Here is a 71,178-nt window from a genome sequence, read left to right as displayed (position 1 = left end):
CCTTTCTGACCTTAAAGTCTATGAATCTATGAGTAATAAACAAAAGTGATTTTATTAAGTATAAAAGTAGGATTTAAGAGGTTTCTAGTAATAACAGCCAGAACAAAGTAAGTCACAAAACAGAATAAAACAAAACATGCAAGTCTAAGCCTAATACATTAAGAAACTGATTACAGGTAAAAAGCAACAAAGAGTCCTGTGGCACCTTATAGACCAACAGAAGTATTGGAGCATAAGCTTTTGTGGGTGAATACCCACTTTGTCAGACACATGTAATGGAAATTTCCAGAGGCAGGTATAAATATGCTGGCAAGAATCAGTCTGGAGATAACGAGGTTAGTTCAATCAGAGAGGGAGAGGTCCTCTGCTAGCAGTTGAGGTGTGGACACCGAGGGAGGAGAAACTGCTTTTGTAGTTGGCCAGCCATTCACAGTCTTTGTTTAATCCTAATCTGATGGTGTCCAATTTGCAAATGAACTGAAGCTCAGCAGTTTCTCTTTGGAGTCTGGTCCTGAAGTTTTTTTGCTGTAAGATGACTACATTTACATCTGCTATTGTGTGTCCAGGGAGGTTGAAGTGTTCTCCTACAGGTTTTTGTATATTGCCATTCCTAATATCTGACTTGTGTCCATTTATCCTTTTACGTAGGGACTGTCCAGTTTGGCCGATGTACATTGCAGAGGGGCATTGCTGGCACATGGTGGCATATATAACTTTGGTGGACGTGCAGGTGAATGAACCGGTGATGTTGTAGCTGATGTGGTTAGGTCCTGTGATGGTGTTGCTGGTGTAGATATGTGGGCAGAGTTGGCATCGAGGTTTGTTGCATGGATTGGTTCCTGAGTTAGAGTTGTTATGGAGTTCTGTTGGTTTCTTTCTTGGGCTTGTCTTGCAGCAGGAGGCTTCTGGGTACACGTCTGGCTCTATTGATTTGTTTCCTTATTTCCTTGTGCAGGTATCGTAGTTTTGAGAATTCTTGGTGAAGATCTTGTAGGTGTTGGTCTCTGTCTGAGGGCTTGAAGCAAATGCGGTTGTACCTCAGCGCTTGGCTGTAGACGATGGATCGTGTGGTGTGTCCAGGGTGGAAGCTGGAGGCATGAAGGTAGGCATAGCGGTCGGTGGGTTTTCAGTATAGGGTGATGTTAACGTGACCGTCACTTATTTATACCGTGGTGTCTAGGAAGTGGACCTCCTGTGTAGATTGGTCCAGGCTGAGGTTGATGGTGGGGTGGAAGCTGTTGAAATTGTGGTGGAATTCTTCCAGAGTCTCCTTCCCATGGGTCCAGATGATGAAGATGTCATCAATGTAGCGTAGGTAGAGAAGGGGCGTAAGTGAACAAGAGCTGAGGAAGCGTTGTTCCAGGTCAGCCATAAAAATATTGGCATATTGTGGGGCCATGCGGGTGCCCATAGCGGTGCCACTGGTCTGGAGGTATATATTGTCACCAAATTTGAAATAATTGTGTGTGAGGATAAAGTCACAGAGCTCAGCAACCAGTTGTGCTGTGGCATCATCAGGGATACTGTTTCTGACAGCTTGTATTCCATCTGTGTGTGGGATGTTTGTGTAGAGAGCCTCCACATCCACGGTGGCTAGGATGGTGTTTTCTGGAAGATCACCAATGCATTGTAGTTTTTCTCAGGAAATCAGTGGTGTCACGGAGATAGCTGGGAGTGCTGGTGGCGTAAGGTCTGAGTAGAGAGTCCACATATCCGGACAGTCCTTCAGTGAGAGTGCCAATTCCAGAGATGATGGGGCGTCCAGGATTTCCAGGTTTGTGGATCTTGGGTAGTAGATAGAATAACCCCGGTCGGGGCTCTAAGGGTATGTTGATTTGTTCCTGTGTTAGTGTAGGGAGTGTCCTGAGTAGATGGTGCAGTTTCTTAGTGTATTCCTCAGTGGGATCTGAGGAGAGTGGCCTGTAGAATTTGGTATTGTAGAGTTGTTTGGCAGCCTCCTTTTCGTAGTCAGACCTGTTCATGATGACAACCGCACCTCCTTTATTAGCCTCTTTGATTATAATGTCAGGGTTGACATTATGACATGAGGACAACAGCACCTCCTTTTTCAGCCTCTTTGATTATGTGGTGGAAAATTAACCACGCGTTGTGTTTTGGATCAGAAGAAGCCGGAGGCCCACTTTATTACAAGCATGCAAGCATGCAGGGGGCAACAGCCAGCGCAGCTGTCGACATTTCTGAAAGAGAATACAGAAGCTTATATAGCACAAAACCACAATTAATTACACACACTTCCTTATTTAGCAATATATAGCCTTTTAGGATTACATTACAAAATAAATGCAGGCCAAAAGCAAAAACAAGCAACTCCCCCACTAGGCCTCTCCTGTTATTCAGTCGCCGAGGTACGGAAACACCTACACCCGACGCTTGCGTAGGAACACGGCCACGGCTACCATGCACTTAGTAAACATTTGAGGAGGCGCTGACAGGCTGAACGGAAGGACTTTGAACTGATAATGATTGTGGATCTCAGCCGGTGGGCCCAGGGCTGCCTGCCCCCTGCTCCCACTCAAAAGGGAACCATCACACTATCTCATCCTTCACATTTCTCATATGAACTACCAGGGCTTTAATTAAATTTTTGTGTGAAATTGAGGCAAATTTAAAAACATTTTAAAAATCAAAAATATGAAAAACTTTAATGCATTTTATTTACAGTGTCATTATTCATACTAGTCTGACTAGGATCAGGACCAGCTGTGCTGCCAAAAGACCGGACAAACCCTCAAAACTGAACCAGACCCACATCCCTCCCCAGTATGAACCCCCTGAACTGGACCAGACCCACAACCCTTCCCAGACCAAATTGAACCAGACCCACATCCCACTCCAGGGGCGGTGGTGGGGGGATGGGGCAGGGAACACTGAACCAGTCCAACATCCCTCCCCAGACCGAATCCCCTGAATTAGACCAGACCCGCATCCCGCCCCAGACCAAACTGAACCAGGACCACATCCCACCAAAGGGGCAATGGTGGGGGGTTGGGGCAGGGGACACTGGGTCTCCCCCAGAGGCCTTGATCCTATCTGCTGTGGCGATGAAGAGCTGAGTTGATTTATGGAAAGGCTTGGTATGCTCTAGATACAAAGCCAAGGCCCTTTGGACGTCCAGCGCGCGAAGACGCCTCTCTTCACTGGTCTTGTGCGGTTTGGGACAGAACACCGGGAGGAAGATGTCCTGGTTCATATGGAAGGTAGATACCACCTTCCGGATGGGGCCGCAGCTGAACCTTGTCCTTGAAGAAGACCGTGTATGGAAGTTCTAAGGTCAAGGCTTTAATCTCAGAGACTCGTTTCATCGATGTCACCGCCACCGGGAAAGTGACCTTCCATGACAGGTGGGAAAGGGAACTGGAGCCCAGGTGGGCCTGTGAGCATACAGAGTACCAAGTTAAGATCCCACTGTGGGACAGAGTCTCTCAAGGCCTCTCAAGAATCTGACCATCATATCATGAGAAAACACTGTCTGGCCCTGGATCGGTGGGTGAAAAGCAGAGATGGCTGCAAGATGTACTCTAATGAAAAAAAGTGTGCCAGGCCCGGTTCCTCAGATGAAGCAGGTAGTCTAAAATAGACTGTATGGAAGAAGGCAAGGGAGAGATGCCACGCTCAGATGCCCAACAACAAAACCTTGGCCACTTGGCAGGTAAGTCAATCTGGTTGAGGGCTTTCTACTCCCCAGGAGGACCTCTGGGTACAGCCACACAACATCCATGCCGAGAAGTGGAGGGACGCAAGGTTGGAGTGTAATAGCTGACCGTGGTCCTGTGACAGCAGGTCCTGTCGGTTGAGCAGGGGCCAGGAAGGGGCCGCTGCCAGGTTCATGAGCATACCTAACCAGTGCTGGCGAGGCCATGCCGGGGCAATCATGATAACCTGTGCATTGTCTTTCAGGATCTTTGCCAGGACCTTGCTGATGAGTGGAACAGAGGGAACGCGTACATCAGGGTCCCTGACCACAACAGGAGGAAGGCATCAGAGAGGGAGTCCTTGCCCAGACCTTGCTTAGAACAAAATCGATGACATTTCCTGTTTTGCCTGGTGGCAAACAGGTCCACTTGGGGAGTTCCCCACCTCTGGAAGATCATGCAGGCTACCTCTGAGTGGAGCGACCACTCTTGGTGAGAGGAGAAGTCCCTGATGAGGTGATCCACTAGCGCGTTCTTGACGCAAGGGAGGTGATAAACTTCCAGGTGGATTTCGTGGCTGATGCAGAAGTCCCAGAGACGGAGTGCCTCTTGGCAGAGAGCCGATGAGCACGCTCCCCCTTGCCTGTTGATGTAGAAAATCAAGGATGCGTTGTCCATCAGGACACTCACCAACTTGCCCGACAGGTGAGGTAGGAAGACTCTGCAAGCCAAGAGGACTGCTCTGAGTTCTTTGACGTTTATGTGTGTCTGGAGATCGCCGAGGTGTGCACCCCAGCCAATGTCCGAGGTGTCCAATACCAACTCAATGGAGTGAGGGGGGTGTGTCGAATGGAACTCTCTCTAGGACCGTCCTGCAATCGGTCCACCATTGCAGTGAAGTAAGCATCATCAGGGGGATGGTAACAATCTTTTCCAGGTGGTCCTTGGATTGAGAATAGACCGTCGCCATCCATTGCTCCAGGGGCCGTATCCGGAGCCTGGCATGGCAGACAACGTATGTGCACACTGCCATGTGGCCCAGCAGATGCAGAAAAACCTTGGCCATAGTTAGGTGGAACGTGGAGACTTCCGCAATGAGGCCCGCCAATGTCGGGAATCTTTCTAGCGGCAGGAACGCTCTGGCACAGGTCGAGTCGAGCACCGCTCCGATGAACTCAATCCTTGATTATATACAACTATATTACAGGTTTTGTAAAGTTCACAAGAACAGAGAACAAAACAATGCTAGCCAAAGCAGCAGACGTTCCAGCACCGTCATTGGCGGCAAGAAGGAACTGAGGGTGGGGGGAGCTGGCGGCGCCCCTTATACTGCGGCATGTGCTCGCCACTCCAGAGGGCACCAGAGCCGGTCCCCTATGGATACTGCTGAAGGAAAAACATCCGGCACTGGTGCATGTGGCGAGCACACACACTTAATATGGAATGGACATGAGCAAGCACTGGAAGAAGAAGCAAGAGATATGAGCGTTCTGGCTAACTGTCACAGGCAGTAAGAAGGAACCGCAGCACTGGCTGCCTGTCAAATGGCAGGTGATTACCACATCCAGGTCTTCACCTTTAAAGCTCTCTCTGGGCAGGGAACACCATCTCAGAAACTGCTCATCCCACCACAGTCACGACTTCCTGAGGGATGGTGAAACTCCCAGTGGGCAGGGTGAAACTAGTGTGGGTGGGACATGGAGCCTTTCCAGCAGCCATCCAGTGACTGGAGAACTCCCTGCCACAGAATCTAAGGATGGCTGCAATTCAGAGCACTTTCAGGACAAATTGCAAGCACCAGCTCTGATTCAGCCTCCGCACAGTATAAGAACACCCCAACAAAAATCCCTTCCTTCCCCCACTATTGGGATATAAAATAATAATATATGGAGATATACCTATCTCATAGAACTGGAAGGGACCCTGAAAGTTCATTGAGTCTAGCCCCCTACCTTCACTAGCAAGACCAAGTACTGATTTTTGCCCCAGATCCCTAAGTGGCCCCCCTCAAGGACTGAACTCACAACCCTAGATTTAGCAGGCCAATGCTATATCTCCCCCCGCTCAGGACAAAGTTCAAAAGGATAAGGAAGCCTGATATATGGATGGGAACAGTCATGTAGGGGACAACAAGTGATGAGCGCAAACAAGGAAGAACAAGCACAGAAAAGAGGAATGAAATGAATGATCTAACTACCCCGTACCAGCCTTGGCATAGCAGAGGGAAGCACATAATAAGGGGAGTGCTGACATTGATACTGTTCTCTTTCTTATGATCATGTGGTTTCTCAGTGCAAACATGGCTGGCCTGATTTTCCAAAGAAAGAAATCCACAGCTCCTGGACTCAATTGCATCATTATTTGTGCCTGCAATTACTGTGATTGCATGTGGGCTAAACTCCATTGCTGTTTCTGCCTGCAATTACCATGAGTCAGAGTGGAAATTGGTTAACTGGACAGTTAAGTATCTACCTGCCCATTTGCACACATAGCTAAATTATTCAAATACATAGTTGTTGTCAGTGCACACAAAGGTGCACATACAATCTGACATACAGCCATGGATTTCTGGAAATCAGACCACATGTGTCATTATCATGAACACTTTTCACAAAGTGATCACTCTATAGCTGACCTCTCAGTCCTCAAAACCAAAGGAAAGCTGCACAGCACCTTCAAAAGACAAGCCTGGGAGCTTAAATTCATAACTTTGCTAGACACTGAAAATCATGGACTGAATACAGACATAAGAACGTAAGAACGGCCAAACTGGGTCAGACCAAAGGTCCATCTAGCTCAGTATCCTGTCTTCCAACAGTGGCCAATGCCAGGTGCCCCAGAGGGAATGAATAGACAGGTAATCATCAAGTGATCCATCCCCTGTCGCCTATTCCCAGCTTCTGGTAAAACCAAGGCTAGGGACACCATCTCTGCCCATCCTGGCTAATCACCAGTGATGGAACTATCCTCCATTTACTTATCTAGTTCTTTTTTGAACCCTGTTAGTCTTGGCCTTCACAATATCCTCTGGTCCTTGTTGACTGTGCATTGTGTGAAAAAATACTTCCTTTTGTTTGTTTTAAACCTGCTGCCTATTAATTTCATTTGGTGACCCCTAGTTCATGTGTTATGAGAAGGAGTAAATAACATTTCCTTATTTACTTTCTCCACACCTGTCATGATTTTATAGACCTCTATCATATCCTCCCTTGGGGTATGTCTACACTTACTTCCTGGTTCGGCGGCAGGCAATCGATCTTCTGGGATTGATTTATCGCGTCTTGTCTAGACGCGATAAATCGATCCCGGATCGATCCCGGAAGTGCTCGCTGTCGACGCCGGTACTCCAGCTCGGCGAGAGGAGTACGCGGCATCGACGGGGGAGCCTGCCTGCCGCGTCTGGACCCGCGGTAAATTCGGACTAAGGTACTTCGAATTCAGCTACATTATTAATGTAGCTGAATTTGCGTACCTTAGTCCTGTGGGGAAATAGAGCAGGGTGGCCTTCTTTCTGATAACCAAGATCCTGGGCCTGAAGACCCTGAAACATCTCCCCTAGAAATCTGCCATACTGAGGACTTTCGTGGGTAATGGGGTAGGCCTAAAAGCCTGAACCAAAAATCAGTTTGTGAGGCTATGCCCAGTCAAAAGTAGCAACAGAGGAGGGAATGAAAGAATAACCCCCCCCCCCCAGCAGTACTGGTGAAATATGTTCATGGCTAATGAAATATAATAACCGCTTGTGTGAAGCAATAGGTAACTTTAGCTAAAGGCAAACTGACTCATGCAATTTCTCCTTTGCATGATCTGTGACCTACTCCGTGATTCCAGCTATCTGCAAACTAGCCCCCCCCTTAAGCCTCTGCTGAAATCCCCCGGAAAATGACATAGTCCAAGTCTTAAGAAATGTACCAAAGCTAGGGCTGAGCACCACCCCTGCGGAAACCACCAAGCGCCCTTCTACCCAAACAAACACCCACTCCTCGGAAATTAGGTCAGAGGGTAGGGAGGGGGGAGAGAGGACTGACCCCAACCCCAACACCCTAGCTCGTGATCACCCCAAACCCAGCCTGTGATTTGCCCCCGAGCTCGTGTTCACCCCATGCCCAGCTTATAATTGGTCCCCAATTTCTTAACTCATGACGTATTGTTTGTACCCTGCTTGTGGTTTAATGGAATAAAAGCAGCATGTGAGCTGTTGCTAGGGGTGTTGGTCTCCGGACCACACCCCAGTGCACTGGTTTGTATGTCAATAAAGGCCTCAGGCCATGAGTCTTTGAACTAAAATGTCTGCGTGGGGGTCTTTGACCACGACAATTTGGGGGCTCGTCCGGGATCACTCGACGTCCCACCGGACCGGAGGACCGTGGACCGCTCTCACACCGATCCCAGGCGCCAGGTAGGAGACCCTTGTCTCTATTTGGGCTTCGGTGGGGAGCTGCCCATAGGCTCTGGGTTCAGGTAAGGGCGCGCTGTGATCCGAACCTTTGGAGGTAAGACTCATTTGCCTGATGCCTGTTCGTTTTGTGTGTGTCTGTTCTGTAACTTGTCTGTTTAAATTCTTGCATCATGCTGCGCTCTCTTAAGCTATAAGCTAGGGGGGAGGGCGTAGGGGACTGTCTGTTTTGTGGTGTGTACACGAGGTCTTAGACCCAACGGTTTCTTTGGAACAGCCTCGGTGAAATTACTGGGACATCCGTCTGGCAGTTAAACACTTTTAGAGTGCCAGCCCAGAATAAAAACAAGTTTCGGATGACAGGAGATTATTCAGGCAGGAACAGAGGCTGAATAGGCTGGGTGATCTCTCTGGGACATAAAGGAAACCACCACTGACTCAAGAACTAAGTGGCCCGAGGACTAGAGGTAAACAACTGAAAGGGTTTCTAATCTTGATAAGAACAAGAAGTACGCCAGAACTCCTATTCTTTGCTTTTTTTTAAGCTTTCTATATTGTTGCTTGCTTAGCTTTGTGGCCATATCCCTCTGGGCAGTGGTGATCTCAGAGGGAGGTGAAAATCAGGCTGCAGGAGCACCCCGGGAAAGTGGACCCCATAGTGAGTAGGGGACAGAGCCACTCCCTGGAACCCACTGCAGGCGGGGTAAGGGACCGAGGATAGCGGAGACCCCCGCCTAGAGTGACAGCGGTGGGGCTAGGACAGGGCACCCTGGAACCTACTGTGGGTGGGGTAAGGGACCCTTAACTGTGGAGACCCCCATTGCGCATGTAGGGCTAGGTACAGGGAATCCCGGTGCAGCCGAAGGGGCAGGCAGGACTCCCACCAGCAATAGGCTGTGTGGACTAGTGAGACCTGCGGCCCGGGGATTGGCAGGACTCCCACTAGTATTAGGCTAGTGGCTGGGTAGGACTGTTATAGCAAAGATCCCAGTTTAGGTGTGGTGTGATTGTAGGTCGTTAGGTGGTTCCGGGACCGGCTACGGGCGGGGTAAGGGACCGTGAATCGGAGACCCCCGCTCTAGTAGGTCCCCACCCTTTTCTACCCATTTAAGTGACAATTGTGTCCCTTCTCGCTCGGAGAGCGGGAAGGCCCCGGGAAACCATCCAAGTACTCCTAGGCAGTGGTGCAACCCATCCCGTTCTCTTGAAGACGGGCCGGTGCTCCCTGCTGGGGGAGGAGTGTACGGAGACCACCTCCTTGCTCGGAGAGCGGGGGGGCCCCTAAGGAATCCGTCCGGGTACTCCTAGGTAGTAGAGTATCCCATCCCGTTCTCTTGAAGGCGGGCCGGTGCTCTCTACTGGGGGAGGAGAGTACGGTGACCAAAGCTTTCCTAAATCTTTCGTGTGATTGACCTACGACCAAAAACCCTTCCCCAAATCTTCCTCGGTAGCATGGACTCGCGTATGGAGTGAGCTCCCTCCCCTTGCTGTGTAGGAGAGGAGCCCCTGGAAATCGTTTGCTAAAATCTGGGGCAATCGGGCATCCTACCCCGTTCCTCTTAAAGGCGGATTGGTAACCCGTTGCCGGACAGGGTGCATGCGAGGACCTCCCTTATAAATCCTCCCCGTTGGTGTGTGAATGTTGGGGAAGACGGCCCCGCCCGATAATGTGGGGGCCTGGGAAGTCGGCCTCGCCTAAATGTGGAGGCCTGGGAAATTGTTCTCGCCAAAATGTGGAGAACTAAGCTTATTGCTGTGTTTTAGTGTTGTTTAACTATTCTTCAAGCATAATAGCAAGTGTTTTAGTGTTGTTGTGTTGTTTAACCACTCTTTAAGTATAATAGTAATTGCTTTGTTAAATAATTAATCCTCTTCTACAAGGAGAGTTGGTAAAAACAGCCCACCCTCCCTGCTGAATTGATAGTAAAACAATGCCTGTGCCCATTAGAAAAAAGGATTGGGCCCAAGCGGGCAGACAACCGCAGTTTAAGTCAGGAGAGGGGGGGTTGAGGGGTTAACTCTGTAGTTGCTGGTGGAAATTAAGTAATTGCAGAGTTGGCTTCTTGCTTTCTTCCTTTTATAATAGTAATTGTTTGAATAGTGGTGTAATGTGAAGTCTATATGATTTTATAGAAACTTAATAATAAGTCAATATAATGTAACTGGAATAGTTTTAGAAAAAATATGGTAATAAGTAAATATAACGTGACTGGGATATGCTTTATGCAAAAGGTCTCTTGTAAGGTATCATTACAGAGCTTATAATCTACTGAGTATAGTCATCTGATTTGTACCACTCTTGTATCTAAAACTGGAAATATAAAATGTATCTCTCTATCAGTGTTATAGAGGGCGAACAATTTATAAGTTTGCCCTGCATGGGCTTGTGCAGGGTAAAACGGATTTATTTGGGGTTAGACCCCATTGGGATTTGGGCATCTGAGTGCTAGAGACAAGCACACTACTGTGAGCTGTTTTCAGGTAAACTTGCAGCTTTGGGACAAGTGATTCAAACCCTGGGTCTGTGTTAGAGCAGACTGGAGTGTCTAGCTCAGTAAGACAGGGTGCTGAAGTCCTAGGCTGGCAGGGAAAGCAGGAGCAGAAGTAGTTTTGGTACATTGGGTGGCAGCTCCCAAGTGGGTTTCTGTGATCCAACCCGTCACAAATGGCATAAGCGGTAAAACTATGAATAAATGTTAAAAAGGAAATTCTTGGTTTCTTTGCAGCCATTCCTTTGGGAGTGTCTGTAAGTAATCCAGGCAAAAGGTTATTAAGGTAAAATCATTTGACTATAAGAAAAGGTTAGTTAAATTTGTTAAGAAACGCTCCTGGTGTGTATAATTTTTGTTTTATAAGTTTAAAATAAGTTAATGTTGTGTTGGGGTTATAGAACCAAGAAAAATACTTTTGCCAAACAAAATAAACTAGTGTTGTTTAGTTTTGGTATTTAGCATTTAATCCTTAAAGTAATTTAGTGCTTTGCAAAGTTTAAATTGTTTTAAAATGGAAAATTTTAAATCTGTTTTGGATATTTAAATTAATTTGTTCAAATGTTTAAAAGTTATAATTATAAGTGTGTGTTAGTTTTGGTGGTGTATTTTCTTGCAGAGAGGGCAAATGCAGGATCTTGGATGAAGGTTTTGCAACAGTTTTGTATTGGTAAAATATGTCATGCGGGAGCTGTTGTGGAGCTTTTGCTTAAGAATTTTGTATCACGGTCTGGCATATCTAAACTGATTATAAAAGAGCTATGTGCAGCTTCACAGATCCAGTATGTGTGCAGCTTCACAGATCCAGTATGTGTGCAGCTTCACAGATCCAGTATGGCCAAATGCCCTTTAAAGGCCACTCCCAATCAAGGGACCAAATTCAGCCCTCATAAAATTTTTACCAGAGCACCCAATGCAGCTACCAACAGTGCCCTGCTGGCCTAGCTCAAATGAACAGTCATTTAATGAATTACACAATAGTCAGGCACTAACGAAATGTGTTAGGTTTTTTTATATACAGCAGTCCTGCCACTCGCTGAAACCAGAGACTGGGTTTGCATAAGGGTCCATCAGCAAAGAACTGCCCTCGCCCCATGCTGAGGGACTCTTGTCCGCTGACAAATCCATTAAGCCTTCGGACCTTGCTAAGAAAACAACTTCTCCACCTGAGGCCATAATAAAGCCTCCAACCAAGCAAGGTGATTGTGCTGGTAACCCCTCCCTTGCAGCCTCATTGCCGGACAGCTAAGTGAACTGAGACTACGAAATCTCGAAGAATAGCTTGCGGAAGTTAGCCAAAACTACCTGAAGATGAAACTTTTAATATTTCTCAGCCTCTCCTCCTTAACGAACTTGGGGTGGGGAGGGAAAAAGTAATCTTGGCCAATCAGTAGCCTCCGGTTTGGCCTGTGTCGTATTGCAGTGTATTCCGGCTCTATATGGTTGCCCATTGTTGTAGTCCCCGCTCCCCAGCTACTCCCCCTTGTATCTTCTCCAATTCCCATACAAATCTGTCTGGCCATAGCCTCAGGGAAATTCAAGTCTCGGAACAACAAATGTGGTATAGCACATCCTACCGATGGAATTGTTGTTTACAGTGGTGAATTGTGCTAAATGCTACTATAAGAACCACCACTTTCTCATTTCCCTCTCTGCTTTCCAAATAACTACCCAGTACCCTGATTGTTCTCAGAGAGTGGCCATTCAACTGGCCCAGCTTGTGCAGTGGGAAAGTTTTTATTGGGGAAAGGGAGGCATAGTAAAAAAAAAAAAAAACTTACATAGCCTAACTAGAGTAGCCGCTACTTGAACAATAGACAAAGCCCAAAACCATAAAAAAAAACGCCTGAAAAATTTGGAAAAAGCATCAGGCCTCCTTACTGAGGCAGGGTTAACTAAACACCCTTGCCTTAGCAGGAAAGGACACTGTCTGGGATTCAGCTTGTAGTCAAATGCAGGATTTCTTTAACGGTCCCTTTAAATCAGCGGTGGCTTGAAACCCTTACCACTACTGTGGGAGTGCCACCCAAGCTGTGGAAGTGGAAAAATACGTGAACATTGTCAAAATAAAGCTGTGACTCTGTTGCATGTACCTTCCAAGCTTCGGAACCGGTAAATGGCACCTGGGCTCCAGTGCACTTACTTGTGCCAAAACCCTGGGCGAATTGTCTATGGGGCTGAGTTATCCACCGGCAGGTATGGGAAGTTAAACCACCCCATGAACCTAGCCATTTCATCACCACTCCCTCTGATTTCGCTGCTCAACATATCTGGGTGGGTATCGGAACCTTGTGGTCATTATGGCCCTTGGAACCCCCACAGCTATTTTGCCTCCGCAAATTGCATCCTGGGGAAATGATCAATGTATTGGACATGGCCTGTTGGGAAGAAAAAGCAATTGGAAAGGACCCAAAGGGAAAATTATTGTTTAGCAAAAAGGATGGGTGTGCCCTGCCATCTCAGCCCCAAATCCCCATTCCATACAATCTTAACTTAACCACTGCACAAGGCAGCCGCTTTATTACCTGGCCTGGTATGCCCCAAATCTATGTGTCTCTCAACACAGCCATCCCTCTTACTTTTAATTGGACTCCTCTCCTCTCTAACCGTTTCTTAAATTTAACCTCTCTATTTAACCTCCTCTCCAACCTATCTCGCTTTCAAGCCCAAATACATGTAATAGAAGTAAAATATAACAAAACAGTTAAAGCCTTTCAGGCCATTTATAGATTAGGTGCCTTATGTTCTTCTCATGATATTGCGTGTTTTGTCTCTAAAGAATTGGCTCAGCTTGCACCCAGCCTTTCCACTTCTATAGTTGTAAAGATTTTGCTTGGTATTATTTTAGCTGCTTGTTGTGGATTGTTAATTGCCTTTTTGTGCTGCTTATGTAGAGTTTGTCCTATATCCCAGCCTCAGCCACAACCACCCCTCAGGGCCCTGTTCTTTTCCACCGATGTTAATAATCTTTCAGACCCAACTGTTGACCACCTTAGTATAAACTCGGAGTCTGAGTATTGCCCAATGACCTCCATTCTAAATAAGGATAGTGATGCCTATATGGCATCAGAGGAGGGAGATTGTGGGGAAATAGAGCAGGGTGGCCTTCTTTCCAATAACCAAGATCCTGGGCCTGAAGACCCTGAAACATCTCCCCTAGAAATCTGCCATACTGAGGACTTTCGTGGGTAATGGGGTAGGCCTAAAAGCCTGAACCAAAAATCAGTTTGTGAGGCTATGCCCAGTCAAAAGTAACAACAGAGGAGGGAATGAAAGAATAAACCCCCTCCCCCCCAGCAGTACTGGTGAAATATGTTCATGGCTAATGAAATATAATAACCCCTTGTGTGAAGCAATAGGTAACTTTAGCTAAAGGCAAACTGACTCATGCAATTTCTCCTTTGCATGATCTGTGACCTACTCCGTGATTCCAGCTATCTGCAAACTAGCCCCCCCCTTAAGCCTCTGCTGAAATCCCCCGGAAAATGACATAGTCCAAGTCTTAAGAAATGTACCAAAGCTAGGGCCGAGCACCACCCCTGCGGAAACCACCAAGCGCCCTTCTACCCAAACAAACACCCACTCCTCGGAAATTAGGTCAGAGGGTAGGGAGGGGGGTGAGAGGACTGACCCCAACCCCAACACCCTAGCTCATGATCACCCCAAACCCAGCCTGTGATTTGCCCCCGAGCTCGTGTTCACCCCATGCCCAGCTTATAATTGGTCCCCAATTTCTTAACTCATGACGTATTGTTTGTACCCTGCTTGTGGTTTAATGGAATAAAAGCAGCATGTGAGCTGTTGCTAGGGGTGTTGGTCTCCGGACCACACCCCAGTGCACTGGTTTGTATGTCAATAAAGGCCTCAGGCCATGAGTCTTTGAACTAAAATGACTGTGTGGGGGTCTTTGACCACGACAGTCCGAAGTGGGGGGTTAATGTGGACCAGGCCTTAGTCTCTTTTCCTCCACAGTTCCAATCTTATTCATCTCTCCTCATATGGAAGCTGTTCCATACCCCTAATCATTTTGTTGCCCTTTTCTGAACCTTTTCCAATTCCAATATATCTATTTTAAGATGGGGCGACCACGTCTGCACGTAGTATTCAACATGTGGATTTATATAGAGGCAATATGATATTTTCTGTTTTATCATCTATCCCTTTCTTAATGATTCCCAACATTCTGTTTGCTTTTTTGACTGCCGCTGCACATTGAGTGGAGTCACTAGATTTATGGCTTATTACAACAATCTATAACCCATTAACCTACCCTCACCACCCATGACTGGCCAGGTGTTTATGGGCCCCTTCATCTTGAATGGTCCCTTGAAATCTGTGTTAACTACTTATGCTAAACAATCTGTTCCACCTTGTATTTAGCTGTGACACTCTGGGTATGTCTACACAGCAGCTAAAAACTCACGGCTGGCTCAGGTCAGCTCACTCGGGCTTGTGGGCCTCTGGCTGCAGGGCTGTAAAATTCCTATGTAGACATACAGGCTTGGGATGGAGCAGTGGTGGATTAGCCACTGGACTGACAGGACCCTTACCCCAGCCGATTGGAAGCTCCAGAAAAATGTGTGCCCCTGCTCCCGAACCCCGCTCCCCAGCAGGATCGCCAGGCGGGCAGGGTGGGGGAAGCCCCCGTGTCCCAACCCCATACCCCGGCAGGAGCACCGGGCGAGTGGGCAGGGCAAACCACTGTGCCCCAACCCCGCTCCCTAGCAAAAGTGTGGGGTGGCGGGGTAAAGCTTAGCACCCAGACTCCGGCTGCAGCCCTGGGACATGAGGAGCTCTAGCTTCCTGCCACGGCCTCTGGGCTGGGGGAGCTCTCACTCCCCGTTGTGGCCTTGGTGGAGGGGTAGGGGGAGCAAACAGAGCTTCTCCAGTCTTTGGGCCGCAGGGGGAGGTAGAAAGGGGCAAATGGGTTGCGGGGTCTCAGTCAGAGGGTCGAATGGGGTAGACGGTGGGTGGAACATGGTGGGGCGGTGGAGGGAAGGGGCAGAACAGGGTGGGGCCATGGGGGGGCCACAGGCAGAAGGGGCGGAAGGGGGATGAGACTGCAGGCGGAAGGACTAGGAAGGTTCCCCCAACTTTCTCTGACCCAAGGCCACACAAATCCTTAATCCGCCTCTGTGTCTGGAGCCCAAGCTCTGGGCCCCCACAAGGAAGGAGTGTTCCAGAGCCCAGGCTCCAGCCTGAGCCTGAACATCTACACAGAAATTCTTAGCCCCATAGCCTGAGCCCCAAAAGCCCAGGTCAGCTGACCCAGGCCAACCAGGGGCCTTTTATTCCAGTGTAAACATATCCTCTCAGTCCATTTCCCAGACTGGAAGAAGAGCTCTTGTGTAAGCTCAAAGCGTGTCTCTCTTACCAACATAAGTTTGTCCAATAAAAGTTATCACCTCACCCACCTTCCCTAATGTTGTAATCAAGGGGTCTGAGTAAGTGGGGTGTTATTCAGATCCCTGAACTGCCAACACTACATAACTTTTAATCAAGAGGTTTAACTCTAGATCCATCACTGGTGTTAGGAGGAGCCCAAGCATCATTATTTAAGCTGAGCTACAGGTGGGGAGCAAGTGGCTGGAAGCTGCAGCTCAGTGACGATGGCAGAGTTCAATGTCGGGAGCGTTCTGGTGACTGGATCCAATCGCGGAATCAGCCTGGGACTCGTGAAGCGATTTCTAGAGCTACCAAATCAACCAGAATGGATCTTTGCCACCACCAGGGAACCGGATGGATCCCAAAGCAAGTTGAGGATGAAATCTGGTCTTTACAGGAAGGTTTGGGCAACTGATGGCCCAGAAACAGCCTGAGAATTGGGTTTCCCTGCAGTACAGGCTGCTAAGATGGGATAAGATAAGGAGTGGGTTCCCTTTAAAAGCATTTGAGAGGCTCAAATGGGAAACCCAGAGCTCACACTGGTGTGTCTCAGCTCAGGAATAGAGAGGCAAGATGCTACCAATATTTTAACAAGGGGCTTGTTATAACATGTTCCACTGTGGCCTGTGATAAACCCCATGCCCTAAAGGTTAGAGAGGGCTGACTCCGTCAGAGACAGGACAGAGAAATCACCCAGGCCTCCTACATTTCTACATTTGTTTGCCAGAGGCTAGGAATGGGAGACAGGGGATGGATCACTTAATGATTACCTGTTCTGTTCATTCCCTCTGGAGCACCTGGCATTGGCCACTGTCGGAAGACAGGACACTGGGCTAGATGGACCTTTGGTTTGACCCAATATGGCCGTTCTTATGTTCTTATGTGGTGGAATTTTGTAACCGGGTCTCTTGTGACACCCCATCCCCACTGCACAAGGCTGCAGAGGAGCCTCTCTGAAGTATCTGGTTCACTCACCCACATGCCACTTGTTGTGGGACAGGGGAGTTCCGGGAATTGGCTGCTCCCCGCTCAGTCACCAGCACCTTCCTTGAGGGTTTCACCCAATTCCAGGTACTGCACAGCTGAGGTCAAAGCCATCCTACACACTGATCATCTTCCAGGATTTTTCTAACCAAGTGAAAATGTTTCTCTTTCCAGGAGGTAATGGAGCTGACATTGAAGCATCCAAACCTGGTGGTGCTGCAGCTGGGTATGTAGCCATCTCTGCATCTACTCATTCAGACAGGGGTGGGCTTGGGAGGAAGATGAGGGGCCCAATTCTCCATAGGTGGCACAATGTGGTGCCACACTTGTGCATGGTTGTGAAGCACTGACAGTTCAGAGTGGAGCATGTCACACCCACTCTGCCCTGCTGTAATGGCTGACCGCTAATAGAGTTACTCTTAACTCAAGTGGAAGAGACCCATGATTTTAGTGCTGAAGGTACAAACCCAGTGCGGGTTCTATGCCTTATCCACTAAGTCTCCATTAAGTGTGCCCAAGGGACTGATATTTCATCTCCTACCAAATCTTGCAATGCCCCCATGGCACCTGTGGCATGTGTCCCTGTGCAACTGCTGCACCTTGTTTGCAGTTTCCTAGCCCGCAAATTCCAATAACCTCTCCCTGCATGCAGAGCCAGCAGCCGTTTCGTTCTCAGAGGTTCAGCAGCTTGTGCTCTCTCATGGGAACTTTGATTCTTTCTTATGGGTTTCCAGGATCTAAAATAAAAGCCACATTAGATTGAAAGCTGTGGGTTTCTATTTGGATCCAGAAAAAACATGATGATGATGCTTTATAATTGTATAATGATAGCAGCTGGGACTCCCAATCCAGGATTGGAATCCCATTGTGTTAGGTGCTGCACAGACTAGTAATCAAGAAGACAGTCCCTACCCAAGACAGATCCCAGTGCCAGACACAGCAAAGCAGGCAAATGGGACACAGTTTGGTTAAGAAACAGAAATGAAATCTCAGCTCACCACTCACCTGCCTGGGTGTGATTTGCAGACACCACAGCACAGGTAGGTTCAGGAGCGCCGCCAGCTTTTCTGCCACCCTAGGCGGCGGAAGGTCCCGCCCCGAAATGCCGCCCCCCACAGAGGTGGCGGAAGGTCCCGCCGCCGAAATACCGCTGCGGTTGTGCCGGCCCTGGGTAGGTTTTAAGGAGGCAGTGCAAAGCGGATAAGCATAATTATTTTCAAATGTCAAGGGATTTCCCCCTGCTCCTGGAATCAGAGGCAGCGTGGGAGAGTTCCCAGAGGGGCTTGAGGGAGATGCAAGCGAGTTAGCGAGGCTGCTTTCATTGGCCAGCCGAAGACAGAGTCAACAGCTGAATGGGCTGGTAGAGCTGATAGACAGGGCAGAGCTGCTATAGGAAGGATGTTTCTGAATCCCCTGTGCTGTCTGTAGATGTCACAGATCCAAACAGCATAAAGGCAGCTGCACAGAGCGTGGAGGAGCATGTGCAAGGACATGGACTGAATCTCCTGATAAACAATGCTGGCATCACACGGATGACCACCATGGAGAATGAGAATGCTGAGACCATGGCAATTGTATACCTAACTAACACAGTTGGGCCCCTGCTGGTGAGCCAGGTAAGAACACACCTGACAGCCAGGAAACTCCTCTGACACTGAGCCAAGACTGCCCTGGAACGAGCTGAGACTCTTGGCTCAGACAAATTTTTGACTCACTTTTTAAAAACAAGGTGGTCTGCAGTTTCAGACTCAAGAGAGACTCTCTAACATCCCCTAACACTGGCCACCAGCAGGATTTGATCCTTGAGCACCAAAGTGCAGTCTTCTACCACTTGGGCTAATGAAATAACTCCACTAGCTGGTTGCAGTAGTATGTTGTTATACCCTAGTGCCTCAGTCAGTATATCACATGTTCTCTTCTGGTTCAAAGACTGTACCAGAGGGCCATGCAGCCATAAGGGTGAGGGCCAGATTGTGCCCTGCCAAGGAGCCCCTTCCCCATGATGCTCCTACCCGGAGGCTGGGCACAGGCCCAGACCATGTGTTCTAGGAGCACAAGGATTGTGCAGGGTTAATGCCTGCAGCAGGGCTCACCTCTCAGAAGGAGCAGAGCAGGCTCCAATGTGCCCCAACCCCGCTCATCATATTCCCAAGAACTATGGGATGCACTAATCTGCCTGAATCACAGACTCCATCTTCAGAGCCTCCCTCTCCCTCAGGAGTTCCTGCCGTTGCTGAAGAAGGCTGCCCAGCAGAGTACCCAGACAGGGCTGAGCTGCAGCAAGGCCGCCATTCTCAACATGTCCAGCACGGCTGGTTCCATAGCACTTGTTACATCATGGGAATTGCTGCAAGAACCCAGCTACCGCTGCAGCAAGGTACAATACGGGACCCCTCTCACTTCTTTCAAGTGTAATTGTCTCCCACCCTGTATCAGCACAGGCACCTCCTCTGTACACCTTCTGTACACCTCAGTCTCCCGCCCTGCTTCCCTGCAGAGCTCCTGCCCCAGAATCTCCCTACCCCCCTTCTACCTGGCTTCTTGCTACAGATTTAAAGATACAGTGCATGTGTCCCTGCATCTCCCCCTTTATAGTCAACCTTTAGCCAGAATTACTCTTTAACAACAAATCAGAGATCTGGACGTATTACCGGCTTCCAAGCTCATCCAGCTTTGGTCGCCATTGGGCAGTGAGGAGGGTTGTGTTCAGTGTGATCCTCTCCCCACTCTGAGACTGCCAGGAATGTTATTGCTACAAGGGTAACAGAAATTCAGCTGGGTTTGGAACCAACTGTGATGGGTTGGATCACAGAACCCCCCTTGGGAGCTGCTACCCCTGCTTTCCCTGCCAGCTCGGGACCCCAGCACCCTGTCTTGCTGAGCCAGACACTCCTGTCTGCTCCAACAAAGACCCAGGGTCTGAATTACTTGTCCCAAAGCTGCAGGTTTACCTGAAAGCAGCTAACAGATGTGTTCCTGCCTTTAACATTCAGATGCCCAACTCCCAATGGGGTCTAAACCCAAATAAATCCGTTTTACCCTGTATAAAGCTTATACAGGGTAAACTCATAAATTGTTCGCCCTCTATAACACTGATAGAGAGATATGCACAGCTGTTTGCCTCCCCAGGTATTAATACATACTCTGGGTTAATTAATAAGTAAAAAGTGATTTTATTAAATACAGAAAGTAGGATTTAAGTGGTTCCAAGTAGTAACAGACAGAACAAAGTAAGTCACCAAGCAAAATAAAATAAAACGGGCAAATCTATGTCTAATCAAACTGAATACAGATAATCTCATCCTCTGAGATGCTTCAGTAAGTTTTTTCCTCAGACTGGACACCTTCCCCTGGTACAGCTCTTGTACCAGCTCAGGTGGTAGCTCGGGGATTCTTCATGATGGCTCCTCCCCTTTTGTTCTGTTCCACCCCTTTATATATCTTTTGCATAAGGCGGGAATCCTTTGTCCCTCACTGGGTTCCCACCCCCTCCTTCTCACTGGAAAAGCACCAGGTTAAAGATGGATTCCAGTTCAGGTGACATGATCACATGTCACTGCAAGACTTCATTGCCCACTTGCCAGCACACACTTATACAGGAAGACTTACAGGTAAAACAGAGCCATCTACAGTCAATTGTCCTGGTTAATGGGAGCCATCAAGATTCCAAACCACCATTAATAGCCCACACTTTGCATAATTACAATAGGCCCTCAGAGTTTCAGATACAAGAGTGGTACATTTACACAAATAGGATGATCGCAGTCAGTAGATTATAAGCTTTGTAATGATACCTTACAAGAGACCTTTTGCATGAAGCATGTTCCAGTTACATTATATTAACTCATTAGCATATTTTTATAAATCCATATAGACTGCAACATCACACCAGCTGCTGGTGCCACCTGTTCCTTGTGTACTGAATCCCTTGATGAGTCTCAGCTGTGTAGAATCTCAAGGTGCAGCTACAGCCAATGCCAACAGCTGGGCTTTGCCAAGGATTTTCCTCCTTTCATTTTATCAGGATTGGGTCTCCTGGTTTCTGCTTGGCTCAGCATTCCAGCCTATAAAAGGATAAAACCAGAGATTTCTGGGATTTGGTATCTCACAGCCTTGTATCCTTTATGCAGGGGCAGCAAAGATTGAAGATTTATTGTGAGGTGGGCAGTTTTCTTTTGATCTGTTGTTAGAGTTGCCAACCCTCCAGGATGGGCCTGGAGTCTCCCAGAATCAGCATCGATCTTCCAGTGACTATTGAAAGCAATCCAGGAGATTTTAATGGGATATTTTAAGAAAATGACATCATGTTATGTTGGGGAAAAAAATCTCCCGGAATAGCTTCAATGAGAGTTGGCAACCTTATCTGTCACCCCGAGCAGCTGAGCTGGGTTTGTCCATTGAGTGAAGTGGGAGATGCCCTTTAGTTCAGCAGTACTGCTTATGTATGAAGCTCCTCACATTCCACCCAGTGCTATTTATCTCCTCCCCGTCAGCCCAGATGACTCCCCCTCCACCCTTGCATATCAGTACTGTGGGATCGGGGGTCATGTCCTGTAGGGAAGATGTCCCTCTGTCCTGTGCTCTTATCTCTGCTCACCGTGTGTCCCACCCACAGGCTGCTCTGAACATGCTCACCAAGTGCCAGTCCTTGGAGTACAAAGACTATGGGATTCTGTGCACTTCTATCCACCCTGGCTGGGTGAAAACCGGAATGGGAACAGAAAAGGTAGGGGTCATAACACATTTACAATCCCTTGGTTAGGGTGACTGGCCACTTCCATCCACAGCACATCAGGGAGGTTTACAGTCTTGGTTCTGCCACAGACTCATCTGTACACCCAGATCACAACTACGTTAAACTGGAGTGAAGACTGGAATACGTATCAATACTATACAGGTAAACCATTCCAGGGATGTTGTAATTATCCCCAAAACAAACATTACAAACCCAGGAAATCAGAGTTAAGCTTAGAGGAGGAATATCTCAGTGGTTTGAGCATTGGCCTGCTAAACCCAGGGTTGTGAGTTCAATCCTTGAGGGGGCCACTTAGGGATCTGGGGCAAAATCAGTACTTGGTCCTGCTAGTGAAGGCAGGGGGCTGGACTTGATGACCTTTCAAGGTCCCTTCCAGTTCTAGAAGATAGGATAGCTCCATTAATTAAAAAAGATTTAAAGTTACTATAACAGTATCTCCAGTTTAATGTGAATTTTGTTTGGTTTGTTAAATTACTAGTATTTTTCTATATAAACATAAACCCAGAGAAAATCACCCTGTGATGAGATTTCTATGATTTGAAGATATGTATCCACATGAAATCTCATCATTTTACCTCTGATGGCCAGATTCACCAGTACACTCTGCCTGCTTTACCCCACTTGGGAGCAGCACAAAGCAGACAAAGCATACTGGCCTGTTTCCCCCAGCTCCTGACCCCTCCATTCCCCTGCAAAGCCCAGTTTCCCCCTCTCTCCTCTAAACAACCCACAGCACATCATGCAAGAGCCAGGGGGTGGGCCACAACGGCCCAGATCCTCAGAGGTATTTGGGTACCTAACTCCCACTGATTTCTACAAATGCAATGTCCTGGCCAAAGCCCAATGTGGGGGGAAGTACATTCAGCTGAGCTAAACTCCCCCTGCAGTTTAATCTGGATAGAGTGGGCCTGATTTGCCACTGCCCTGCACCTTGCACATTTGTACCAGTGTAAAGTGGGCGTTAATAACTACCACATCAGAATGCTAACATTGTACCCCCTCTTTGCCCAGGTGTGACCAAGTATTCTTACTGTACGTAGTTAAGCATTGCCATGTTCCATGCCAGAAGTGATCCATAAATAGTGTATACAAAATTATTCATACTGCTTTCCTGCAAAGGCCTTTAATGCTTTGGGATGATTCTACGGGACTGATCCAAACCCCACTGAGGCCAATGGAAAGATTCCCATTGACAGCTATGGGGTTTTGATGAGACTATGGCCTGGTCTACACTAGGCGTTTATGTCGAATTTAGCGCCGTTACATCGAATTAACCCTGCACCCGTCCACACCACGAGGCTATTTAGTTCAACATAGAGGTCTCTTAAATTCGACTTCTGTACTCCTCCCCAACGAGGGGAGTAGCGCTAAATTCGACATGGCCATATCGAATTAGGCTTGGTGTGGATGGAAATCGACGCTAATAGCTCCGGGAGCTATCCCACAGTGCACCACTGTGTTGACGCTCTGGACAGCAGTCCGAGCTCGGATGCTCTGACCAGCCACACAGGAAAAGCCCCGGGAAAATTTGAATTCCTTTTCCTGTCTGGGCAGTTTGAATCTCATTTCCTGTTTGGACATCGTGGCGAGCTCAGCAGCACTGGCAACGATGCAGAGCTCTCCAGCAGAGATGGCCGTGCAACCCCAGAATAGAAAGAGGGCCCCAGCATGGACTGATCGGGAAGTGTTGGATCTGATCGCTGTGTGGGGCGATGAGTCCGTGCTTTCCGAGCTGCGCTCCAAAAGACGGAATGCAAAGATCTATGAGAAGATCTCTAAAGCCATGGCAGAGAGAGGATACAGCCGGGATGCAACGCAGTGCCGCGTGAAAATCAAGGAGCTGAGACAAGGCTACCAGAAGACCAAAGAGGCAAACGGACGATCCGGATCCCAGCCCCACACATCCCGTTTCTACGAGGCACTGCATTCCATCCTAGGTGCGGCCGCCACCACTACCCCACCACTGACCGTGGACTCTGAGGATGGGATATTGTCCACGGCCGGTTCCTCGGACATGTTACCGGACGGGGAAGATGAGGAAGGAGATGAGGAGGACGAGGCAGTCGACAGCACTTACCAAGCTGATTTCCCCGACAGCCAGGATCTCTTCATCACCCTTACAGAGATCCCCTACCAACCGTCCCCAGCATTTAACCCGGACACAGATTCAGGGGAAGGATCAAGCAGTAAGTGTTTTAAACATTTAAACATTTATTTTTAACAGAACTGGAATATTAACAATAAGAACAATGTGTTTTTCATGATTTGTTTGCTTAACTATTCAGTCCCAACTATTTAAAAAAAATCTAACAGTGTCCGGTTGTGCATGATTCTGCTGCCCAAGCCGCTCCACTCTTTAGTCCCTGCCAGTGCAGCTATATTAAAATGCGGTCTATATGTCCGGGGATAGAGCTGAAATCCTCCAGGGACATCTCGAGGAAGCTCTCCTGGAGGTAATTGGAAAGCCTGTTCATCAGGTTCCTGGGGAGAGCGGCCTTATTGGGTCCTCCGAAGTAGGAGACGTTTCCGCGCCAGGAGATCCTCAAGTACTCCGGGATCATAGCCTTGCACAGCATGGCGGCATATGGCCCTGGTCTTTGCAGGCTTTCCCGAAGCATCCTTTCTTTATCGCTGTCCGAGATCCTCATTATTGTGATGTCGCTCATGATGACCTGCTTTGAATTAGGTAGGGGACTGTTAGTATTGGGACTGCTTGCCCGTTCCTTTACAGAACTGTAACCGCCGGTTTACAGCCACGCGGTGGAGGCGTGAGAGGGGCAGCATACAGGGATCTTTCCCTGGGACAGCCACGAGGGGGTGGGACAGGGGCAGAGTTCATGCTTGCCGGATTGCTGGCAGCAGAGACTGGCATTGCTTTCAATGTGAAAGGAGGCCAGTGCTACTATTAAAGTTTTAAGCAGCCACAAGTCTACGGCTTACCATGTCTGCCTGCTACAGAAATTCCGGTGTCCTGCCCCGCTTCCCAGATCGGCAGTGCAAGACCCCAGGCACTGAAGGTGAGGTCCGAAAATTCGACCTTGTCCTGAGTGCGCATGTGATAGGTGCAGTGCATGGTCTTGTTCACAGAGAAAGACTAGTTCTTTGTTCACAACTACATTTATCTTTCGGAGGAATTCACTACCTTTTTCTCTTTCCCACAGCCACATCTGCGACTGTCTCCCAACCCAGCCTGGCATCACACTCCCAGAGGCTAGCACACATTAGGCGGAGGAAGAAGAAGACGCGAGAGGACATGTTCTCAGAACTAATGGGCTGCTCCCGAGCCCAGGCAGCACAGCAGAACCAGTGGAGGGAGAATTTGTCCCAAATGCACCGGACACACATGGAACGTGAGGAGAGGTGGCGGCAGGAAGACCAGCAGGCGACTCAAACGCTGCTTGGACTTATGAGGGAGCAAACGGACACGCTCCGGCGCCTTGTTGATGTTCTGCAGGAACGGAGGCAGGAGGACAGAGCCCCGCTCCAGTCTATCAGTAACCGCCCTCCCCCGCCACCAAGTCCCATACCCCCCTCGCCCAAAGTCCAAAGAAGGAGGGGCGGCAGAGTCCGTGAAAACTCTCACTCCACCCCTGCAGACTGCTCAAGCACCAGAAGGCTGTCATTCCCCAAAATTTGAAAAGTCCTTTCCTTCCCGCCTCACCCAAGCCCCCGTCCAAGTTTCACCCCCCAGTTTCATGTGTGGTTGTTAATAAAAAATACGTTTCTGTTCGTTACTGTTTCCATCATGTTGTTTTGGGGGAGAGTCTGTCTGAAGGGGGGGAATGGGCTTGGTAATTGGACAGGACCGTCACCTTTAGCAGGGTACAGAGGCGGGGGCAGGTCCAGCAGCAGGGCACATACACAGTGCAGTGACTAGTTACCCTGGTCAGTCTGGGATGTGGTTTTCATGTTCTGTGTGTGTGTGTGGGGTGCTCTGTGACTGTGTGGCAGGGGAGGGCTGATCTTATGCAGCGGTCCTTTTCCTGGATCACAGAGCCACACAGCAGGGGATCTGTAACCCTCCTCCCCCTGCCATACAGTCACATAGCCCCCACATAAACGCAGTCCCGCTCAGGAGGGCTGGCAGGCTCCGTTGAAACAACCAGTCCACCACTGCGAATCCTGTCATTCCTGGAGTTTAGAAGCATCATTTGCATCGGTACACTACACCCGCTCCCCACCACAGTCTGCGTCCCAGGTTTAAAACATTCCCGCGAAAACAGTAATAAAGACAACGGTGTTCATTAACAAAATAAAACTGATTTTATTTTTTTGGAAGGGGGTGAAGGGGGTATGTAGCTGGATAGGATAGACAACATTAACCGGGTAAAGAAATGGGGGCAGGTTCAGCTTCTCTTTAAACAAACTTAAAAGTCACTGGTTACCCTGCTCACTGAGGAACCTAGCTTTCAAAGCCTCCCGGATGCACAGCGCGTCCCGCTGGGATCTTCTAATCGCCCGGCTGTCTGGCTGGGCGTAATCAGAAGCCAGGCTATTTGCCTCAACTCCCACCCCGCCATAAAGGTCTCCCCCTTGCTCTCACAGAGATTGTGGAGCACACAGCAAGCTGCTATAACAATGGGGATATTGGTTTCGCTGAGATCACAGCGAGTCAGTAAGCTTCTCCATCTCCCCTTGAGACGGCCAAAAGCACACTCCACCACCATTCTGCACTTGCTCAGCCGGTAGTTGAACAGTTCTTTTTCAGTGTCCAGGGCGCCAGTATAGGGCTTCATGAGCCAGGGCATTAGCGGGTAGGCTGGGTCCCCGAGGATCACTGTAGGCATCTCCACATCCCCAAGAGTTATTTTGTGGTCCGGGAAGTAAATACCTTCCTGCAGCCGTCTAAACAGACCAGAGTTCCTGAAGACGCGAGCGTCATGAACCTTGCCCGGCCATCCGACGTTGATGTTGGTAAAACGTCCCCTGTGGTCCACCAGTGCTTGCAGCACCATTGAAAAGTAGCCCTTTCGGTTGATGTACTGGCTGGCCTGGTGGTCCGGTCCCAGGATAGGGATGTGAGTTCCATCTATAGCCCCACCGCAGTTTGGGAATCCCATCGCGGCGAAGCCATCTATGATGACCTCCACGTTTCCCAGGGTCACTACCTTTGAGAGCAGTACCTTAATGATTGCGTTGGCTACTTGCATCACAACAACCCCCACGGTAGATTTGCCCACGCCAAAGTGGTTCGCGACTGACCGGTAGCTGTCTGGCGTTGCAAGCTTCCAGAGGGCTATGGCCACTCGCTTCTGGACAGTCAGGGCTGCTCGCATCCGGGTGTCATTGCGCTTCAGGGCAGGGGACAGCAACTCACACAGTTCAAGGAAAGTCCCCTTCCGCATGCGAAAGTTTCGCAGCCACTGGGATTCATCCCAGACCTGCAGCACTATGCGGTCCCACCAGTCCATGCTTGTTTCCCGTGCCCAGAATCGCCGTTCCACAACATCCACATGACCCATTGTCACCGTGATGTCCTCGGCGCTGGGTCCCGTGCTTTCTGACAGGTCTGTGCTACTCTCAGACTTCAGGCCCTCACCGCGGTGCCGTAGCCTCCTCGCCTGGTTTATCTGCATCTGCCTCTGGGAAAGGTGGATGATAAGCTGCGAGGCGTTGACAACGGCCACAACTGCAGCGATGGTCGCAGCGGGATCGATGCTCGCAGTGCTGTGGCGTCCGCGCTGTCACTGACCAGAAAAGTGCGCGAACTGATTTCCCGCCGGCGCTTTCAGGGAGGGAGGGAGGGCGGTAGTGATGGACGGATGACGACAATTACCCAAAAGCACCCTAGACACATTTTTTTTACCCAGAAGGCATTGGCGGCTCGACCCAGAATTCCAATGGGCAGCGGGGACTGCGGGAACTGTGGGATAGCTGCCCACAGTGCACCGCTTCCAATGTCGACGCTTTCCCCGTTAGTGTGGACTCACAAAGTCGAATTACTGTCCTTAGTGTGGACACACACGTTCGACTTTGCAATATCGATTCCACATATTCGATTTAAGTGAAATCGAACTACCCTCGTAGTGTAGACATACCCTATAAATGCACAAGTGTGAGGAACATCAACTCTCATTTTAGTACATTATTATTTATTCATGTATTTTGTAGCACAGAGCCCACAGCTCCATTGTACTAGGCATTGTACAAATATCTGCAAAGACAACTTACCCTGAAGACCCTACTGAAGCTAATACGATAAGATGTTGAGGGAGGAGACTTGGTCCTGAATACACCCACTGCTAGGAACATAGTAACTGTAATGGGTTCCCCCCGGGGTGCCACCTGGAACTGGGGTACCACTGAGCCTCTGACCCACCAGCCTGGGCTCCCTTTCACACTGTGCTGCTGTGACAAGTTGCAAAGCCCTCCAGCCTGCACTTTCACCAGCATTCACACAGGTAGGGATACACCCAGTGGCAGTTTCATGCAGGGCTCTCTAACCAGCAGCCTCCCAGCCTCCCAGAGCAGCACTGTACTGCCCTGGTCAAATCTGGCCAGTATATGGGTTTAACACCCGGTCCGCCTCTCCCTCAATGTGAAGAGGACAATGCATACTTGTGGAAACCAAGCTGAGATTTTCCCCAGACACCTTAGTCAAATGCACACTGGTTTGGAGTACATATAAAATAAGTTTATTAACTATAAAAGGATAGATTTTAAGAGATTATAAGTGATAACAAACAGATCAAAACAGATTACCTAGTAAATAAACAAAATCGCAAACTGAGCTTAACATACTAGATAGGTAGGATATGAATTAGCAAATTCTCACCCTGAGTGATAAACAGGCTGGCAGATTCCTAAAGCACAAGCTGCCTTGGCTTTGCCGCTTGGGTTTCCCACGTTTTCATAACAGGCTAGAAATCCCTCTAGCCTGAGACCATCATTTCCTCCCTGTTCAGTCTTTGTTCCTCAGGTGTTTCCAGGTGTGTTGTTGTTGGGAGAATGAGGTCCCATCATGATCTCACTTTTCCCCTTTTATATCATCTTCCCACTTGCTGGAAAGCTCTTTTGCTGTGACCTGGGTCAAACAGTTCCCATTATGTAGTGCTGTCTATGACAGGTTTCTATTGTTCACAGTTCCTGGGGTAATCCTTGTGCTTGTGTGCATTTCCTCAGTAAGCCATTAACATTGTTGGATCTGGAAGAAAGTGAAGGAAAGTGTGGGCCCCTTACTGAATGAGGGAGGCAACCTAGTGACAGAGGATGTGGAAAAAGCTAATGTACTCAATGCTTTTTTTGCCTCTGTCTTCACAAACAAGGTCAGCTCCCAGACTGCTGCACTGGGCAGCACAGTATGGGGAGGAGGTGACCAGCCCTCTGTGGAGAAAGAAGTGGTTCAGGACTATCTAGAAAAACTGGACGAGCACAAGTCCATGGGGCCGGATGTGCTGCATCCGAGGGTGCTAAAGGAGTTGGTGGATGTGATTGCAAAGCCGTTGGCCATTATCTTTGAAAACTCATGGCAATTGGGGGAGGTTCCGGATGACTTTAAAAAGGCTAATGTAGTGCCCATCTTTAAAAAAGGGAAGGATGAGGATCCGGGGAACTACAGGCCAGTCAGCCTCACCTCAGTCCCTGGAAAAATCATGGAGCAGGTCCTCAAGGAATCAATTCTGAAGCACTTAGAAGAGAGGAAAGTGATCAGGAACAGTCAGCATGGATTCACCAAGGGCAAGTCATGCCTGACTAACCTAATTGCCTTCTATGAGGAGATAACTGGCTCTGTGGATGAGGGGAAAGCAGTGGACGTGTTATTCCTTGACTTTAGCAAAGCTTTTGATACGGTCTCCCACAGTATTCTTGCCACCAAGTTAAAGAAGTATGGGCTGGATGAATGGACTATAAGGTGGATAGAAAGCTGGCTAAATCATCGGGCTCAACGGGTAGTGATCAATGGCTCGATGTCTAGTTGGCAGCCGGTATCAAGCGGAGTGCCCCAAGGGTTGGTCCTGGGGCAGGTTTTGTTCAATATCTTCATTAATGATCTGGAGGATGGCGTGGATTACGACCACAGCAAGTTTGCAGATGACACTAAACTGGGAGGAGTGGTAGTTACGCTGGAAGGTAGGAATAGGATACAGAGGGACCTAGACAAATTAGAGGATTGGGCCAAAAGAAATCTGATGCGGTTCTTTCTTTTCCTGATCAGGGAACGGTTCAGCAGGCATGGAGGGGGGTCACCACATGAAAGGCTTCTGAGTAAAACAGATGGATACAGCATTTGCTTTAGAGTCACAGTTACATTATTCCCTTAAAGACCTTTGATAAGAAATGAAAATTGTCACATTAGCTTTGAAGTACCTTGTTTACAGCACCGCTCTGCACCTCAAGCCATAGTGAGTATGGACTAGTGGCAGGGGAACGGGGAACTGTTGCAGGTTTAGATACTGGGCACCTTGTCTCTGGATATAGGGAAAATCCAGTGAGTATTTCCAGTGAGTATTATCTCTGAGGGTGAGATTTTACCTGTAAACATTTCTTAATGTATTAGGCTTAGACTTGCGTGTTTTTGCTTTATATTGCTTGGTGACTTTGTTCTGTCTGTTTTTACTTGAAACTACTTAAATCCTATTTTTTGTACTTAATAAAATCACTTTTGTTTATTAATTAACCCAGAGTAAGTGATTAATACCTGGGGGGAGCAAACAGCTGTGCATATCTCTCTATCAGTGTTATAGAGGGCGAACAATTTATGAGTTTATCCTGTATAAGCTTTATACAGAGTTAAACGGATTTAATTGGGGTTTGGATCCCATTGGAAACTGGATGTCTGGGTGCTGGTGATAGGTGACCTGCTGAGCAGTTTTTGGTTAAAGTCTGCAGCTTTGGGGTTTGGGCCAGACCTGGCTCAACAAGGCAGGGTTCTGGGGTCCCAAGCTGGCAGGGAAAACGGGTTCAAATGTAATTCCAGCACATCAGGTGACAATCCCAAGGGGGTCTCTGTGACCGAACCCGTCACAGCAGTGTTATCCATCAAGACCTGCACCACTTTGCCTGAGAAGGAACACCAAGCCAAGTCTACTGCTCTTAGTTCCCCGACATTTATATGTACAGAGAGTTCTGCCTGGGACCAGAGGCCCTGAGTCCTGAGGCTGTCGAAGTGGGCTCCCCACCCCAGGTCTGACGCATCTGAGAATAAGGTTATCAACAGATGAGGCGTAGCTAAGGATACTCCTTTCATTAAGAATCCTCCACCAGGTCAGCAAAGCAAGGACAGAAGGTGGAATCATGAGTATTGTTAGAGGATTTATTCCTTCACCCGTTCACTTCCCCGGTCCTTCTCACATGAACAGAGAGCAACAATACCAGAAGTCCGAAGGTGCAAACAATTTGATGTTTATTGGGGTGAACTTCCAGCAAGCATGATTCCAGTTTCCTTCCTCAGTGTCCCTCTTCCCAGCTCTGACACCACAGAGCCTTGCCTGTGTCCCTGTTCCCATTCCCCCCCTTAGCAAAACATGCTTCCAATTCCCCCACCCCCATTCCCTGTTCCCATTCCCCCCCACTTTACTTCCTGATTGACTGCAGACTATATAGCAAAACTTGAGTTCTGCTTAGCTATACCTTAACCAAACATTTTACTGAAATTTAACTAACCAATCCTAACATATTGTAACATGATTATTTAACCAATTATATCCCACCACCTTAATTGGTTTACACCCAACAAAATTAATTATACAGCAGACAGAAATAATCACAGAACCAGACAGAGATTATACAGACAAACAATAGGGAAGTGGAGACTACAGTTATAGAACAATACAGAAATGAGGATTTTACATCCCAGCTATTGATAAGTGAGTTCTTGCCAGACAGGATGCTATGAAACCAAGTTTTCTTTAAATCTTTTAGGCTCTTCCCTTTCTCTGGAGGTGATAGATCGGATCACCTTTCTAACAGCCCCAGATTGCCTTATTTCAATGTGACTAGTTTGGAAAGTGAGGATGTGACCATTCGCTTCCCAGCTTATGGCTGCCTCTGCTGCTTAGCCAAAGGCCCTACTTAGGGTATGTCTACACTACAGGATTAATCCGAATTTATATAATTCGAATTTAGAAAACCGATTTTATAAATTCGAATGTATTCGGCCACACTAGGCACCATTAATTCGGTGGTGTGCGTCCAAGCTACCGTAGTTGCATCGATTTCCAGAGTGTTGCATTGTGGGTAGCTTTCCCATAGCTATCCCATAGTTCCCGCAGTCTCCACCCCCCTTGGAATTCTGGGTTGAGACCCCAGTGCATGATGGGGCAAAAAACATTGTCGCAGGTGGTTCTGGGTACAGCCTCCCCCTCCGTCCCTGAAAGCAACGGCAGACAACCATTTCGCGCCTTTTTTCCTGAGTGAACTCTGCAGACTCCATTCCGCAGCAAGCATGGATCCCGCTGTGCTCCAGAACGCAGTCATGAACATTGTAAACACCTCGCGCGTTCTCGTGGAGTTTATGCTTACCCAGGACCAGAAAAAAGAGGCGAGGAGGAGGAGGCGGCGACTGCAGCGCAGCGACAAGCGTGATGAGGACATGGACATGGACCGTGAATTCTCTCAGACCGCGGGCCCCGGTGCTTTGGAGATTATGATGTTAATGGGCCAGGTTATAGGCTTGGAACGCCGATTCTGGGCCCGGGAAACAAGCACAGACTGGTGGGACCGCATAGTGCTGCAGGTGTGGGACGATTCCCAGTGGCTGAGAAACTTTCGCATGCGTAAGGGCACTTTCATGGAACTTTGTGACTTGCTTTCCCCTGCCCTGAAGCGCCAGAATACCAAGATGAGAGCAGCCCTCACAGTTGAGAAGCGAGTGGCGATAGCCCTGTGGAAGCTTGCAACGCCAGACAGCTACCGGTCAGTTGGGAATCAATTTGGAGTGGGCAAATCTACTGTGGGGGCTGCTGTGATGCAAGTAGCCAGAGCAATCACGGAGGTGCTGCTACGAAAGGTAGTGACTCTGGGAAATGTGCAGGTCATAGTGGATGGCTTTGCTGCAATGGGATTCCCTAACTGTGGTGGGGCGATAGATGGAACCCATATTCCTATCTTGGCACCGGAGCACCAGGGTACCCAGTACATAAACCGCAAGGGGTACTTTTCAATGGTGCTGCAAGCACTTGTGGATCACAAGGGACGTTTCACCAACATCCATGTGGGCTGGCCGGGAAGGGTTCATGACGCTCGCGTCTTCAGGAACACCAATCTGTTTAAACGGCTGCAGCAAGGGACTTACTTTCCGGACCAGAAAATAACCGTTGGGGATGTTGAAATGCCAATTGTTATTCTTGGGGACCCAGCCTACCCCTTAATGCCATGGCTCATGAAGCCATACACAGGCAGCCTGGACAGGAGTCAGGAGTTGTTCAACTACAGGCTGAGCAAGTGCAGAATGGTGGTAGAATGTGCATTTGGCCGTTTAAAAGGTCGCTGGCGATCCTTACTGACTCGCTCAGACCTCAGCCAAACCAATATCCCCATTGTTATTACTGCTTGCTGTGTGCTTCACAATCTCTGTGAGAGCAAGGGGGAGACCTTTATGGCAGGGTGGGAGGCTGAGGCAAATCGCCTGGCTGCTGATTACTCGCAGCCAGACACCAGGGCGATTAGAAGAGCACACCAGGAAGCGCTGCGCATTAGGGAAGCTTTGAAAACCAGTTTCATGACTGGCCAGGCTACAGTGTGAAATTTCTGTTTGTTTATCCTTCCTGAAAACCCGCCCCCTTTATTGACTCATTCTCTGTAAGGAACCCACCCTCCCCCTTCCCCCAGCTTGCTTTCAAAGGAAATAAAGTCACCATTGTTTAAAAATCATTTATTCTTTATTAATTGATTATAAAAAGAGGGAGAGAACCTGAGTGGGGTTTGGGAGGAGGATCAGCGGGAAGGAAAAGCCCACTAAAAAAAGGTTAAAAAATTGGCAGCCTTTTGCTTGGGCTGTCCACTGGGGTGGAATGGGAGGGTGTACGGAGCCTCCCCCCCCCGTGTTCTTACACGTCTGGGTGAGGAGGCTATGGAACATGGTGAGGAGGTAGGGGGGTTATACAGGGGCTGTAGCGGCACTCTGTTCTCCAGCAGCCGTTCCTGAAGCTCCACCAGACGCCGGAGCATGTCTGTTTGCTCACGCAGCAGCCCCAGCATTGCATCCCGACTCCTCTGATCTTCCTGCCACCACCTCTCATCTCGAGCGTCTCTCCTCTCCTCACGTTGGTCCCTTCTGTCCTCACGTTGGTCCCTCATGTCCTCACGTTGGTCCCTCCTGTCCTCACGGTCACTGGCTTCTTTCCTATACTTGCAAACCGTCTCCTTCCACTCATTCAGATGAGCTCTTTCACTCCTGGTGGATTGCATGATTTCAGCAAACATCTCTTCTCTCGTCTTTTTTTTACGACGCCTTATCTGGGATAGCCTTCGGGAAGGAGGAGGGAGGCTTGAAACATTTGCAGCTGCTGGAGGGAGTGAAAAAAGGAGAGAATTTTTTTAAAAGATACATTTTTCAGAACAATGCTTATACTCTTTCACGGTGACAAATACTATTCACATTACATAGCACATGTGATTTCTGTGCAAGGTCGCATTTTGCCTCTTAATATTGAGTGCCTGTGGCTTTGCTGCTAGAGATCACAGACGCAGGTCCGGGCAACAGAATTCAGCTTGCATGCTGCCATGGTAAGCCACTGTCTTTAGGCTTCTGCGCACTGCTTTCCCACATACCAAGCAAAGCCCGTTGTGCTGCAGTTTTCCTGTTAGCTTGTTTTCTGCTGCTTAAGGTTAACACCCCCCCACCATTCAATTGTCTGGGATGAGTGCTTTCTCCCTCCCCCCACCGCGTGGCTGGTATCAGGGAAGATCCCTGCAGGAACCAAACTAACAACCCCCCCCCCGCCATGAATTCTCTGGGATGAGTGCTTTCTCCCTCCCCCCACCGCGTGGCTGGTATCAGGGAAGATCCCTGCAGGAACCAAACTAACAACCCCCCCCCCGCCATGAATTCTCTGGGATGAGTGCTTTCTCCCTCCCCCCACCGCGTGGCTGGTATCAGGGAAGATCCCTGCAGGAACCAAACTAACACCCCCCCACCCCAACCCGCCATGAATTCTCTGGGATGAGTGCTTTCTCCCTCTCCCCCCCCCAAGTGGCTGGTATCAGGGAAGATCCCTGCTAGCAAAACGCTAAAAGCTCTGGGCCAATCCTCCCCCCCCCTTTGCACTTGGCTAAATGCAGGGAAGGATTTCTTTTCAACCACAGGCAAACAGGCCAGTAGGAACGGCCACCTCTGTCCCCTTAATTAAATTCCCTTATTTCAACCAGGTTACCCTAAGCGATATCACTCTCCTGAGGATTACACAGCAAGATAAAGAACGGATGTTGCTTGAATGCCAGCAAACACCGGGACCATACGCTGCCAGGCTCTGTCAGGCAATGATACCAGATTACTTGCTACTAGCATGGCGTGGTCAAGTGTCCTACCATGGAGGACGGAATAAGGCTGCACTGCCCAGAAACCTTGTGGCAAGGCTTTTGGAGTACCTCCAGGAGAGCTTCATGGAGATGTCCCTGGAGGATTTCCGCTCCATCCCCAGACATGTTAACAGACTTTTCCAGTAGCTGTACTGGCTGCGAATGCATCCCAAGTGCTCAGGGCAAATTAATCATTAAAAATGCTTGCTTTTAAACCATGTTTTATATTTTAAAAGGTAAACTCACCTGAGGTCCCTTCCATGGGGTCATGGTCTAGGGTACTGGCTTCGGAGGCTTGGGAGGGTACTTCAGTCAGGGTGAGAAACAGATCCTGGCTGTTGGGGAGAACGGAGAGCTGGGTGCTCTCTGCCAGCTCGTCCTCCTCCTCCTCCTCTTCCCCTTCCACGGAATCATCAGGTGTACCTGATGAGATTATCCCCATCTCGGAATCCACAGTCAGAGGTGGGGTAGTGGTGGCGGCCCCCCCTAGAAATGCATTTAGCTCGGCGTAGAAGCGGCATGTCCGCGGCTCTGACCCGGAGCGACCGTTTGCCTCCTTTGCTTTTTGATAGGCTTGTCTGAGCTCCTTGACTTTCACACGGCACTGATCTGAGTCCCTATTGTGGCCTTTCTCCATCATGCCCTTGGAAATTTTTTCAAAAGTTTTGGCATTTCGTCTTTTCGAACGCAGTTCTGCTAGCACTGAATCCTCTCCCCATATAGAGATCAAATCCAGTACCTCCTGTACGGTCCATGCTGGTGCTCTTTTTCGATTATCAGCCTGCATGGTTACCTGTGCTGATGAGCTCTCTGTGGTCACCTGTGCTCTCCACGCTGTGCAAACAGGAAATGAAATTCAAATGTTCCCGGGGCTTTTCCTGTCCACCTGGCCAGTGCATGCGAGTTCAGATTGCTGTCCAGAGCGGTCACAATGGTGCACTGTGGGATAGCTCCTGGAGGCCAATAACATCGAATTGCGGCCACACTAACCTTAATTCGGATTAACTATACCGATTTTGACGCAACTCCTCTCGTCGAGGAGGAGTACAGAAATCGAATTAAAGGGCTCTTTAATTCGAATTAAATGGCTTCGTTGTGTGGACGGGTCAAGCGTTAATTCGAATTAAGGCAGCTAAATCCGAATTAAAGTCGTAGTGTACACCAGTCCTTAGCCTAAGAACAGGGCCTTAGACTATCACAGTGAGAAAAGGTCCTACACAGGCAGACAGTGATTTTGATTCTCTCTTTTATACCTCTATAACTAGCTAAGTGATAAGAATACACCTACATTCTTAAAGTATAGGCCTTTGCAGACAGGCCTGAATATCTATATCCTAACAAGTATTGAGTCCAAGTGGTGTCTGCTTGGGGAGTAGACTGACTCTGGAGGGTAGGGACAGGATACAGAGGGACCTAGACAAATTAGAGGATTGGGCCAAAAGAAACCTGATGAGGTTCAACAAGGACAAGTGCAGAGTCCTGCACTTAGGATGGAAGAATCCCATGCACTGTTACAGACTAGGGACTGAATGGCTAGCAAGCAGTTCTGCAGAAAAGGACCTAGGGGTTACAGTGGATGAGAAGCTGGATATGAATCAACAGTGTGCCCTTGTTGCCAAGAAGGCTAACGGCATTCTGGGCTGTATAAGTAGGGGCATTGCCAGCAGATCGAGGGACGTGATCGTTCCCCTCTATTCGACATTGGTGAGGCCTCATCTGGAGTAGTGTGTCCAGTTTTGGGCCCCACACTACCAGAAGGATGTGGAAAAATTGGAAAGCGTCCAGCGGAGGGCAACAAAAATGATTAGGGGGCTGGAGCACATGACTTAAGAGGAGAGGCTGAGGGAACTGGGATTGTTTAATCTGCAGAAGAGAAGAATGAGGGGGGATTTGATAGCTGCTTTCAACTACCTGAAAGGGGGTTCCAAAGAGGATTGATATAGACTGTTCTCAGTGGTACCTGATGACAGAACAAGGAGTAATGGTCTCAAGTTGCAGTGGGGGAGGTTTAGGTTGGATATTAGGAAAAACTTTTTCACTAGGAGGGTGGTGAAGCACTGGAATGGGTTACCTAGGGAGGTGGTGGAATCTCCATTCTTAGAGGTTTTTAAGGTCAGGCTTGACAAAGCCCTGGCTGGGATGATTTAGTTGGGGGTTGGACTAGATGACCTCCTGAGGTCCCTTCCAACCCTGATATTCTATGATTCTATTCTATGATTCTATGACACCATCACATCTCTAGGGGTCTGAGGCATAGCCTTGCGTACTGCATCATGTAGGTATATACCACCATGTGACCCAACAACTTGAGGCAGACCCAAGCGGTTGTCAGTGGATGGATTGTGACCTCGGAGATCAGGTCCCACATAACTCGGAATCTGGCCTTCAGTAGGGAGGCTTGGGCCTGGGTCGAGTTGAACACCGCCCCGATGAGCTCTATTCTCTGAACCAGGACCAGAGTTCACTTTTTATCATTTATCAATAGACCCAGCACCTGAAAGTTGGCCCATACTGTACAGATGCTTTGCTGGGCCTGAGCCTTCCAGCAACCTTTGATCAGTCAGTCATCAAAGTATGGGTAGACTTGCACTCCTCAACGCCTGAGGAAGGCGGCTACCATCGCCATACACTTCATGAAGATCCGTGGGGCTGCTGACAGCCTGAAGGGAAGGAATTGGTAGTCACATTGACTCACTGCAAACCTGAGAAAGCTCCTGTGATCAGGGAAGATGGAGATGTGGAAATAAGCGTCCTTTAAATCGAGGGTGGCATACAAGTCTCCCGGATCCAGGGAGGAAATGATGGAGACCAGAGAGACCATGCATAACTTCAGTTTCTTCAGATATTTGTTGAGGCAATGCTGATCCACGATGTGCCATAGACACCCGCCCCCCCCCCCCCCGGCCTTCAGGATTAGGAAATATCGGGAGTAAAACCCCTTCCCTCTCAACTCTTGAGGAACCGCCTATACAGCCCCCCTACTGGATGGAAGCTGCTCATGGGAAGGGTCCCGGAACAGGGACAGGGCTTGGATGATTGGAAGGAGGGGTGGATGAAAATTGGAGGGTGTAACAGACTGCTATGGTGCTGAGTATCCAATGATACAATGTTATATATGACTACACTGGGCTGAAGGGCGATATGCAACAGTATGGGGAGGAGGTGAGCAGCCCTCAGTGGTGAAAGAACAGGTTAAGGACTATTTAGAAAAGCTGGACATGCACAAGTCCATGGGTCCAGATCTAATGCATCCGAGGGTGCTGAGGAAATTGCCTGATGTGATTGCAGAGCCATTGGCCATTATCTTTGAAAACTCATGGCAATCAGGGGAGGTCCCGGATGATTGGAAAAAGGCAAATATGTCCATATTTAAAAAAGGGAAAAGGAGAATCCGGGGAACTACAGCCTGACCTCAGTCCCTGGAAAAATCAGGGAGCAGGTCCTCAACGAAACCATTTTGAAGCACTTGGAGGAGAGAAAGGTGATCAGGAACAGTCACCATGGATTCACCAAGGGCAAGTCATGCTTGACCAACCTGATTGCCTTCTATGATGAGATAACTGGCTCTGTGGATATGGTGAAAGCAGTGGACATGATATATCTTGGCTTTAGCAAAACTTTTGATATGGTCTCCCACAGTATTCTTGCCAGCAAATTAAAAAAGTATGGATTGGATGAATGGACTATAAGGTGGATAGAAAGCTGGCTAGATTGTCAGGCTCAGCGGGTAGTGATCAACGGCTCGATGTCTAGTTGGCAGCTGGTATCAAGCAAAGTGCCCCAGGGTCGGTCCTGGGGCCGGTTTTGTTCAACATCTTTATTAATGAGCTGGATGATGGGATGGAGTGCACCCTCAGCAAGTTCGCAGATTACACTAAGCTGGGGGGAGATGTAGATATGCTGGAGGGTAGGGATAGGGTCCAGAGTGACCTAGACAAATTGGAGGATTGGGCCAAAAGAAATCTGATGAGGTTTAACAAGGACAAGTGCAGAGTCCTTGATTTAGGGTGGAAGAATCCCATGCACGGCTACAGACTAGGGACCGAGTGGCTAGGCAGCAGTTCTGCAGAAAAGGACCAAGAGGTTACAGTGGATGAGAAGCTGGATATGAGTCAACAGTGTGCCCTTGTTGTCAAGGAAGCTAACGCAATTTTGGGCTGTATAAGTAGGGGCATTGCCAGCAGATCGAGGGACGTGATCATTCCCCTCTATTCAGCATTGGTGAGGTCTCATCTGGAGTACTGTGTCCAGTTTTGGGCCCCACATTACAAGGAGGATGTGGAAAAATTGGAAAGAGTCCAGCGGAGGACAACAAAAATGATTAGGGGGCTAGAGCACATGACTTATGAGGAGAGGCTGAGGGAACTGGGATTGTTAGTCTGCAGAAGAGAAGAATGAGGGGGGATTCGATAGCTGCTTTCAACTACCGAAAGGGGGTTCCAAAGAGGATGGAACTGGACTGTTCTCAGTGGGAGCAGATGACAGAACAAGGAGTAATGATCTCAAGTTGCAGTGGGGGAGGTTTAGGTTGGATATTAGGAAAAACTTTTTCACTAGAAGGGTGGTGAAGCACAGGAATGGGTTACCTAGGGAGGTGGTGGAATCTTTTTCCTTAGAGGTTTTTAAGGCCTGGCTTGAGAAAACCCTGGCTGGGATGATTTAGTCGGTGTCGGTCCTGATTTGAGCAGGGGGTTGGACTAGATGGTCCCCTGAAGTCTCTTCCAACCCTGATATTCTATGATTCTATGAGGTGGTCCAGAAACAAAAAGGGGGAGGGACCTGGCATCAAGACTGGTATACTGTCCTCGAATGTATCTTCAAAAGGCCTGCCAGGCCCCGCTGGGATATCTATGTGACCCCGACTGGAAGGGTGAAGTAGAAGGTATTGGCTGGCATCACTTATAACCCTTCCCTTTTCTTTTGTAGGGCTCCTCCCTGGGAGATGCAGTGAACCTGGCAGGCTGCTGAGGCCTAAAATGCTTCCTGGAGGCAGGAGGTGTGTAAAGGGCCAAGGAGTGAAGGGTGGTCCGCGAATCCTTGAGACTGTGAAGCTTGGAGTCCGTCTGTTTGATGAACAGGGAGGTACCTTCGAAGGGGAGGTCCTGGATGGACTGCTGCACTTTGTAAGGGAGGCCTGATAATTGGAGCCACAAAGAGCACTTCATGGTGACCGCTGATGCCATAGTCCTGACTGCTCTGACTTCTAGGATGGCCGTACTCCTGCTTCGACTCCTGCATCGGGGAATCCTAAAATTTGGACAATGGTTAAAATCGTACCTCCCCGGCAGAGCCTGCTGGCAGGGGCACCTAAACAAGCAGGTGCCTAAGGCGGCAAAATGTATGGGGCAGCAAAATGCTGGGGCCTCACCTCAAGCAGCGTCCTGGGCTGGATCCTGTTGTGCTGCTGGGTGCGGCGGGGCACGGAGCCGGCTAAGTGGGGAGCGTTTCCCTGCCACTCTCCCGCGGGCAGCGGCCACCCCCCCCTCAGGCAGGAGCCGGTAGCGCAGCCCTGCCCCGGCTGCAGAGGACGGACAGCTCCTCCTCGGCTTGTCCCCGCCTCTGCAAGCCGAGAAGCGGCCCGTCCTCTGCAGCCGGGGCAGGGCCGCGCTACCGGCTCCCGCCTGGGGGGTGGCCGCTGACAGCAGGAGAGTGGCGGGAGCCGGTAGCGCGGCCCTGCCCCAGCTTCAGAGGACGGGCCGCTCCTCGGCTTCTTCGCGCCGCTCTCCCGTGGTCAGCGCCCACCCCCCAGGCGGGAGCCGGTAGCGCGGCCCTGCTCCAGCTGCAGAGGATGGGGGAACATGGCGCCCGGACGGTCCGCTCCTCCTCAGCTTGTCCCCACCTCTGCCTCCTCCTCCTCCTCTCTGCGCCGCCTCCTGCCAGGGGAGGGGAGAGGGGAGTGGAGTGGCAGCCCGGGCTGAGCCCAGCTCGTGCCAGGGCCAAGGTGAAGCCCAAGGATGAGCAGGGCTGGGATCCAGCAGCAGCCCGAACCCCTGGCCCTGGGAGCGGCAGTGACCAGAGATGACTCCACCTCAGGCCAGATCCACAGCAAGGTAAGAGTCGGGCCAGGCGGGAGGGTCCCCAGGACCCCTGGGGAGCTTCTGCCTGCTGGAGCCCCAGAGGCTGCTGCCTCCCTCCCCAGCCCCTCACAGCACTCCAGTGCCTGGAGTCTCCTTCTGCCTCCCCTCCTGCAGGGGGCGAGCGACCTGGCAGAGAGGGGCAGCATCTGCCCAGCAAGCCCAGCAAGCCCAGCACCTCTTCCTTGGTTCCTCCAGCCCCAGAGCTCTCTCCATTGCATGCCCCTAGGGCTCCAGCAGAGTGGCCTCAGGGTGCCGGTGCCTGGAGTCTCCTTCTGCCTCCCCCCCTGCAGGGGGCAAGCGACCTGGCAGAGAGGGGCAGCATCTGCCCAGCAAGCCCAGCAAGCCCAGCACCTCTTCCTTGGCTCCTCCAGCCACAGAGCTCTCTCCATTGCATGCCCCTCGGGCTCCCAGCTGGGCGGCCTCAGCGCTGGGAAAATGCCAGCAGGGCTGGGTCCAGTGTGTATCCGAGCTCGTGGGGAGCTCTCTCGCCCCAGTGACTAGCGCCTTACCTATGGCAAGTACAGTAGTGCAATAGGAGTGTAACGTGAAAAATATCATGTCACGTTGTGACACGGTCACTCAAATCACGATTACGTGTGTGTACTGTGCTGCCCTATCGGCGCCATTTGCACTAATTTCCGTTTCGCGTCGGTGCCAGTGGTTATAGGGCTAAAATGCCGGGACAAAAACAACTTTCTGGTGCTGCTTACCGGCAACAAAGAGAGAAACGGCAAAAAGAATTAGAAAAACTATCTCGTACTTCAAAAAAGTATTTTAAAAAAGTCGACAATCAAGGAGAAAGCTCTAAACAATGCATTGAAGGTGATTATTCATCAACTGATGAAGACGGATCGAACCAAAGATGAACAACAATCTGACCAAAGATTATCTTCACTAACTGATAAAGACGAACAATCACAATCCATCCAAAGATTTACTACTTTAGCTGAAGAGTCCAGAAATGAAGAACTGTTATCCAAATCTAAAACTGAAGAACAATTATTGGAAGGTGGAGAGACTGACATAGGATCGGATCCAAGTAAATGGCCGACAATAATTACTGATACAATGCGAATTATTATTGTGAGAAAAGGTCCTTCAAAACTAGATCCTACATTTGAATATCCATTTAATGAGTCGAATCGTCGATTTATGCCATCCAGTATGAAGAAAAAAATGAAAAATGGGGAACAAATTAATAGATCGTGGTTAGTGTATTCACAGACCAAAGATGTAGTTTTTTGTTTTTGCTGTAAACTGTTTTGTAACTCGGACATTCTTCTGGCAACTGCAGGTTTTAATGACTGGCAAAATTTCCATCAGCATTTGAAAGAACATGAAACATCAAAAAATCATTTACGCTCATTGACAAATTGGATTGAGCTGTCAAACAGATTACGTACCGGTACAACAATCGATGTGGTACAGCAACGTCAACTAAATTCAGAAATTCTACGTTGGCAAGCAGTGTTGGAACGTTTCCTGGCAATCATTAATTTCCTAGCCGAACTGTGCCTCGCATTCTGTGGATCCTCGGATATTTTATATGAGAATAACAATGGAAATTTCTTAAAATTGGTTGAGTTATTGGCAAAATTTGATAATGTTATGGCTGAGTAGTACCAAGAGTGAAAGATGGAGAGATTCACACCCATTATTTGGGTAAAAATACACAAAATGAGATAATAGAATTAATTTCTAATGGAGTGCGCAATGAAATTTTATCGAATTTGAAACATGCCAAATATTACTCAATTATAGTTGATTGTACTCAAGATCTGAGCAAAACTGAGCAAATGTCAATAGTTTTACGATTTCTGAAAATTGATGAAAATGCAGAAGTGAAAATTTGTGAACAGTTTCTAGAATTTATACCAGTGAACGAAACTACTGGGAAAGCCCTCACAGATGTAATTCTACAGAGATTGGAACACTATGGAATACCTTTAGAAAATATGTGCGGCCAAGGGCACGATAACGGCTCAAACATGCGAGGACGACATGCAGGTGTACAGCAAAGAATATTGAATTTAAACAATCGAGCTTTTTTCATTCCTTGCCATGCGCATTTGCTCAATCTGGTTGTCAGTGATGCCGCCAAATCATCTAAAGATGCCGTTTCATATTTTACCACAGTGCAAGCAATTTACAACTTTTTTAGTGCTTCCACACACCGTTGGGCAGTCTTGAAGAAGCATCTTGAACAAAAACTCACACTTAAACCTCTGAGTCAAACTAGATGGGAAAGCAGGATAGAAGCTATTAGACCATTCCGATATTCATCAGGAGAGATTTACGATGCACTATTCAAAATAAGCCAAGACTTGTCGTATGATCCTTCATTTCGACATGAAGCTGAAACATTGGCTCAGAAAATGATGCAGTTTCAATTTTCATGTTGCACGGTTATTTGGCACAATATTCTAAATCAAATTAATTTGACCAGCAAAGTTATGCAGAACATAACCATAGACATAGGCAAAGATGATTTTGAATAAAACGCTGGAATATTTAAAAAAATACCGTTCAGATGAAGGATTTGAAGAAACTGTCAAAGAAGCAACAACAATAGCAGAGGATCTTGATTTTGAACCAACGTTTGCACCTCAACAATTCATTCGTCCTCGGAAAAAAACAAGACAGTTTTGTTATGAGGCTCATGATGATCCTATTCTCGATCCAAACGAAAGGTTGAAAGTTGAATGTTTCTATTGTATTTTGGATGTAGCTATAACTTCCATTGAAAAAAGATTTTGTCAGTTGCATGGTCATTGTGAAACTTTTGAATTTTTATACGATATTGGAAATATTAAAAATCAGTTTTCCAAAGAAGACCTCATGAAGCAGTGCCAAGACCTACATTTAGCGCTCAGTACTGATAACGCTGCTGACATTGATTCAGTAGAATTGTATGATGAATTAATAGCTTTATCTGAGCTAATAAGTCCTAAAACTTCTCCTCTAAAAGTATTAGAATGATTTTTTCACTCCAAACACTGCTATAGCATTACGCATTCTTTTAACATTACCAGTATCAGTGGCTTCTGGTGAGCGCAGTTTCTCAAAACTGAAATTACTAAAAAATTATTTGAGGTCCACCATGTCTCAAAATCGTATGTCAGGACTGGCATTAATTTCAATTGAAAGTACTTGTAACCCTTCTGCCCATCTAAGTTGGCAGCAACAAGGGCCGGGTTCTGTATCTAGGGGTTCCGTTTCAATAACGCAATGCAAAACCGGCTCGAGCCCCCACCCAGTGACCTGGGACAATTACATACCACCCCCTGGGTGCCTCTAAGAGGCAATACTTCCCCTCTCGCAAGCATGGAGTCTGAGTGTAGCAGAAAATGTTTAATAACATGAGGTAAACGACATCAGCATTAAATTGGAAAAACACCGCAAACAGGATTCATAACACAAACCATGATCAAAAGACCCACCCCAGCAAATTGGGCTGTGTCCTTTCCCTTTGGTTCTTGAATCCAGCAACCCAAAAATCACTCAGAGTCCCCAAAGTGCAACACCCCCAAAGTCTCTTTGGTCCAGCAACCACCCAAAGTCTCTGTCCCTGGTCAGTGCAGTCCCAGAGTAAAAGGGGGGCACGCAGGGTGTTAAGGGGCACCTTACGTGACCCGAAGCCGGCCATCTCTCCATGGGGTTCCGCCGCAGCCTTCACCACGAGCCAGTCCACTTCCTGCCGTCCCACGAGCTGCTCCGCTCCGCCCACCGACCTGTGAGCCGCTCCAGCCGTCCCTGCAAACAGCTCCGCTTGCCGTTCCTTGGGCCGCTCCAACCGTCCCCGCAAGGCTCCCTATTATACCAACTCACTGGTTCCCTCCAAAGGGCCTCAGATAGCCCACTTTAGCTTCCACAAGCCTGTGTGCTAAACATATTGGTTCCTCACTAGTCACCCCAAGTGCATCATAAGTCAACCGTTTTACTGGTCTTATTACCCTGTCTCGTCTATTGAGAATCTCTGTTGCCGTGGTAGGGGGGACAGCCTCTTGAATGACGGATGGAGAGGTTTCCTTTGAGGGCCCCTCGGCTACTGGCATAGGCCCCTGCATTTCTAGTTCTAACAGTGGAGGGTCCAAGGTGCCCAGGACATCCTCCACCTGTATGTATCCACTGTCCAATAACCTGTGTGTGTCATCACATGGGGGTCCCACCAGTGGCTCAGGGGTGTCAGGAATAGGCCTAAATACTTCTGCCATGGGGTTTAGGGCGGAAGAGGAGGAGCTTTCTTTTGATTCAGCTGATCGAGACCAAAATCTTGTCTCCATCCCAGGATACACCATGGTTGTGTCTTCCTCCTCAGACTCACTCTCGGATGTGCTGCATAGGGGTAGGTTAGCTGCAGGGGGCTGGCTGTCCATGTTGGAGGGCAGCTTTGGTCCAGCACCTTCGTTCTGCCCGGTTGCCCTGTTGTGGCCCATCTCATAAGGGGTGCCTACCAATTCCCCCACACAGGGAGCAAAAGGTTTCTATGTACTGTCTTTGTCTGCCCTGGACCCTCTTCAGGTTTGATCTTGTAGACCGGCAAGTCTCCTCGCTTTTCCATCACCAAGTAAGGTATTGCCTTCCATCTGTCAGCTATCTTGTGTTTGCTAGCAATACCCAAATTTCGCAGCAGGACTCTGTCCCCCGGCTGGAGCTCTTGCAGACGTACCCTAGCATCATATTGATGTTTGTTGCGGTCTGCGTTCTTCTGAGCCACAGATGTAGCTAAGTGATAAGCATCCCGCAGCTTTTCTCTTAGTCGGGATACATATTGCTGATGAGTTTCATAGCTATCTCCATCCTCTGATACACCAAAGCACAGGTCTATGGGTAATCTTGGTTCTCGCCCAAACATTAAGAGATATGGGGTGACTCCTGTAGCATCATTCTTTGTAGCATTGTACGCGTGCACCAGAAATGCGACATGTTGGCTCCAGGTTGCCTTCTGCTCTGGCCGCAAAGTCCCCAACATATCTAATAGGGTTTGGTTGAACCTCCCTGGCTGAGGATCACCTTGCGGGTGATAAGGCATTGTCCTAGACTTTTTAATTCCCGCTATCCTCAGCACCTCCTTCAGAAGGTGACTCTCAAAGTCCCGCCCCTGATCCGAGTGTATCCGGGCTGGAAATCCATAAACTGAGAAATATTTCTCCCACAGTACTCGAGCAACAGTGGTGGCCCTCTGATCACGTGTGGGATATGCCTGCGCATATCGCGTATAATGGTCAGTCACTACTAGAATGTTCCCAATATTCCTCTTGTCTACTTCTAAAGACAAGAAATCAATGCATACCAGCTCCAGAGGTTTGTTGCTGGTGATGTTCTTCAGATATGCAGCCCTCGTGGGCAGAGTTTTCCTTTGAACACATCGAGCGCAGGTCTCACATTTCCTGCGAACATCTTCAGCCATCCGAGGCCAATAGAACCTTCCAGGGTCCTCTCCATCCCTAAATGTCCAAAGTCATCATGCAGGGCCCTCATGGTCAGGGCTCTGTACTCTTTTGGCAGCACTAGCTGTGCTTGTTGCTTTTGTAAAGGGTCTGTGGTCACTCGGTGTAGCACTCCCTGAATCAGTTTTAGTTTGGTCCATTCTCTCAATAGTGGTTTACCCTCCGGGTTAGGTGGGACAACCACAGCTGGGCTTCGCCCCTCCTTTTTTGCAAGTAGTGTATCACGAATGTCAATATCTTGCAGCTGGGCTTCCTGCCAGTCAGCTGCATTGAGCATGGGCAAAGGAGATTGGTCCAATGCAATATAGTTCACTGAAGCAGAAGGCACGCATTCAGGGGGCAGGCCCAAAGCTTCAGCAACACATTCATGAAGGCTCTCATGGGCCTCTGGCTCTCGGCGACTCACACTGCAAATAGCCCTCACTCCATCTGTGGGTATCACAGCAACTCCTGGTGCCTGTGGACGCCTGGACAATGCGTCTGCATCTACATTGCTTTTCCCTGATCGGTATTGAATGCTGAAGGCATAGCTAGCCAAAGCGGCCACCCATCTTTGCCCTGTAGCATCCAGCTTAGCACTTGTTAACACATAGGTCAGTGGGTTGTTGTCTGTCCACACCTGGAACTGAGCACCATACAAGTAGTCTCGAAATTTCTCAATGATGGCCCATTTCAAGGCCAAGAACTCCAGCTTGTGGGTGGGATAGCGAGTTTCACTATCAGACAGTCCTCGGCTGGCAAAGGCTACAGGTTTACGTTTTCCTTCCACTTCCTGGTACAGTACTGCTCCCAGACCCTCCAAACTGGCATCAGTATGCAGGATAAACGGCTTGCTTGGGTCAGCAAAGACTAGGACCGGAGCATGAGTTAGGCAAGTAATGATTTCTCGAAAAGCCCTTTCACATCTCTCATCCCACTGTGGCCCAAATGGTTTGAAGGGGCCATAGTGTCTCTGCACAGGAGGCTTTGGGGACCTCCCCTTATTCTTGGTCTTAGATTTGTTCTTGCTGGACTGGTATCCCCTGGTAAGATCATTCAGAGGTTTTACAATCGTAGCATAGTTTTTCACAAATCTGCGGTAGTAGCCACTAAACCCAAGAAAGGTCTTGAGTTCTCTGTAGTTACTTGGACATGGCCATGTAGTGAGGGCTTCTATTTTATCGGGATCAGTACTCAGACCCTCTTGGGACATGATGTGACCCACATACTTCGCTGAGGTCCTGCAGAACTGGCATTTGTCAATTGAAAGCTTCAAACCATAACCCTCTAACCTATCAAGCACTTTAAGAAGTCTTTCTTCATGCTCCTCCAAGGTTCTTCCAAACACAATCAGGTCATCCAAATAAACTAACACTTGCAGTAAATTCATGTCTCCCACAACTTTCTCCATAAGACGTTGAAATGTGGCAGGTGCTCCAGAAATCCCTTGGGGCATGTGTTCGAACTGATAAAACCCTAATGGGCAGATGAAGGCTGTCTTCTCCTTATCTTCTTCACCCAGATGGATCTGGTAGTATCCACTCCGAAGATCCAACACAGAGAACCACTGGCTTCCCAGCAAACAGTCTAAGGCATCTTGGACTTGGGGCATTGTGTACTGGTCAACCACAGTACGGCGGTTTAGGGTGCGGTAGTCAATACACATCCGGATTTTCCCATTCTTTTTACGGACCACCACAATGGGTGAGGCGTATGGGCTGCGGGAATCCGTAATGATGCCATTCGCAGCCAGCTCCTGAAGTTGTTTTCGCACATCTTCCATCTTGGAGAGGGCAATCCTCCTAGATGTCTCCCTGAAAGGTCGAGAGTCATGTAGTCTGATGTTGTGCTCTACTCCTTTTGCACATCCCACATCCCACTCATGCAATGAGAACACCTTGGATCTTTCACAAAGTTTCCTCCTCAGGCGATCTTTCCACTCCTCGGACAACGGTGAATCTCCAAAGTCAAACTTTGCTGGGTCTATTGTCGGAACTTGAGTCTCACACTGGGGTTTTACAATTGATTTAGGCTCGAAGAGGTCTGCTATCTTTTGTCCTTGCTTCACAACAACATCTCGACTTGTTTCATTAGCAATCAGTATAGTCACCTTTTCCTGGGCTTCAGCAGGTAGGGTTATGACTCCACTGGGGACCAGCACTCCTTCCGGGAGCTTCTCCTTCTCCTTCTACCATTGCTAATGCCCCTTTACTGCCTTTCAGCCGGGTACTCATGACAAGCACTTCTTGCTCTGTCCTTGCAGGCACTACTAAGGGGGTTGTGCCCATGTACTTCAGTGCCCCAATCGGTAGCTCAGATGTCTCCTTTTTAGCACCCTCAATCTTCCTATAGGCTTCAGCACAAAGCGTATGGATCATCAGGGTATTCAGGTACTGGTCCCCAGTCCGTCGTCTGCAGTAATCCGCGAGCACCTTGAAGAGACTGGAGTTGGTCCCTATCAGCACAGACACATCAGAGGTCCCTTTAGGGTCAGGGCATATTAATGCAGCTGTGTCCACCTCTTCTCTTACCCCAGCAACCTCCTCTGGGAATTCCAGGTGCACTATGACATACCCTTGGTAAGGGTATTCATCCATGCTGAGGCCACACAGACCAATGCTGTATAGGCAGGTGCCTAAGCATCTGTTGGTAGAATGACTGAAATATAATAGTCACTTGAGATCCAGTGTCAAGCACGGCTTTACACTCCGTCCCTTCAATCCTCACCGTGACCTCTGCTCGAGGCCCTATCAGTCCTGCGGGGATCTCAGCTGGACGGTCTTTTCTGGGGGAATCTTCAAATCCTGCAGACCTGGGTGGTCCCCGTCCCCGGACTCTCTGGCAGCTACCGGATCTCTCCCAACTGATCCTCAGCTTTCCATACACTAAGGAGGGGTTTTCTTCATTATGGCACTTGGCAGCACTGTGTCCATCCTGACCACATTGGTAGCAGAAGAATTGTCCTTTCCCCCTTCGCCCAGGTGGGATGGTGGCTCTAAATGCTGACTTCTCCATCGCCACAGTCAGAGGCTCCTTATTCCTGGAAGTCTTAGCTCGGTCAATGGTGCTTTGCAGTTCAGCTATCCGTTCTGTCAGGACCTGCATTTGTTGGGCAAGTTCCTCTGTGGTGCTCACCATCAGTACACTGGCCATTTGCAGTGGTGTTGTGCCGGCTGGCTCCAATGTTTGGGCTTCCCAAAACTCGCTGGCAGCCTGCCTTTCTTCTTCTTCTCTGACCTCCTTTATCAGCTGGCAATAACTTGGAGGATGTTCCCGTCGTTCTCTTAGCCGGAGATGGAGTAGAATCGGGTTCTGATACTGAGCTCCTCTTACAATTTGAGCCAGTCTGGTCCGATCCATCTGTTCAGCAGTCACTGCTCCCCTCATGACAGCTCTCTGAAGCAGTCTCTCCAGCCTCTGTATATAGGCTGAAATCTTCTCGCCATTTTGCTGTCGGGAATTAAGGAACTTACAGTAACTGTCTTCAGGGCCCTCTACGCTCCCAAAGGTATGATCAAGGGCCTCTAGGCAGTCCTTCACACTGACCCCAGGGTCAATGAGCTTCAGGGTGCAAATCACATCTAATGCTGGACCACTAAGGCTCTCTATTAGACATCTTCGCTTTTCTGCATCGGGTACGGCCCACTCCCGCAGCATTTCAGTGGTATGCTCCAACCAGGGTTCGAACTCCTCTGCACCAGCAAATAATCTTAACTCACAACAAGAGTTTGACATAGCATGGGACAGCACAACCTTTTCCAATATTTGCCCAGTGCTTTTGCCCAATCATTGGCTGAGGCTGCGGCCCCTGAGCTAGAGGCTGCAGGGCTGGGGCCCAACAAACCTGACATATTAGGCATTATACAAACAGTAATTTCCTCAAAATATAAACACAATTGTTTCCCAATGCAGTGGAACACTCAACAGGTGCTTGCGAGGGGTACTGACCCAGGGAATCCCGGACGAGCCCCCAAAAATGTAACCCTTCTGCCCATCTAAGTTGGCAGCAACAAGGGCCGGGTTCTGTATCTAGGGGTTCCATTTCAATAACGCAATGCAAAACCGGCTCGATCCCCCACCCAGTGATCTGGGACAATTACATACCACCCCTCTAAGAGGCAATACTTCCCCTCTCGCAAGCATGGAGTCTGAGTGTAGCAGAAAATGTTTAATAACATGAGGTAAACGACATCAGCATTAAATTGGAAAAACACCACAAACAGGATTCATAACACAAACCATGATCAAAAGACCCACCCCAGCAAATTGGGCTGTGTCCTTTCCCTTTGGTTCTTGAATCCAGCAACCCCAAAATCACCCAGAGTCCCCAAAGTCCAACACCCCCAAAGTCTCTTGGGTCCAGCAACCACCCAAAGTCCCCAAAGTCCAACAACCCCCAAAGTCTCTGTCCCTGGTCAGTGCAGCCCCAGAGTAAAAGGGGGCACGCAGGGTGTTAAGGGGCACCTTACGTGACCCGAAGCCGGCCGGCCATCTCTCCGTGTTGTTCTGCCGCAGCCTTCACCACGAGCCAGTCCACTTCCTGCCGTCCCACAAACTGCTCTGCTCTACGAGCTGCTCCGCTCCGCTCACCGACCTGTGAGCCGCTCCAGCCGTCCCTGCAAACAGCTCCGCTTGCCGTTCCTTGGGCCGCTCCAACCGTCCCCGCAAGGCTCTGTGCCACTCACTACTTCTCCAGTCTTCCCCACAAATTGCTCCGCCAGCTGCTTAGCAATATAGCTTCAGGCTCCCCCACTAGTTACCACAGCACTCAGTGATCTCAGCTCTTAATAACTTTAGCTCTTTTGTGATTTCAGCTCATAGTAGGGGAGCCCCAGTGCTGGTGTGCCATTGGCCCAAAATGAACTCAGCTCAGCAGCCTGTAACTGGACTCCTAATGGAATCAAAGTTAGCTTTGACATTCAACAGTGGAGAGAAGAGATGGTGCAATTGGTGTTTCAAACCCACACAGGGAGGAAGGGCAGGCATACCATCAGATACAAATACCTGGCCCCATCCTCTCTCAATTCACTGGGTTTTGTAACCCATGCCCCTTGTCAAGCAAGTGCTACTTAGGTAATGGTGAGTCCTTCTGTCATACAACAGTTCCACTGGCCTTGATTCACAGAATCAGGGTAACAAAACTTTATTCTTCCTGTCCCAATAACAGAGAAACTGGGGATCCCACACCAGCCAAAGTAACCACTTTCAGTTGCTGTTGTTTCATGCCAGGCGAGTGGGTGTGCCTATGCAAACAAGATCAGCCCCTGGAGTTCTTTTCCACACTTGCCATAATTCACCACCAGATGTCAGGGTAGAGCTCATCCTGACTCTGCTTACATCCTATTGCAAAAAATTTAGATTACTGACTTATTAAAAGACTACGCAAGTATAAAAACCAGAAAAATTCAGTTCATATCAATTCTTTTAATTTATGAGAAACTGGAAGACACTAACATTTTTCATTACAGTGTATAGTTGAACTCAAATTGTTTGTAATTGTGTTTTTGTTAAAATTAAATGTTAAAATTACACTAGTAGGAAATTGTTTTATTTCACTAACTACAAATTCTCTGTTTTCATTTTTTTTAAAATTTTAAACAGTCAAAACAAAACTGCAAAGTGCAAACATGTGTAAAAGCCAAAAAAAAGCGCGGGCGGGGGGGGGCAGGCAAAATTTTTTTTGCTTGGGGCAGCAAAAAGCCTAGAGCCGGCCCTGCTGGTTCCTTCTCTGAGATGCAGCCGGCTGGTGTCAAGTTTCCTGCAGGGAAGGCCGGTGCTGCCCAGGTTCAAACTGGAATGGTGTTTGGACCAGTAAATCCAGAGTGACTCCATTCACTTAGATGGAGTTTCTCTGTATTTCTCCTGGGTTAACTGACTGAGTGAACTGTGGAGCCGTGCACACCCCCAGCAAATCCAGGTGCCTTGTACGCCTTCCATCAGAATACACAGGGCATGTCCATAGTATGGTTTTGGAGATGGGGCCTTTCCCCTTAACAGGGCCACCCATGGACCAACAGCACAGGGCACTGCAGAGAGTAATTGGGCATTGGTAGAAAGGCTAGCCATTAGGCTGGTTACAAGTATTTGTAATTGTGTGTTGTATTAATGCTGGGTTTTAGTGTCACTGTCATAAGTTTGGGCTTGGAAGGGAAGAGGTGTTATTGGGGACTATGCCTCCAAGGGCCGAGCTTCCCAGCCAGAGTCTGGTGGGTGTGGGAGGAGCTCTGGTTGTGGTGAACAGCCAATTGGAACCAGACACCAACTAAAGCAGAGCTCTGGCAGGCTCCCGAGTCACTGTACACCACACCCAGGCCCTGCACAAGGCAGCGTGGCCTGACACTCTCCCCGGAGTCCTAAGACTTTCCGAGGCTGAGTGGGGAACGCAGCTTACCTTGCTGGCACGGTACGGGTACATGGGGATCTCCAGGACTTTGAAGCACAGCTCGATGGAGCCCACATTAGTGGACATGTTGATAATTGCTGCCTTGCTGCAGCTCAGCCCCTCCTTTCCGGCTTCCTCAGCTGCCCTCTTCAGCAGGGGCAGAAACTCCAGATGAAAATAAAAACCCAACAAACCTCCTCCATCGTGGTGTTGGGACCCGCCTGAGCTGTGGCGCCAAGCTGTGGACATGGCAGCTGTGATGGGGCCCTGCCCTCCCTCCCACCAGCGGGTAGCTCGGCCATGGTCCTGTTGCCCCTTTCTGAGCCGAGCGGCTAGTCAAAGCGCAGGGCCTGGGGCCGTTCCAGTGGGAAGCAGAAGTTGATGAGCCTGGTGTTGTCTTTGATGCCATCCTGCTCCTCCGAATGCAGGGGGACCCAAGAGCTAAAGGAGCAGCTTCTTAGCATACAGCCCCCACACCTCTTTAGCCAGTGCCAGACCCACAAACTGCCTCTAGCTTGTCCCAGGGTCATGCACAGAGCCCTTACTGGCCCCGCTTGGCTCTCTTCCTGCCTCTCTGTCTCCCTCTCCAATCTTGCCTGACCTCAGTCTCTGTGTTTTCTGCCTTCCCTCCCACACAAAACACTAACACTCATCAGAAAGAGCCCTCCGCCTCTCAGCCCAAATGCCTGGACCCATCACAAGTCCCTTTGGCCATGGGGGACAGAAGCTTCTGGTTAACTCCTCCTGGGGCCTTCACACCAGTCTCCAAGGGGTTGGTGGTGGAAGCTTGCAGCGTAACACTCCATTACGGAGAACCACAAAGAAGGACGGGGAAGCAGGAGGACGAGGCTAGGTCGCAGGAGGAGAGGAAGGTGATCTCGGCCCGCTGTGATAGATGCAGACACTGGGAAGCAAGTGGCCAGAGAGGACGAAGTTCCAGCAGTTGCCATGTCTGTTGGGGTGGCCAGGAGGAGGGCTTGGGAGGTGAGCTGGGGCGGTGAGGCAGGTGTGGGAGTCTCTGGGTTAGAGGGAAAAGATGAGACTATGGGCCAGACTGAGATCCCTGGGGGCAGAGGGCAGAGGGAGAAGAGAAGACATGGATGGTGCCCTGAAGGGAAGGGAGGAGCCCCGAGCCGTCAGGGGGGTAAGAAGACAATCAAGCGAGTATGGAGTCCAAGGAGCCCCCGCAGCCAGGAGCAGAGAGTGATCAGCTGTGTCGATGGCAATGGACACACCAGTCACACACTCAGTGTGCACGGAGATATGGGGATATCACACACACCACACACAGCTGCAGCGCACACTCACAGACACAGGCACCTTGACACACGCACACATGGAATCAGGTCTGCACATCAGCACACATGCTCCAGCTCTATACAAAGGCCAACGATCCACCTGAGCGGAGCAGCAGGGAGCAGACTCAGGCTGCAGCGTGTTGACTCTGAATGAGCAGCTTATGGCTTGGCTGCACTGTGGGTAGGACTGTCTGCCTGCGTGGTCTCCCCTGCTCTATATGCCTTGTGCAGGTGGGAGGAGGTGCTGAGCAGCTCATGATCCATATTCCCCATATTCTCCTCTTTCCATGACTTGCTGTAAATGTCATGTTCAGAGAGCAGAGAGAGAAGTTCGATAAAAACATTAATACTCTTGCTGGAAGGTTGCAACATAACATGACTTTATTTCTTAGAATCCAGAAAGCAGGCTGCTCCCTAAGGCAGAGAGGCACAACTCTCCCTGCCTCACCCTAGGCTGGCACTTTGCAGACTACTTGTTGAAGACCCAGCTCCCATGCCTCCTGCTAGCCCATAAGCAGGACCAGGAAACCCCTTATACTTAGAGCGATAGCTTCTCATTTTAACAGTTTTTAATACACTGTGATAAACAGTGGGTGGCTCCAGGTACAAAATGAACTCCGTTTGATCCAGTCCCTAGATAGGGTGAAGGTCTCTCCACGCCTCTCAGTCCCTCCCTTCTCCCCTCCCCCAAGTAAATAATAGCCAGTGAGGCCCTACGTACCTTGGCCACCTGGATCGGCCCGACCACATTGGTAGTGAACACGGAGATCATCTCCTCCGGCTGCACTGACTGCAGCGTGGCGTGGGAGTTGACTGCTGCATTATTAATGAGCAGGTTCAGGCCCTTGCCGTTCAACTGGGACTCCACCTCCTTCACTGCTGCTCTCACGCTGGCCAAGCTCACCGCATCTGCCGGGAAATCAAGGGGGAGCAGAGGAGACAGATCAGCCATTCCGTGGGCACTGGGGCCAAGAGCGAGGCCCAGGCAGCAGCCAGAGCCAATGTGAAGACAGCAAGAGCAAAGTGACACAGGCTGAGCTAGCGGGACTCCCACTCCCTGGATGAGGGGAGCCAGGGAGCTGGGTCGGAGATGTGTGCCGGGTCTCTCCGTCAGGGGAATTAGACTGAGATGAACAGAGACTGGCTCAGCAGCAGCAGGGTGCGAGATGGAACTAATGTGGGGACTGTTGTTGGTGTATATGTGGGGAATTGCATGACCAAGGTACAAAACAACGGCCTCACTCATTGCCCCACAACTGGCTCCTTGGAAAATTCCAGCCTCAGGCTCTGTCTGCACGTAAAACACGGCGCCACGGTGGTGTCTCTGCACAGACACTCACTCCAGCGACGGGCGGGGCTTTCCCACAGGTGGAGCTAATCCACCTCCCACCAAGGCAGTAGCTATGTCACCAGAAGAATTCTTCCATTGATATAGCACTGTCTACACGGGCGGTGGGTTGCTTAACTCGGTCGCTCAGAGATGTGGATTTTTCACAGCCCTGAGCGACGTGTCTGGGTCAATCTAATTCTCTGGTGTCGACCGACCCTTAGTTACTAACCCTTTAAAAAATAAACAAACAGAATTGGTGTTGGTGTGATGCTGGAAGACCAGGTGCCAGGTGCCAGCTGACCTTAAAGACCCAGGCCTTGCTTAGCAATGCATGGCTGGAAGCCAGGACAAGTCACTTGTGTGTTAGTATAGATCAAAGTGATAGTTACATGTCTAGGAGTGTATTTTGTGTCTAAACTTCATGAACTAGGGGCTGTTGCATGCATTCTTTTCATGTATCTGTACCTGTCATAATGCAATAGCAAACACTGGCATCGTACATACCCCTGTAACTAAATAACCCATGAAAGAAGAAAGAGGCCTTGTGGGAGGCAAATGAAGAAAAGTGCTCATTTCAAAGCACGCTATGATTGCGTGGGATGGTTGGAGACCAAAGCCTTTAAATGTGCTCCTCAATCCTTCCTCAAAGGAAAGCCCACGTGGGGAGTGACTCTGTGTGATTAATGAAGCGGGAGGGGGAGGGTAGCTCCCTTTTATGAACACCCACCCAGCCAGTTAGCTATAAAGTCCCTCTTGGTGACTGTTCTCTGCTTGCTTTACCTGTAAAGGGTTAAGTCCCCCAGGTAAAGGAAAGGGGCACCTGACCAAAAGATCCAAAGTGAAGGCTAGAACTTTTTAAAATTGGGAAAGAAGCTTTTGCTTTGTGTTGTGGTTGTTCTCCGAAGAGCAGAGACACAGAGCAGCAATGCTGTAAGCAGCTTTCAGCCAGGTATGATCCTAAATCATGAGATCATACCTAGAACTACTTATCTGGAACTCCCAAATGTGTAAGTAGATCAGGAATGTTTAGAAAGATGTGATTAGGCTTATTTCTGTTTATTTCTTATGGCTAATGGACTCCTCTGTGCTAACCCCAGATGCTTTTGTTTGCTTGTAACCTTTAAGCTGGACCCCTAAGAAAGCTATTTTGGGTGCTTAATTTTTGGAATTGCTCTTTTAAAATCTAGCAAAAGCCTAAGTTCCAGATGTATTTCCTTTCTTTTTGTTTTTAATAAAATGTACCTTTTTTAAGAACAGGATTGAATTTCTGGTGTCCTACAAGGTTTGTGCATGTTGTTTGATTAGCTGGTAGCTACAGCTAATTTCCTTTGTTTTCTTTTTCAGCTCTTCCCCGGAAAGGGGAGGGGGGTGAAAGGGCTTGAGGGTACCCCACAGGGAAGAATTCCCAAGTGCTCGTTCCGGGGTGCAAAGGGTTTTTTTTGCATTTGGGTGGTGGCAGCGTTTACCAAGCCAAGGTCAGAAAACAGCTGTAACCTTGGGAGTTTAATACAAGCCTGGAGTGGCCAGTATTAATTTTTAAAATCCTTGCGGGCCCCCACCTTCTGCACTCAAAGTGCCAGAGTGGGGATTCAACCTTGACACCCTGTCAGCTTGTTTTCTTGGAGCAGAAACTATATGTGTGGATTCAGGGAAAGATCCTTTATCCCTGGACTGTCTGGCCTTTCACAGGGAAGGGTCCCAGATGCAAAGCAGAGATTCCCACAGACAATCTGGGGTCCCTAAAAAGACTTTTGGGAACCTGGCAGTTTATTACATCTCTGCCGCCATTTGGAATTACTCACCTGTCCATACATTTTTCCTCCTTTAACCTCCCATAACTCTCCTTTCCTTTTCTTAGCTACTATGCCTCTCCTGCGTTTACTATAGAATTGGCTACCAGCGTTGTCTTTGGTGTGAGACCGAGGGTACCAAGTGACTGGTCTGGGAGCAGCCTGAATGTGGTGTGATGTTCGGTGTAAGTGACCATTTGTCACTAGCCCAGCGTGTGGGGTGGCGAGGTAGACTGGGGAGTCTAAGGGGGCTGTCTGTGACTCCTTGGTAAGACTCCATGGTGAAATCTAATTGTAGAGCCACCCACCAGATCGGGGTCCCTGCCCTGCGTCTCATGGCCTGCCCTGAGATAGGCACGTGGGCATGAGCCGCTCCACACAGTGTGACAGACAGTACAAGTTATTTTCTTCCAGGAGTATTGAGTGAGGAAGAGGGTAATGGGTCCGAGGTCTCCTCTACACAAGAAAGCTGCACCACTTTAACTTAAGGTGGGAATTTAAATGGATTAAGCTAGGTCTACACCAGGGGTCCCCAATGCGATGCCTGCGGGCGCCATGGCGCCCGCCGGGGCATCCATGTGCGCCCGCTTACTGGCCGCTGGACAAGCAGCCACCAAAATGCCGCTGAGAAGCAGCAACGTCAAGAAGCGCTACCACCGAATGACTCTTGATGATGCTGTTCACACCGGCATTTCAGCGGCTGCTTGTTCGGCGCCCGCCCCACGGAAAAGGTTGGGGACCACTGGTCTACACTATGCAGTCTACACCAGCAGAGCTATATTGCTGCAGTTATGCCGGCATAATCCTGTAGTGTAGACGAAGCCTGCACTGATAGATGGGTTTTTTCCAGCAGTGTAGGAGCATCACCTCCCCGAATGATGTTAGCACATCAATGGAAGCATTCTTCTGTCGCCTCAGCTGCATCTATCCTGGGGGTTAGGTGGGCGAAGCAACATCTGTCAGGGATGTGGTCTTTCATCCCCCTGACCGACGTAGCTATGACTACCTACTCCTTTTAAGTGTAACTCAAGTAATCCTTAAACTCATGCAAAGCCGTGTGTGGATGCTCTGACTTTGGTTTCAGAGCAGTTTATTGCAGTTTGGTTGAAGTGAAACCGAAATCAGGCTGTCCACTCAGGTGTTTCCTTGGGTTTCAATTCACACTCCTGGAATTTGCTTGGTGTTGTGTCTAATCTGAGTGCTGATGTAAGCAGAGTCAGAATGAGCTCTCCCCTGACATGTGGTGATGAACTGTAGAAAAGGACTTCAGGGGCTGATCTTGTTTGCATGGGCACACCCACCCTGCCTAGCATGATGGACTGCTTGCCCAAATGGTCACTTTGGCTGCTGCGGGATCCCCAGTCTCTTTGTTGTTGGGGCAGGAGTAATGGAGGGTTGTTATCCTGGTTATGTGAATCAAGGACAGTAGAACTGTACTTGGCATTTTATGACGGAGGGACTCGCCCTCAACTAAGTAGCACTTGCTAGGCAAGGGACATGGGTTCCAAACCCCCATGAATGGAGAGAGGTTTGGGATAGATATTTGTGTTTGCTGGGCTGTAAACACTACTTTTACCTCATCTCTCTCCACTGTGCAACATCAGAGCTAATTATGACTCCATGAGGAGTCTTGTTATGTGCTGCAGAGCTGAAATCATTAATACCTAGTTCTAAGTGTTAGGTCTACTTTGGGCTAGTGGTGCATTAGCACTGAGGCTCCCCTACTACCAGCTAAAATCACTGAGTGCTGTGTTAAGTAGAGGGGGGCGTGAAGAGAAGTTGGCGAGTGGAGAGGTGTGGTGAGTGGAGTGGCTAGGGGAGAGGTGTGGTGAGCGGAGCAGATAGCAGGGTGGCTGGTGGAGAGATATAGTTGGCGGTGAAGACTGCAGCAGGACCCCATGGAGAGGTGGGGCAATTGGCTGTCAACCCAAGCAGTGGAGCATGTAAGGTGCCCCCATACCTCCCCCTGCTTCCACCCAGGCTGGGAGGTAAACTCTGCAGAGGAACTTCTGAACTCTAGGGGCTGCACTAACCAAGGTCAGAAACTGTGGGTGGGGTGACTGTTCGGTTGCTGGACTTAGGACCCTGAGGGGAAAAGGACACTGCCAAACTTACTTGGGGGTGGGTCTTTTGCTCATGGTTTTTGTTATGAAACCTGTTTGTGGTGTTTCCCCAACAGAATGCCACATTGTTTCCTTCCTTTATTAAAAGAGGGACTCCGTGCTTGCGAGAGGGGAAGTATTGCCTCTTAGAGGCGCCCGGGGGGTGGTATGTCCCAGGTCACTGGATGGGGGCTCGAGCCGGTTTTGCATTGTGTTATTGAAATGGAACCCCTAGATACTGAACCCGGCCCTTGTTGCTGCCAACTCTGACGGGCAGAAGGGTTACACTATAATATGTGCTGGTTAATGGAGGAATCCAGGCCTTTCAGAGTAGCTTGGGTTGGGGCGCTGGTCTAACGCCGACAGACCCCGGTCATTGGTGGGTGGAACTAAACCTGGGACCTCTGGAGCTTAGTGAATGAGCTAAAAGCCACCTGGCTATTAGATAAGGATATAGAGCAGACTCATTTAACTCTAAGTGGTGTCGGTGCCACTACATGGGACAGAGCACCACACCCAGAAGGTGTGTGGGTTTCACTGGAACAGGGGAGTCCGGGGCTATGCCCTCCCACTTTTTACTGGCCGTAAGGGTGAGCGATGGGGCGGGAGAAGGGAGCAGAGAGGAGCAAGCGTGGGGCGGGATCTTGGGGGGAAGAGGCGATCCAGAAGTGGGGCCTTGGGGGAAGAGGTGGTGCAAGGGTGGGAGTTCAGGGGGAAGGGGTGGGGCCTTGGGGAGAAGGGATGCGGTGGGGGCAGAGCCTCGGGGAATGAGTGATGCGAGCATGGGGACTCGGGGAAAGGGGTGGTGCAAGGGCGGGAGCTCATGGTGAAGGGGCGGGGCCTCAGGACAAGGGGCGGTGTGGGGGCTGGACCTTGGGGGAATGGGCAGTGTGAGGGTGGGGGCTTGGGGATAAGTGGCGGGGTGGGGTGGGGCTTTAGGGGAAGCAGTGGTGCAAGGGTGGGGGCTCGGTGAGAAGGGGCAGCATGGGGGCAGCAGGGCCATAGTTCGGGCGCTGGTGGCCCCCCCACATTTAGGGAGCTTCCCCTGCTCCCATCTGGGGTGCGTTAGTTTAGGGTTAATCTCTGTGCAGTGCAGGGGATTTTAGTCCCGTCTGGTAGCCCTGCTGTCCTTTGGCTTGTGCTGTCGGCTTGGTGAAGCATTCTGCTTTGGGCTGGATTTCTAGCAGCAGAGGGAGTAGACGGGCTGAGCTGGTGCTTTTGCCATCTCTGACAGGTGTGATTCTGTGACGCGATGAGCGAGATCACTGGTGCGGCTCTCGCCTGGCCCCTCTGAAAGGGCTGCTGGGTTCATTTCAATGGAATAAAGGGGCCCAGAGAGTCACAGGGACCCTACCACTGTCCATTAAGTAGGGTGGCCAACTTTCTACTCGCACAAATCGGAACACCCTTGCCCCCCCGTCCCGCCCTCCTCCGAGGCCCTGCCTCCTGCCCCGCCCTCCTCCGATGCCCCACCCATGCCCTGCCCCTTCTCCGAGGCCCCGCCCCATTCACTCTATCCCCCGTCCCTCTGTTGCTCACTCTCCCCACCCTCACTCACTCATTTTCACCGGGCTGAGGCAATGGGTTGGGATTTGGGAAGGGGTGAGGGGTCTGGCTGGGGGTGCAGGCTCTGCGGTGGGCCCGGAGCTGAGGGGTTTGGAGTGCAGGAGGGACTCTGGGTTTGGAGGGGACCAGGGCTGGGGCAGGGGGTTGGGGCTCGGGGTTGGGGTGCAGGCTTACCACCGGCGGCTCCCGGTCAGCGACGCAGCGGGGCTAATGCAAGCTGCCTGCCTGTCCTGGCTCTGCGCTGTGCCCTGAAAGCAGCCAGCAGGTCCAGATCCTAGACAGGGGGCCAGGAGGCTCTGCATGCTGCTCTTGCCCGCCTCCCCCAGCTACCATTATCTGTGGTTTCCGGCCAATGGGAGTGCGGAGCCGGTACTTGGGGCAGGGGGCAGGGTCTCCCAGACACTGGCAGGAAGCCTGACTTTGCAAGGATCATTTCCTGTCCCTGCAAGGGTCACAGTGACCAGCCCCCCCCCCCACTCCCTGACTCCAGAGAAGAGTCTTACTCCGACAGAGGCAAGAGGTCTCATCCCAGGGGCAAGACCAGAGCCAAGAGAATGAAGGATTAAGCAATTAGGATTTTAGTGAGGGACTTTGATGTTTGGGGCATTTTTATTAGTGTAAGGCCAGGGTTTGGTTCTGGAACGACAGCTTTCTTCATAGGTGCTGGAGCTAGGGGTGCTGGGGGTGCTGCCAGACCCCCTGGCTTGAAGTGGTTTCCATTATATCCAGGGTTTACAGTTTGGTTCAGTGGCTCTCAGCACCCGCACTATACAACTTGTTCCTGCACCCCGGCCTTCTTGCCGTTACTGGTAACGCAGCGTAGGTGCATATAAAGAGGAATAAGCCTTTCCATTCAGTTACAAGCCACAGTTTAGTTTGGGGCTTGTTTAGGCTCCAGAGACTTTGCCGGTATAGCAGAGCCCCCAGTGTGAGCCAGCCGAAGGAGTCCTGCCAGCACAGCGTCCCGAATGACATTAGCTAACTGACAGAAGCATGCTTGACTCTTTGCCCTTTGTGGGTATGTCTACACTGCAATTCAAGCCCCACCGCTGGCCAGTGTCAGCTGACTCGGGCTCGGGCTAGAGGACTGTAAAACTGTGGTGTAGACATTTGGGCTCAGGCTGGAGGCCGGCTCCAGACCCCTGGGAGCGGGATAGGTGAGGGGGTGGGACAGGAGAGGGAAGGGAAAAGGGTGGAGAATGGGAGGAAGAGGAGAAGGGTTCACCACAATGGACAGGACTAGGTATTTTCCTAAATGTTTGGAGGCCCTCCCCCACTCCTTCTCATGGGGAGGGAAGGATTTTTGGTTGCTTTCCTTGGTGGATATTTTTGAAACCCTTCTGACCGACTGCACAAATGGATTAAAACTCACTCTAATGAGAAAATAACAGGAGTACTTGTGGCACCTTAGAGACTAACAAATTTATTAGAGCATAAGCTTTCGTGGGCTACAACCCACTTCTTCGGGTTGTAGCCCACGAAAGCTTATGCTCTAATAAATTTGTTAGTCTCTAAGGTGCCACAAGTACTCCTGTTATTTTTGCGGATACAGACTAACACGGCTGCTACTCTGAAACCTGTCTAATGAGAAAAATAATTTTACTTTTAACTGTAAAATTTCCTTTTAAAATTAACACTGGCTTTAAGGTGGGTCAGGAAGCTTGCTCCTAGAAGGGTGCTGATTTTAGTGTTTCTAAAAACATAAAGGAATGCAAATCCTTTACACCTGGACCGCCCAAAGCCAAATGACAAGTGAATTGAATTGGAAACGCGGTTTCAGTAAAATGTATTTTCTTTCTTGGAGAAGTTATGAGGAAGTAAAGACTTTGCCACTGGACTTAGCTAGAGGAACTCATTGAATATTTTTTAGTGTTCCTTAAAAGCGTTGTTACCTGGGACTGTTAAATTAAACAACTGTTTAGGGTTTTTGTGCACCACTATTTATTTATATCTGTGCGGCAAGGATCAGCCAGGGTTAGCTTGTCTGGAGACCTGTGTCGTTCTGGGCTCTGCAGTGGAGGAGGAGGAGGAGGATGAAGAGGAAAGGGATCAGGAGTCTGGGCCCGGATAGCCTACTTAGCCAGCCTGGGGGTTAAGCGGGCAGGTAACGAGCACAGCTGGGTCCCAGCTGAGCTCTGTGATTGGCCAAACCGCCCGATGGGCTGAGAGGACCAACAGACCCGCTCTTAAGCCCAGCAGCAGGAGCAGGGTGCTGGCTACTCAGGGCTACAGTAGTTCCTGTGCCTGCTTGTTCCCAGCGCTGCCTTGCTCCCGGTAAACTGCTCCTGACCCTTGGCTCCTATTCCTGGGCTCCGGCGCCTGTCTACGCTGTAAAGAAAAACCTGCAGCACCAAGCCTCAGACTCGGGCTTGTGGGGCTCAGGCTGCAGGGCTAAAAATAGCAGTGTAGATGTTCCTGAGCGGGTTGGAGCCTGGGGGGCTGGCCCCCAGTGAGGGGGAAGGGTGTCGGAGCCCGGAGGCTGGCCCCCATGGAGGGGGGAGGGCATCGGAGCCCAGCTCTGGACCCAGCGGGAACAGCTGCACTCACAGGCCTGACTTTTGTTTTTGCCGGTGGCTACTTTTGAAGAAGTGTGTGTGTTGGGGGGGCTCTGGCAGTTTTGGGGGGAGGCTATTTTCAGCATAATTATATACTTCTTTCCTATTCTAGTTATTGAACATCTGTCTATCATTGTTATCTTAGTGGGCAGAGGGGCCTCGGGGGGGCCTCAGGGGAAGAGGCAGAGTGGGGGTGGGGGCCTTGTGGGAGGGTGCAGAGAGGAGCAGGCAGTGGGGCCTCCGGGGTGGGGGCGGAGAGGTCCATGAAGAGGTGGAGCGGAAGTGGGGCCTTGGGGGAAGAGGCGGAGCGGAGGTGGGACTTCAGGGTGGAGTGAGGATGGAGCACGGGAGGGGCATCGGAGGCCAAGCAGGGGCAAGGCTGCAGGGCGGAGCAGGGGGCGGGGCCATGGTCTGGGCACCAGTGGGCCCCCCCCACACTTCAGGTGAGCTTCTGGCTCTCCCGCCCAGCCTTCTCCAACGCAGCAATCACGTGCCGCCTCTGACTGTGGTTCATGGGGGCTGAGCACCCGCTAGTTTTTTCAGTGTGTGCTTGAGCCCCGGAGCACCCCGGAATCGGCGCCTAGGGCTACACTGCTCTTTTTAGCCCCATTTCCTAAGTCCTCCAGGCCTGAGTCATATGACCTGGTCTCTTAGACTCGGTGCCATGTGGTTTTCTTTGCAGCGTAGACATACCTTCACTCCGGCTCTGACCCTGGGCTCAGATTCCTGGCTACTGACTCCTGCTCCAACCAGTAGGCAGGACTGCCCACATCCTGGTCCCTGACAGCAGGTGTCTTTGCTTTCAAAACCCATATTTTTGTGTGGTTTAACCTATTTGAGTAGTGCTATGTTTACTTAGTTTTTAGTCATTGGGGGTTACTTACGGTGGAGACACGAGATTAGCTTTGTTTATTTTATTGCCTTGTTTGGTTAGTTTAGTTGTATTTGTTTTTTATATATAGCTTTTTAGTTTGTTTTAGGGTTTACTTGGTTAAACAAGGCTTAGTATTTGAAGACTGAGACCCTGCATAAAAAGCACCTTAAAAACATGTCTCTCATACTGAGGGTTTGGTTTTTTGTTTTTTGGCCTGCAAAGTAAGTGTGCCTTCGTTTTTATGGTTCACCTGTTTGTTTAGTACAGGGAGTGTTTTCCAGCCTCTTAGAAAATGTTTAAAGTTCCCTTACTCTTTGCTTTAAGAAACAAACACCATTCTTGTAAAGTTGTGCTAATGGATGTTGTTTGTTTTTATACTCGCTCTCTTTTTTTTTTTTTTTAAATACGGGCTTTAACAGCTGTATTTTATTTAAGTTTGTGAGAATTAATCCCTTTTGGCTTGAAAGTTGTAGCTGATTGTTTTTTGTTACAGTTAGGTAAGAATTAACATTAGCATTTGCTGGATTCAACTTAATTATTTGACTTAAATGCCAAATTTTGGGGCTAACCATTGTAGGCTTGCGTTTGTAGCACAGGAGTTTTCGTGCATTTTTTTAACTGGTTGCCTTTATTTAAAGATTTTGTGTTTTAGGAGGGGGCATTTTAAGAGAGGTTGGGGAAAACCCCAGATTCTTGCTGTTTTTAAGCAATTTTTTTTTCAAGATTGTGATTTTTGAATTAACTTTAAAAAAAAAAATTATACCACTTGAGCATTTAAAGATTTTTGGACTTTTTTTTTTTTAAAGGAATTTTCTTTCTCCTAACTAAATTGTTTTGGGCAACCTTGTTTTTCACTTACGGTAGTTGCAACAATACCAGTTGCTTTTTGATTGCATTTTGATACTATTCTTTAATTTTTAAGGCCGAGCTCTTTAAACCCCTTTACTGAGAATTTACCTTAATATAGTTACAGTTTTCTGGCCTTTTGTGTGTGTGTGTATGTGTTCTTTTTAAGCAGTTATTGCAGCTAACACTGTACAACCAGGAATTAGGTTTTTTCCCCACCGCTGGTACTCTTTGAAATTTGCATAATTCCTTACAATTAAATTTTTTCCTTCTAACTTTTGTTATGTTCGAACCATTTTAAAAAAGATGTTGACCCTTTTGGGCACTTTTGTACCCCCAGGACAAAATGCCAATTGTTTTCCAATGTAACAAGTTTTATTTGGGTTATTATTTAAAGTAGATAATTGAGGAGGATGAGCGTTAACTCTGCTTGAATCACTTGACTTTAGTACCTGATACATTTCAAGGGCTGAGACCTGGGGACAGAGGAATTATGCTTTTTGGGTGTATGAAGCAAGAGGAGCGATCCCTTTACTAACTGAGGCTGGGCACACAGAGCGTGCAGTGCAGGGTGATAATTCCATACCTAGCTGAATCGGCCTCACAGGGGGGTACTTGGCAGCCAGTTCCTGCAGGGCCTGGAAACGGGGCAAGAAAAGAAGCTGGAATTAGAACAATAAGTCCGAGTAGAGCACGGATAATGGCACATCCAAAATTCTGGCCTCTGCAAGCGATGCCCTAGCCCCGCCCCAGAGTGCACAGACACCCACACAGCAAGGTAGCTGGACGTACAGCTACCTCTGCACAGCATCTGCCTGGACTCTTACATGTTCCTTATACTGGGCCAGCGCTTCAGGCAGTGGAACTGGTGCAGCTCCATTGAAGTCACCAATTTTTGGTATAATTAAGCCCTAGAATCAACTGTGCCGGTGGCAGTTTTGCACTCGCAGATGGCGTCTTTCCTGCCAGCTTCCAAAGCGCACGGGAACTGACAAGGTTAAACCCCGAGTGTCTCTCCCAGGCTCGGCTCCATAGCCTATGAGTAAGTTGGCTTGAGAGAGGTTTATGGGCAATGCAGCTGGATCTCCCTAGATGCAGAGGGGGAACAAGAGGAGACCCTCTGTCAGTGCTGGGGACCAGACACAGCAGAAGTCTCCGATTGCAGGGCAGAGTCCCTGCTCCCAGCCTAGATTCTGCAGCCCTGAGGTTAACAAAAGGGGCAGAAGGGAAATGTAAGCTGGAGTCAAACCCTCCCCAGGCCACTGCCGCATAGGGGCCCTTGGGCAGCAAGGAGGGGCGGTGAATTACACATGGGCTAGCGCTGAAGGGCCAGCTCAGCAATCGCTGCCACTAGCCCAGCCTGTTTTCCCCCCTCGTTTGTTTCCAACAGCCCTAACCACGGCGCAAACCTTACTGCTGAATTGGAGACCCAACAGCCGCAGCTGAGGGGCTGGGAAGGAGCCGGCTGCTCAACAGAGTCTCTAATGCAGACTTCCCAGCGCCAGTCCCAGCTGGAGCCAGGAGTGCCCAGCCAACCCTGCCAGCAGTCGCAGAAAGCATCTCCGTAACTGCTGCTGGTTCCGCTCGGTGCCTTGAGGGGAACACGTGCCCTGGAGGCTCGGAGAGCTGATGGTCCATTGGGTTAGACAAACCCCTTTCCCATATAGCTGCTGTGGAGACCGGCTCTCTGCCTCCCCAGCCCAGCCCCAGGGCTGGGCTCCTATTTGTCACCTGGCTCTCATACCTTTCCTCTTGGTCCTTCCAGGTCTCGGTAGGTTGCAAAGATGTGTTCTGGGGGGTCTGGACTCTCCACTAGCTGCCTGACCAGCTCCAGCCCAATACCCCGATTGCATCCAGTCACCAAGACATTCCGAGCCAGCGGAGCCATCTCTGCCCCTCACTGTTCACAGAAGAAATGGACTTTGGCCAGCACAATTGCAACACATGTTGGGTAAATATTAACGCGAGGGATGGTCTCTCCAGGTTTGTTGACATTTTCTTGTCTGCCCAGCACTGTCACACCTGCAGGGGTGGCTCTAGGCACCAGCAAAGCAAGCAGGTGCTTGGGGCAGCCCATTTGCCGGAGCGGCAGGGAGCCAGCATGGGAGCTGAGAACCAACAGGGGGCCCTGGGAGCTGTAGTTCCTTAGTTAGCTCCCTGCCTATAGAGCCAGCCCTGGAGCAGGGAAAGAACTACATTTCCCAGCATTCCCTTGGCTGCTATCAACAGGAAAGGGAGGGGGAGGGAGTGAGGTAGCTGAGCCATGCTGCAGCTTGCTGTGAATGGAGAGCTCACTGCTAGAATGGGGTGGCACTGTGAATGGGGAACAAGTATGCCCAAGGAGTAGAAGGCTTTGCCCCAGATATCCCCTTCACAAGACATCCCCAGCCTGGATTAGGGATACTGGTGTGACCTCACCTTGCAGCCCCCAAAGAAAGAATTGGGTGGACTAAATGGACAGTGCCCCTCTCTATCTGAAGCCTAGAAAGGGAGGTATGTGGATCCCACTAGAATTTAAAATAAAAAGTAAGGGAGGGGAGGCTCTGGACCTGGGCAGCTTTAGATACAGTACCAGGCACGTAGGAGGATTTCCACTTCTGAGCCATGGAAGCAGACATTGACTTTTCCTTTCCAGATATAGCTAATATTCAGAAAGGGAGTCTAGTACCTGCCTTCCAGATTTGAACACCTCAAAATTCAGGAGTGCTCAAGCTCAATTTGGGCAGCTGTTACTTCATTTCTCCCAAATCAAATATACTGATCCACTGTAACTTGCTGTAGAAAAAGTAGGATCAAATTGAGCAAGAAATGCTTCCCAGTGGTTATTAGGACTGGAATTGCTATTTGCAACAGCCATTGCCATTTTTTTTTAATTTTATTTGTTTAAAAGGAAGACAGTGATATTGCATTGGCAAATTCCCCATAGAAAGAAAGAGTGGAACAAAAGCATAATAAAGGCACCTCAACTTTTCCTCATTTATAGAGGACAGTCTTATAATATGCATCCAGATATCCTCCAATCACACAAGCTGAAAATTGTTCCACTTTACTGCAGTTCTGTAACCATATGGGAACCAATCCTGTCTGTGTTCTGTGCACATCTAAATTTCCTGCTGAATGACCCGCCCTGGGAGCGAGTTACCAGTGACCCAGGGCTGGGGTGGAAGGAGGTTGCAGTTGGTGGGGGAGAGCCCAGGGCTGGGGCGGCAGGGGGTGCGGGTGGGAGGGGAGAGCCCAGGGCTGGGGCGGCAGGGGGGTGCGGGTGGGGGGAGGCCCAGAGCTGGGGCGGCAGGGGGTGCGGGTGGAGGGGGGAGAGCCCAGGGCTGGGGCGGCAGAGGGGTGCAGGTGGGGGGGAGAGCCCAGGGCTGGGGTGGCAGAGGGCTGCGGGGGGTAGACCAGGGCTGGGGTGGGGGGCAGCCAAACATTTTTTTGCTTGGGGCAGCAAAAAACCTAGAGCCAGCCCTGCACACCTGTCTCTAATGGGAGACATGCTGCAGGGCTGAGCCAGCGCTGGGGGCCATGATACTTACAGCTGGACTTCACCCCCCTCCCCACGGCTTGGTGTCTCACTGGTGATCTCACTTCCATGCTCCCAGCAGCCAGTCAGCAGCATGTAGAAAGCACCATCTTCATCCAGCCCCATTCAATGCAAGTGCATCATCCATCATATTGGCAGCAGTGCAGAGTCCCCCAATATTTGGTGTTCTTAAAGCCCCAGCTGCTGGAGTCATGGGATTATGGGAGGAGCTCAGCTTTCATTTAAACAAGTAAAGATATTCACTCTCGTGGATGGGGGGGGGGGCAAATGCTTGAAAATGTGTCCCCTGAAGGCTCAGAACTCAGTAGACAACAAAATAGGGCCAGAAATGTTATTTCTTAAAAATGGCATGACTCATGCTATTTTACATGCTGGGAGATTGGTGATACTCCACTGAGTTCTCTTGAAAGTTGGCCTCATGAGTGCGGGGAGGGTGCTTCTAGCGCAGTTAGCAGCTTCTGCTCGGAGACCTCTGCTGCCAGGTCCCAACCATGACCACCCAGTGCATAGCCGGGTGCTGGGCATGCTGCAACTGGCAGACGTGCAAGGTGTACCTTTCTGCAGAGCATAGCCTTCAGCCACCACCGTGCCCCAGCCAGAGGGGGCCTCTTCTCTGTAGAACCAAGGGAAGCTCATCAGACCCAAGGGTAACCCCTCTGCCCAAGACCCCTGCATTCCCAGGCTCCAGAGCCCTTTTATTGACATGGATGGAAGGATGAGAAATATAATACTTTATATTTACACATTTACAGATTTTTAAAATCAGATTTAAGAGGAAAAAGAACAAGAAGTGGAAGGAAGTGTTGATCAGTGCCAGCCTGGTGTGTCTGAAAATGTGCCCTTTGTTTATAGAGATTCAGTGGGAGCTAGTGTTTCTCTGTTGAAGATGACTGGGCTTCACAGACTGAGGGTAGGTCTACACTTACCCGGTAGTTCGGCGGCAAGTAAATCGAACTTCTGGGTTCGACTTATCGCGTCTTGTCTGGACGCGATAAGTCGAACCCGGAAGTGCTCGCCATCGACTGCGGTACTCCAGCTCGGCGAGAGGAGTACGCAAAGTCAACGGGGGAGCCTGCCTGCCGCGTCTGGACCGAGGTAAGTTCGAACTAAGGTACTTCGAACTTCAGCTACGTTATTCACATAGCTGAAGTTGCGTACCTTAGTTCGAATTGGGGGGTTAGTGTAGACCTGCCCTGAGAGTAGCAAGTGATCAAACAAATCCTTTATTCACGGCTTTTTCTGACTTTGATCTGATTGCTACTGAAGAAAGGTCTTCCCAAATATTTTGGCAGGAAAAATGGAAGATGGAACTTCTGAAGAAGTTATTTCAGCTGATAAAAAGATGGAAAGAACAAAGACAAAAGTACTAGTTTTCTGAGGATGGAAAATATCCATGGCCAGCAGCATTTGAGGGGGTATTTTTGAGTGTCTAAGGAATTTAGGTTTCAGAGTAGCAGCCGTGTTAGTCTGTATCTGCAAAAAGAACAGGAGTACTTGTGGCACCTTAGAGACTAACAAATTTATTTGAGCATAAGCTTTCGTGGGCTACATCCCACTTCTTCGGTGGCATAGAATGGAACATATATTGAGGAGATATATATACACACATACAGAGAGCATGAACAGGTGAGAGTTGTCTTACAAACTCTGAGAGGCCAATCAAGTAAGAGAAAAAAAACTTTTGAAGTGATAATCAAGATATCAACCTGTCTGTACTGGGCTAAGAAGTGTGAGAATACTTACATGGGGAGACAGATTTAATGTTTGTAATGGCTCAGCCATTCCCAGTCTCTATTCAAACCTAAATTGATTGTGTCTAATTTGCATATCAATTCGAGTTCAGCAGTTTCTCGTTGGAGTCTGTTTTTGAAGCTTTTCTGTTGTAAAATAGCCACCCGCAGGTCTGTCATTGAATGACCAGACAGGTTAAAGTGTTCTCCCACTGGTTTTTGAGTATTATGATTCCTGATGTCAGATTTCTGTCCATTAATTCTTTTGCGTAGAGACAAATAACAGAATACCACTAGCTGTCACCTTCAGCCCCCAACCAAGGGCTCATTCACTTGCACATCCACTAATGTTATGTATGCCATCATGTGCCAGCAATGCCCCTCTGCCATGTACATTGGCCAAACCGGACAGTCCCTCCGCAAAAGAATAAATGGACACAAATCGGACATCAGGAATGGTAACATACATAAGCCAGTAAGTGAACACTTCAATCTCCCCGGTCATTCTATTACAGATTTAAAAGTCACTATCACTGAACA

General features: G+C 49.4%; 2 protein-coding genes across 2 annotated transcripts; one reads left to right on the top strand and one right to left on the bottom strand.

Annotated features, from left to right (window-relative positions):
* Positions 1–16,147: 16,147 nt before the first annotated feature.
* Positions 16,148–23,653, top strand: LOC135888877 (uncharacterized; the record flags this gene model as incomplete). Its single annotated transcript, XM_065416672.1, has 6 exons — positions 16,148–16,289; positions 17,077–17,133; positions 18,336–18,523; positions 19,126–19,284; positions 21,523–21,625; positions 23,604–23,653. Coding segments are annotated over exons 1-6 (699 nt in total), but the record flags the coding sequence as incomplete, so codon positions are not given.
* A 17,152-nt stretch (positions 23,654–40,805) lies between these two features.
* LOC135888651 (uncharacterized) lies at positions 40,806–67,258 on the bottom strand. The gene is made up of 5 exons (XM_065416385.1): positions 67,115–67,258; positions 65,957–66,008; positions 55,029–55,216; positions 53,019–53,174; positions 40,806–40,994 (listed from the first exon to the last, which is right to left on the bottom strand). The coding sequence occupies exons 1-5, from the start codon at positions 67,256–67,258 to the stop codon at positions 40,806–40,808; spliced, it is 729 nt and encodes a 242-aa protein (XP_065272457.1).
* Positions 67,259–71,178: the final 3,920 nt, after the last annotated feature.

Source organism: Emys orbicularis, chromosome 14 (assembly GCF_028017835.1).
Source record: "Emys orbicularis isolate rEmyOrb1 chromosome 14, rEmyOrb1.hap1, whole genome shotgun sequence".
Classification (NCBI taxonomy): Eukaryota; Metazoa; Chordata; order Testudines; family Emydidae; genus Emys; species Emys orbicularis.
This window is presented reverse-complemented; position numbering and strand designations above follow the sequence as displayed.

Coding starts and splice junctions, on each gene's coding strand:
- LOC135888651 (XM_065416385.1), bottom strand. CDS start 67,258: ATGGCTCCGCTGGCTCGGAATGTCTTGGTGACTGGATGCAATCGGGGT. Junction 66,009..67,114: donor TGGAAGGACCAAGAGGAAAG/GTATGAGAGCCA, acceptor CCCCGTTTCCAG/GCCCTGCAGGAACTGGCTGC. Junction 40,995..53,018: donor ACCCGTACCGTGCCAGCAAG/GTAAGCTGCGTT, acceptor CTCCCCTGGCAG/GAGGCGGCGCAGAGAGGAGG.